Source organism: Diadema setosum, chromosome 1 (assembly GCF_964275005.1).
Source record: "Diadema setosum chromosome 1, eeDiaSeto1, whole genome shotgun sequence".
Lineage (NCBI taxonomy): Eukaryota > Metazoa > Echinodermata > Echinoidea > Diadematoida > Diadematidae > Diadema > Diadema setosum.
Genome location: NC_092685.1, coordinates 2413503 through 2475494, shown reverse-complemented (window position 1 = coordinate 2475494; position 61992 = coordinate 2413503). Strand labels below are relative to the sequence as shown.

Here is a 61992-nt window from a genome sequence, read left to right as displayed (position 1 = left end):
TTAATTACGAGGTAAATATTTTTTTTCAAGCAAAAGTAAGGCAGTTATGGTACCTTCATGTAAATCACTCACCTTATTCACTGTGACATAGTGGTGAACACAGACTCACACATTGAATAGAGATCAGGACACATTATTTTTAGCCTGAGCAGATAGAAATTAAACTTTGTGATTAGATAGGTTGTGTGAGTTCTGATCCTTTAATACCCACTAAGACAAAATGCTAGAAACAGAAACCAAATGTGCCTAATTAAGGAAAATACATGAATTTACGGACATTGGGATATTGGTCACTCTTATGATTACAGAGACGCCAACTCTCCCGCTTTCTACGGGAGATCTCCCACCGAAAACCTATTTTTGCAAAATCTCCCGTTCTCCCGCCTGAGTTTTAATTTCTCCCGCCCTGGCTCTGTGTCTCCCGCTTGAAATTATTTCTTACTTAGTGTCATCGTATGTTAAAAAAATAAGCCTTAGATAGCATGAGAGAGCATCTAGAACCCTAAAGCTTCCACTTTATAACCCTGGCCGCAAGGAAATTCACGCTTTGCGCTCGTGATGTGCGCGAGCCAAGTTGGAGTCTCCCGTTTGCTAGGGGTTTCAGGCGGGAGAATCTCCCGATCAGAAGGTGCCTGGGGATGGAGTCTCTGTGATTATGATCATTTGGTTTTGAGTTTTGACTGACTTACATTTTATGCCTGATGTAACTATCTCCATTCCTATGTATTTGGTGGTAAAATGATGAAGAAAATTTGAAATAACTAACAATAGCAGTATATAATTGAGAAGTGCAATGTTCTTTGTATTGTGGGAGTGCCTTGTGTTACTAAATCAGCTCAAATGAAGGGAAAAGGGTCTCTACACTAATTTATCTGCTGCAGCAACAAATATTGTCAGTGCTTTGCTGAGAGTGACCTGAAGTATTAGTCATCAATTTAGCCAGGTCCATTGGTCTCAAACGGCACCATTTGAGGAGTGACAGTCCACTACTTGTCTTTCTGATGCTGATGAAGTAACGGGTACAACCAGTGTTCATTATGATGTAACACTTGCTCATTTTCAGGTCTTGCAATGTCGATGATTAAGTGTTGTTAGCTTGTGCTGGTAGGCTTATGTATGGTCATTTGATACAGATGAGGGTAACAATTTGTATTGTCAGACACAGGGTATATAAGATATAATTTGTATTGTACAGTAGTTGTGAAGGCTGTAGTACAATTCACAAACATATTTGTCATGATTGGTAGGCAAAACCTGGAAAATGCAAGGTTAAAGTTTTAATGCTGGAAGGTAACTAGGACATTGTATTTTCTTTTTCTGTATATGATATTTCCTAAGTCATGCACTCATTTGTGAAAATACCACGTTGTGTTTGAGATAATAAATTCAGTATAGCAAATGCCAACCACTTTAAAAACAGGTTTTAGGAAATGTTTCACCTCTTAGATTTGGTTGAATCGATGGACAAGTATTTGATTAAAAATCAATCATCATGTTCAGGATGGTGTCACGTCACCATGTTCAGTCACTAATGCACAAGCTCCTTCAGAAGAATGTCTCAAAGTTATGTGTGTAAGTGCTGCACTAATGGGATATTGATTTATTAATGGCTTCTACATTCAGGGTTGTATGTTATATTAACAGTTGGAAATATTTTCCTCTGGTACGTCTCCTTTCGCTGCATGGATAATTATGATGACAGGAAATGTGTCTTCTTTAAAGGTTTTGGGGTAAAAAAGAAAAAAAAGAAAAAATGTGCAAGGCTTTTATTACCATGACAACAGACACATGAAGTGAGCTGAGCTAACCATTGCCTTATGTTGTAATGAGTTTCTGCTATACCCAGCTGGCAATATTTCTTCATGGCAAAGTATTTTTACTGATACCATACCCACATTTAGAGTACCTTCAACTGCCCTGAACAAATCTCTGCTGCTATTTAAACAAAAAAGACCTCTGTGTGTATCTAAAGGAGGTGCAGTTGTATGCTTTATTTTGTAAAACTTAACACACCTTTTTATATCACTATAGATGCATTATTCATTTCACCACTTATGCGATTCTAATCAGCCAACAAGATAATTGATTGTATTTCACTTTTTTGTTGCCTCTTTGTGCAGAAATCCGATGAGTCACAGCAAAGTGGGGTGGACATGATCTTGATCATCCGTCAGCCTCCCTGGCTAGATTGGGAAGATTGCTGAGGTTTAGATACGGCAGGACATTAAGTCATCAAGCTACCGGTATGCCTGCCTGCAGAGCACGCGAAACCTTTTCAGACTGCTAATGAAGCATGGCTACCCCATGCGTGTTTGCAAATTATGACCTGGATCAGGGAAGGATGTAATTAATGTATGATCGAGACAGCTTTATTACCCATCGCTGACAGTTTGGTTGCATTTCTCATCCCAGTCTCCTGAAGATCTGGTGCTGTTCAACACTGTGTGCTTGTGGTAGAGTTTTATCTGCAACAGCAAGCCATCCCATAGTCAACCAGTTTGTGGTGAATTTTGCAGAAAAATGTAAAATTTGAAAGTTGAGGAGTGACAAGAAGTGAAGAATGGGTAGTAACCCATCTAGTCAGAGGGACTCCCCAGAGTCCCCTGGTGATGAACCAAGGACATCATCGAGAGAGCATGCAGGTACGATGCTCCCCTCCAGCCATCATGGTCCTCTAGGGGATGAGGTCCTTGAGACTCCTCGCCAGACCCTGCCATCTCCCTCCAAGATTGACAAAGTCAAGAAGAAGAAGCCACCGAGTTTCTCCTCTCTAAAGCGAAAGATTGTGCGCAGGAAAACTGCAGGGAAATTTCAGGACCATGCGCGATCAATGCGAGACTTGATAGCGACATGGAATCCTCTAGATGTGTGCTCGCTCATCGAGGAATATGATGCCCTTGCAGCTTTGAAAGAAGTCACCATCCAAACGGACTTGGCCAGACCATCAGCACTGCCTCTCAAAAATGACCTGCTGCAGTTGTTCAACAGTAGACTCTGTGCAGATGTCAACCTTATCTTCAAAGGGACTGTGTTCCCTGCTCATCGTGCCATCCTTTCTGCAAGGTGCAGTTTCTTCAGAGAACTCTTGCGAAGGAACCCGACTGTTGGAGCTGAGGTGCAGGTGGATCTCGGTTGGTCTGGAGTGACAGTAAATATGTTTTCTGCATTGCTGAGATACCTGTACACAGGCGAGTTCAACACTCAAGATTCAGAACTGGAGAACCTTGATGTGTTGATAAGACTTGGAGAGCGATTTGGAACCCCAAATGCTCTTGAACAGGACCTAAGAATGTTGCTAGAAACGGGTCATTATGGAGATGCAGCCCTTGTGTTTTCTTGTGATGCAGAATCATCAGGTGCGCATGCTTCGGAAACTGCAAGAACAGTAGTAGGGAGTTCTGTCAAGTGCCATAAAGCAATTCTTGCTGCCAGATCACCATTCTTTCATAGTGTGTTGCAACGACGGCAGCAATCGAGCAGTGACTCAAGCGTAAGAACGTTACCAAGTATTACCAGAATTGTGCTAGACGAATCTGTCATACCCAAGAAGTATGTCCATGTGTTGCTGTTTGCTCTATACCAGGATACAGTGGATCTTAGCCTAGTCTTGCCAGATAGCCCAAGTGTTGGGAGCCTTGGTGAAGCTCAAGCCATGGCTTCAGGGAGAACACCCCTAACTAAAGTGGAGCAGGCCATGGAGTTATACCAGATTGCCAGATTCTTGGACTTCACAACGATGGCTCAAGGTAAGGAAATGTCCATGTGTGATATGGTTTTTATACCCTTCATTTGTTTAAAACGAGAGTGTATAAAACTGAAATCTAACTGATGATTCATAGGGTTGTGTATAAGGCCAAAAAAAAAAATTGTTGCATTGGCGTAACATGAGATTTTCAAATAGGGTCGGTTGGGCGGATTTTTTTTTTTTTTGCTACCTGCATTTTACGTGTAAAACTCGTGCTCAGCTCAGTAAACAGTTACAACTGCTGCACCGAATGTGCTGTGTTCATCTATTCTACAAATCATTTATGAGGCCGATATTACTGGAATTATACCCCTTCACAGAATTTAAAGATGTTGAAATCCCTATCCTGAATGTTTTCACTTCATATTTTACTATTTTGACTTAGATAAGATAGATGCAAATTGACCCATATGTACGATCTTTTCATCGCACACGGCGATCTCTATTACAGTCCCACATATACAGATTCGTGTAAATTCTCCACACAAGAAACCTATGGCAAAACTGTGCACAATACATCGCAGTCTGAATGCTACATATACACTGAATAAATCTTGTTAGAGTACGTGTCTGTGTTGGAAACAGATGACGTACTGATCAAGGAAGGCTTATGCGATCGCGAGGCGCTAGATCTCTCCCTCGTACATCCGATATCCCCAGAGCCGTTTCCACTTCCGGGTTTGTGCGATCGCGATCGCAATCAACAAGATATTTGATATCGATAGCAAAAAATAATAATAAAAAAACATGGGGTCGGCGGAATTTTTAGGGTCGGGCGGGTTACGCCAATGCAACAATTTTTTTTTTTTGGCCTAATATACACGATATATTACTCAAGTATATGTTTATAGCAAAGTACAATGCATATCCATTAAAGGTCCAGTTTACCTTTGGGAGCAGTGATTTAAAAAATGTTCAAGATGTCACATTTGATGCTTATGTGTCTAACAGGTCTGTTGTATCACAAAACATCCTACAATCTAAAATTTTCATAGTAAAGCCTAAAATATAAGAAGATATTGGTGTTTTTTACAATAAACCGTAACTGTAGACGGTTTAGCCTGGGAACATTTTATTATAACTATTGTTCACATTTTGTGTATTTAACAATACTTAACATCGATTATACGGATTCAAATTTTTACAGTGGTTGTTTCTAGCCCTAACTCACATTTTAGAATTATTATGAAGTACTAATGCTGGGTGTTTGTTTCATCTGCAAATGGTAAATTATGCCTTTAATATTTGTTATGACTTGAAGTTATGCATCTGAATCATTCATATTTGTTTTCACAAGACGTTTCGCGCTATAATTCTGTAACGCGAGAAGGCCTCATCGCGAGGCTTCTTGACTTTCTTCGTTCAAGTTTTGCGCAACGTTTGAGACCAAATTTGCAACGTCCGCGCATACTTTTGCGAAGCCACGCCCATTTTTGTCACGAAATGTCGCCCCAAAACGGGCACAATTTTGTGATTTTGTGTACATTTCCTATGGAAAACAGTGCTCTGTCATGAAAGTCATAAAAGCCTGATTATTTTTACAATTAATCACTTTCATTGATTAATTTTGTGCTAATTATGGTAGAAAAGTGGTTAGTGACAATTACTAATGAAAAACAAAGAAAAAACAAAAGTTGAAAAACAAAGAAATACATAAGAAATTGAAATGAGTTTTGGAAGTTTTTGTGATGTACAATTGTTGAATATGCTAAAACAGATTTACAGATCAAAAATTAGACTCTCAATGCTTTTAATTAGACTAAAATATCACCTTGAGCTTAATTTGCATAATTAATTAATTAAAATTAGAAATTGATTGTTTCAAAAAATCTTATGACACAGTCTTGTAGATTATGACGCGGGTCTCACGCATGCAAAATTTCATCGCGATCGCACCACCGATGGCCGAGATCTTTAGGGTTAAAAATGTTTACAAGCAATACCCTCGACATGATATTTGTACTGTGATTATCCAGGAAGTTTAGTAACATTTCATTGTTAATTTACTTGCTCCATAAGAGTTAGTCGTGCCAAGGCAGTATGTTGACATATCAATTCAAGCTCTTTTTTCTTTTCTTCTTACTACCAGCATGTGAAGACATCATTGCCCGAAGCATCACCACAGAGAACCTAGTGTCCATCCTGACGTGGAGCCTAGAGCCTCATGGTTCCCACTGGGTCCATCGTCAGGCCCAGCAGTACCTCCAGGAGGAGTTCTGTGCTGTGGCAGCTTCACCGGTCCTCTTTGAGCTCCGGGAGTCACAACTCATCATGGCTCTCAAGTCAGATTTCCTCCAGGTAGGTCTTACTTTCCTCCTCATCAGTGTCCTCTTCCTCCATCATCTATACCCCTCTCCTCCCCCTCTCTTCCCTTCCAATTTCCTCTCGTCTTCCTTCTCTCCCCCCCCCCCCCCCTTCCTCCATAGTGGTGATAGCCATGTTCGGACAATCTTTCAGGGCTGCTCAGGACAGCAAAAAGGACATGCACTCAATAAATATGCTATCATTCTAAGACTGCCACTATTAATTCTCATGCTCAGGACTGGTGTTCCCAACTTGTTTGCATGATAAATGATAATAGCACACTCTGAAGATGTATCAAGGCATGCATATAAAGGCAGAATAGTGGTATTGTTGTTGTTGTTTTATTGATTAATGTAATCCATTTCAGTGAAGTCCGTATGCGTGATTGTGCTGGAGAAAAAGAAAAGGCCAAAGTTGGGTTTGATCCAGGGTACTAGTAGTCATGATGTACATCACATGTTTGTACTATACTGTATTATTGTGCAATAACTAACAGTGGCCCCTTCAAAAACATGTTTACACATATATTTGCATTTTATATTAACAAGTAGTGTGCTTGTAAATATATAGTAGCTGCAATGATGGTGCCCATTGCTGAAAGGTATCTTGCTGGGATCAAATGGCTTTCCAGGCACTATTCTTGGCTGATATTGTCCACTATATTCTTCTGTGGTTGACCACATAGGAGTATGGCTAATAGTATGAGACCACTGATGGGCCATCATAACTCGTCTCGAGGCTACTCTGGGATGCTATTTAAAGTACCCAAAACAAAACAAAACAAATATAGGTACTCCATGTGCAGTATTTATAGCAGAAATGAATGAGTCATATTTTGTTGTTTATTCTATTATTCAGTTTATTATTAGGTATCCTGTTAAACAGAGTAGATGATATTTTTAAAGCTTGTATGTGGCATAAATATGTCTGAATCAACAGTTCATGTGATGGTAAGTGTAGAGATATTCTATCAATCTTTGAAGTGAAAATGAACATAAATTTGACATTTCCAGTGCAGCATGTTTTATAGTAGAATCTCCCATACTGAATTATCACTAGTTCATATGTATTGCTTGTAGTGATACATAAAGGAAATTCATTCTCTAGATATGGTAAGTTACATGACAGCAAGAAATGTTCCAGATTAGACTATTGGGTGGTTCTGTCTTATCAATCATAAATCATAGGAGTGTTGTACAGGAATCAATGCCGCAACTGACTCACACACATATTTTGAAAATTGCTCAGAATATTCTTACACCATGCTTTTTTTTTTTTTTTTGATTTGTTTGTTTGTTTGTTTTTTCACAGAAATATGCTGTGATGTGATGGTAGATGTTAGATTGCTGTTGCTCAGAAAGGGCACTATTTGCTTTCAGGTGTCTACTGTACATATTTAGATGAATGGTGTAATGGTTTGACCTGCTTCTGTCTTTGCCAGTACTTCCTGCCACACATGGTCTTCTACAGTTAAATTTGATCTGTGCTAGTTTGTTAGTCTGTGTGATTACACAAAGGTATGTGATTTACAAATATTTTGGAATTGGATTTGTATCATATAGAAGCAAGAGATTATTAAGCAGAGATATGAGGATATGAGGAATGAGTTTTCTTCTATTTGTCTGTCCTATCTACAAATGAAAGTTGTAAGATTGCAGCTGCTAATCTACATTTTTATCAAACATGTTGGGAAAAGGAACCAGTGGTACCAGGAACCAGCAGTAGATGACAGGTTTGATTCCCACTGGTTCTTTTTTTTTTCCACATGTCTGTTAAAAATGCAGATCAGCAGTTGCGATCTTACAAATTTCATTTGTTCAGAGGGCAGACAAATTGAAGAAAATTCATACCTCATTGATTTGTATTGTTTAAGGTGGATTTTAGTAATCTTCACAGTATTATGAGTAGTGTTTAAGATGTGATCGCAGAATGATTTTCATGAAAATGAGGGGAAAAAGTGAAAGAAAAAAATTTAGTAGAGGAGTCTTGATACTAATTTCCTTGCTTGGTCAGAGAACATAAGTAGATATCTCAAATGTTACTTGAAAATGAAAGCTGGAATATTAAACTTGGCTCTTATCAATTGTTTAAACTTTCAGATAAAATGGAATAATGATTAAATCATAGGGGAGTAAGTTCTAGGAGTTTGAAATTCTAGTATTTTGTATTGTCATTCTGAAGCCAGTGGTATTTTGGTAAGCACAATGTTAATCCTCATTGATCAGTCCACTGGTTGTGCTCTTAATACTAGTACCCAAAAGTTCTGTCAAGAGAACAGTTTGTGCCCTATGCTGCTAAATATCATGAATAATCATGAGAAGTCTTTGACTAACAACTTGAAGTATTGTTATGGAAGTATCCTGCATTATCTGCTGAATGACTATGTCTTGATTTAAAGTAAAAGGTAATGTTTTAGAGAGATGGGGAGAAAGTGACAGAGAGAGAGAAAGGAGAGAGTTTGTGGTAGTATCTGATTTGTCTCCATACAGAAGTATCAAAAAGTTCCTCTTGGGCCTCACTGCATTTGCAAATTTACAGTAAATATATAGTATCCAGCAGCTAAAAAGGCAAAAAAAAAAAGTGATCTTCTGAGTTCTGAAATCTAATAATCTGTTGATGTGGTAGTTCATATTGTTGCAAGTTACCCATTTAGTAAGTTTTTCATGGTCTCATGGCACTAGAGTTGGTTGAACTCATCAGCTTTGTTCGATTTTGTAAAGTGTTGGCATGTGTCTTCAGTTATAGGGAAGTCCGTGGCAGATCATTAGCTGAGATAGACTTCACTGTATTGGCAGCTCCCCCATTTCAATGTCCCTCATGGCATTTAAGACAAATTCAAGATGACAGAAAGTTGCCCTCCAAAGATTTTTCTCAAGATGGTGAGATCTAGAGGTCAGCAGGAGACTTCACCTTCCTTGAAGCAGGATGTGTCAGTCTCTCCTATGGCCTTGGCACGGGATGTGTGGTGGAAGGAAAGGCCCAGGAAGGTTTCAAGTGGTATCCCAGGGTTCAACGGAGCACTTTGTTTAGATGGAAATCCAGTGAGTTCAGTCTCCACTGACTCCACCTCAAAACTCCTTCTCCAAAATTTGATGCAGCTTGTACAGTAGTTGCTCTTTCAAAAAACTTCTGGTATTTTTGATGCATGACATACATTCATTTCATATATGCTCAAGTAGATCATACAATCTAAGAGGTAATATGCATCTGAAAATTAGTCTCTTAGTCTCAGAAAGACATGACACATTCTGCTTTTTCCTCTTTACAGATTTATTACTCAGTTTGAGATGACATAAAAAATAATGATTAGTTCAATTCAAATATCATGTGAATTGTACTGATTACATCTTTCAAAATAGTTTATAGCAGTGTATGGACAAGTAATTGACTATTTGTCAATTTTGTACATTTTTTATGCCTCCGCCTGAAGGGTGCCGGAGGCATTATGTTTTCGGGTTGTCCGTCCGTCCGTACGTTCCGTCCACATTTGTTTACACGATAACTTGAGTGGAATTTTACCAAACTTGGTCCAGTTGTAAATTATGATGGGGCAATTACTTGATTAGATATTGGGTGAAATCGGCTGCGGTCAAAGGTCAAAGGTCAAGGTCAAATCATGAAATTGTATCCGTTTACGCTATAACTCAAGACTGGATGAAGCAAATGTCACCAAACTTTGTCTAAGGATGACATATGATGGGGCAATTAATTGTGTAGTTTTTGAATGAAATCGGCAAGAGGTCAAGGTCAAGGTCAAATGCTCAACATTTCACTATTTTCCCCATATATATGCAATTCCTGAAGGTATTTTCTTGAAACTTAGTGTATACATGTACTACCAAATGAAGATTCTCCAGAGAGATTTTCAGGTCACGAGGTCAAAGGTCAAAAGGTCAAAGGTCAGGTGAAAACGTTCAAATTTCACTTTTTTCTCCATATCTCGTTCAAGGTTCAAGGTACATTTGTATCTTTATGGAACTTGGTACATACACTTGTACTGACTGGCAGGGATTATCAAGGGACTTTAGGGGTCATGGGTCAAAGGTCAAGGTCAACTCCTCAAAATTTCACTATTTCCCTAGGAGAACCATGCATTATGGCGGAGGCATACCAGTCGCCATAGCGACATTTCTAGTTTTTTTTTTTTTTTGCCTCAATAGAAAGAAGATAATAAAATTTTCCTCTATTTAAGAAAATTCACATGTTCTCTGTGAAGCTTTAGCATAGCCTGTGTGATGAACTTTTTATCCCCTGAATATGTTCTGATGATCTCTGCTGAGAGTGATAAGTCATTACTGAGACCTGAAATAATTTAAGACAGGAGAGAGAGGAATAATTTTTTCTCTTTTTTCTCTCATAGCATTCACATTGAAATGTTTGTCAAATTAGGAACAATTAGACAAGAATTCAAGTTAATTCAATCCAAGTCAAGGACCATTAGCTTGAACATTATCTAATTAGGCATGCCAACAACAGCAACACAACATGTAAATTGAAACATTCTCATTGGCTGATTGCCACATTGCTTTGATTAGCTACCCTAACAACTACAAGGGTTGTTTAGATGTAAATCATTTGATTCAGAGCAGCATCTTTGTCCAAACTAGTTTCAATTTACACATTGACCAGTCACTTTTAATATTAAAAAGAGAATCTCTTTTCGGATGTTGGCCATATTCAACATTAAAAGCCATCCATATTTGAAAATATGGCAAGTAATAGCAAAATAGTTTTTGAGGCATTCATGTATGAACAGTAGCAGAAAATTTAGTATATCAGTCAAGCATGTACACAGTGTAGAAGTGAAATCTGATGAAATGTATTGAGGATTATCATACAGTGTGTACGTATGTGTTGTCATTTAGTTCATGACGTAAAGTCTCTGTTGTTGTTGTTACTCTGAAAAATTTTACCAAATAATGAGGATACTCTTAGAGAGGAAGAAGTAATATATCTCAGGGCTATATGTTGATCATAATAACTGACGTCTTTCATGTAATAGATACTAATACTCCAAATTTCATTCAGATTTATAAGCAGTGATGACATTTAAACTAAAAAGTTAGGCATGAATGTTAACCAAATACACCAGGTAAGTTAATCAAGTGAAGATGTTTGTTCATGACATTCATCTTCAAAATCAGTTAAACAAAATTTCAGGAGAGAGAGAGGTGGAGAGAGAGAGAGAAAGAGAGGGAGAGAAAGAGAGTTGAGCAAGCGTTCTTCTGTCGATTGCTGATTCTGCGGCAGTCACTTCCAATTCTACATTTGATTAAGAAGTATTGAGGTAGAATTGATTTGATTCGGTTCTTCTTTGAAGATCAGCCCATTTGCTTTCTCATGAAAACTTGGAGGCAAGTGACTCCTTGTATATATCATGCATTTGAATGTCCTTGAAATGATGAATGTGCAATAACCTTTGAAAGAACCTGTGCCACACTTGAAATTAGACAATTAGGATGTATTTGAAAAAAAAAATGCAAGGCAGTCACTGTCCTAAGTCTGTCTTGTCAGTGCACTGTAAACTTTTATCTGTGAGGCAGAGAGTGAATATTGAGTGAGCAGCTCATGTTTTGATGGAATGAAGAGCTTGTAGAAGGGACAGGTGATATTAAACTTGTTTTTCATTTGGAATTCCAGTAGTTTTGAAGGGAGTCAACAATATGTTACTGTCAATTCCTCTGAAATCAATAACGGCCCATATTTCAAAAGATTGATTTTGTGTATGACTGTTGTTTTTTATTTATGGCCAAAAAAAAAGTATTTGGAGATTAGTTTTGGTGTATCCCCCTTTTTTATGGAATCATAGTTCAGTGTATTTAATTTTTTATTGAACCAAGATATTCTTTGAATACAAAACCTAGAAGAACCAAGATATTCTTTGAATACAAAACCTAGAAGTTTTGAATACAAAACGTAGAAGATCCATCTTCCCTATTTCTTTTTGGTAAAGTGGTACATGACTGATTTTGCAATCAATATTTGATGCATCATTCTGTATTGGTAACCCTCGTGTGTTGTATCTATCTTGCTATCCAAGTATGATAGTGCTGTCACCACTGCTCAATCTGAGGATTGCTTTAGTCCCGCGTGGGTTGTGGGTTGACTAAATGTTTGCATTTCACCGGCCACATCTTGTATTCATGACAACTTCTTGCAGTGCTTGTCAAAGAGCCCCTGGTATAGTCACAGACATGTCTTACATTCCCATTCCTCATTTGTTTCGATTTTTTCTCTCTTCTTTATTAATGTATAATGTAGAGTCTGTGTTCGTTTATTGATACTTTTTACCAGAGCTTGCTGTCATTCAGTGTGTGCCACACTGTGTATTTTTTTTTTACAGTGTCCCAATTTATCAATTCTTTTGATGATTCATAAAGGTAGATTAAGTGTGTGCTGCTTTCAGAGAAATTTAATGTATAATCTGTTTTACGGTCACTTCTATTTTTGTCTTTGACAGTGATGTCAGTGACTTATTCCCTGTTTGCCATTTAAGGGAAGTATCCAACACTGCCAGACTTTCATCTAACAAAAAAAAAAAAAAAAACAAAAAAAAATTGCTTTTTTTACAGCTTTGTGGCAATTAAAAGATAACTCTAATTTCCGTTAACTATGCATGTAAGGATTACATGCCCATAGTACAAATTAACTGCTTCAAGCCATTTTGCCTTCAAAGTTGTTGTATTCCTACCCCCAACCATGTACCTGTTACATTAAGGAATGATGCTTGGTTTAGACAGGCCATCCAGTACTCTTTATGTAGTACATTACACTTTATGTAGCTTAGAGGGGAATGTTGTCAAAATTTTTCATTAACTACAGTGAATAAGGAAAAGATCACAATAAATGAAGGAATTGGTATAGAAATCATTTGCCCAAATTGTACTTTTCTTGTACATGTATTTTTGTGGATAGATTCATGATTTATCTTGCCGGTGTAAAAATGTAACTTTACATTTCTTGAGTAGAATTTTATGTAGAAAGTTTGAAGGAGAAAGATTGAAAACTTGCAATTTTAAAATAGTTTTGATACAGAAGTCTTGATTACGCAGCAATCACAGATTCCATGCAAGGATTAACTGAACAGATAAAAGTTACACTCATAACTTCCATGTAATTGTCAAGTTTACATTTTGTTGTGGCTCTGTTTTATTCATGTATTATTATGTATCATTATGTTCACAATGATCATAATTCTTAAAAACAAAATGCCTGCATACTGCATGATTCATTGTAACAAGTTGTTTACCTCTGTGAATCTTTGTCTTGATTAGGTGGCAGAGGCAGACATCTTGAAGGCAGTGGTGAGGTGGGGAGAGTACCAGTTGATCAAGAGGATGGAAGAAAGAGGTAAGTCTCAACCGGTTTGCCCCAAACAGTGTCTTATATCTTAAGGCCCATTCTCACTGCAAAACATTGCAACTTTCAGATTTGCCATGTTTGACCTCTCCAATGTACACTACATTGAAATGTAGGGATCTTACTGCACTTGAGAAAACTTGGATATTCTTTGCTGTTCTTACTGTACCTGCATGCATAGTCTACCTGGTTGCCTAGCTGTTTCCATATGACCTTGAAAAAAGTATTGAATGGAAGTCACAAACAATTTTCTGTGATAGGGGATCTCACTGCAAATCACAAAAGCACACTTGGAACTGTGGCAAATGTGACATTTCTAGCAATGATTCAGTTAGTCTTTCGCTCAGTAGATGAACAGCTTTAATGGGAATAGTTTGCTAATATATTTTTTTTTTTCACCACCAGTATGAATGGTCTTTGTAAAAGAGATGTATATTTCCCTCTTATGATGTAGCTATTGAGTTTAAAACCTAATGAAGTCTGGATTCTCAGACTTTTCATGATGTATTGCTATTCATCGTTACAAAGGATTAAGTGGAAAAGACACAACACTTGAGAAGTAGCCTTGAAGGCACTTTGCTGTGTTGGCAATGAAAAATGCTGTTGGCATTGTAAAAAGTTGATTATTTCCGGAATCACATGTGTTATTAATTACAGAGCTGTGGAAATACTCTTGTGTTTGACATTGAATTGAATTCTATTTTCATGAGTTTGTCTCATGAGAGGGGCCTGAAAGGAAAAAGTTTGGTAAAAAAAAGAAAAAAGAAAGAGTGGTTTTAGCTTTTGTTAGTCAGAAGCATTGAATTCATCGAATTGAGGTTTCAGAATTGTTAGATTATAGGGAAATTAGTTCATCATGTACTACTATATTAACAGAGGGTGATTGGGGTTGCTCTATAATTCACCAGCATCATAGATCAACAAATCAAAAATGGATGCGTGCCAGCTTGACCAGCTTAATTGGCAGCTGTTCTGTTGTATGTTCTAAATAAAATTGTGTGATAGTGCGTATCACAGCTGAATGTCTTCGTATACAAGCAAAATATGTTACGATCACACCTATCATATTAGTTAAAGTTCATACACATGGAGTTAATTAAAGAAAGACAGGTTATATTTCCAGTATACCATATGATATGAAATATGAAAACATTTGGACATGGAGTTCCATGCATATCTTCCTAGTAATATTGATATGACTAGGTTGATGAGAGGTCCACAGTTGGTCACAGCACCAGTTTGTGGCAAGCCAGTGTCAATGAGTGAGCTATGATTTAGTCATTTGACGAAGTGTGCCCCCACGCACCATTGGCTTTGACTGGATCAGGGCTTGGGAGTGAAATTATCGCCTAACTAACACTTCCTGTCCTTCCCTGATTGGATTGGCTGTGATAATGGAGTGGGATGAAATGTCATCCTGCGATTATACACGAGATTGTACATTGTGGAATTGCACACAAATTTCTGCAGGAAATCAATTGTGCAGGACTGTGGTGGGGAAATTCTTTCACAGCTTACAACATTGAAAAGGAAAGACAGCTAATCCTTTTCCTGTTCATATTTTATACATTGCCGTATTTTGCCATGACTTTGGCAAGGGATTGTCCTCTGTTACCAGTGCAAAAAGTGAAATCACAAAACACAACATTAGACTTAATGGTGTGTGAATTCCCGCATTCATTGCTGAACTTGCCCTTCTTACTCACAAGTGACTTTAAAATTGCATGCGAGATATTTCTGTAAATGGAAAAAAAAAAATGTTTGGAGTCATAGATCCTGCAATATTCCATCCAAACGAAATTGCAGACATGTAATATCACCCCAGGATATATGAAGGGGAAAATAACAAGTAGAGTAGGATTGCTTCATTCTGATTGGATTGACTGGTGACTTTGCAACTGTTTTTATTACAAAAGCAAGATTCCTACCAGTAGTTTTTGCACTGATTTTTTGCTTCACTTCATAAGGGTATGGGAATATTAGATTTGCTTGAATTAAACCACTGCTATATTTTCAGTGTAAACAGAAATTGATATTTGTGCTGGTCCCATATTGTAATATATATTTCATATCAGTATACTTGAAGAACACTTCAGCTCAGTGATGCTTTTCATATTTGCATTCTACTAAACAATAATAATAATGATAAGTAATGTCCTATAAAGCGCTACGTCCAGTTACAAACTACTCAAAGCGCTTTCTGCTCTCTCTTAAGAAACTAAACTCATTTATTCTCAGAGTTTTGGAAGTCAGTGTTTCATGCCACTATTTCGTGTGTGTCGGTCCATTCGGCGGATACATCAGTAATATTCTGTTTTCAACGGCATGAAATAAGAATTGAACAATGATCGTTATCATTACTATTGATAATGATAATGGTAGTAATGCTTTTAATTCTTTAATGTAAAGATTCAGTAATGTTGAAAATCACAATCAGCAATGATTATATGCTCCTAATGATACTGCTACTAATGATAGTGCTGATGATAACAGTAATAATCATCATATCAAATGATGATGCAAGTTTACTCATTGTTGAGTAACTCCACACATGTCCATCATTATGAAGTAAAACCTCTACCCCCTTTAAATCAATACTTTCAAGATGTATGGTAATTTTCTATCTGCTCTGCATGGTGCACCAAGTTTCCTATGACAAAAAGTTAGGAATTCCTATTTTCAAACTACCATGATGCTTTTTTCCTGTGTATGAGCAAGAGAACCAGGGGTCATCTCTTAACTAGGACAAAAACATTTGATCAGAAAATTTGGTTTTACAAACTGATTGTTTAAAAGATACAGTGTATTGTGAAGTATTGAATCTATTTTGTCCCAGTCTATGACATGCATCATTCACATTTCATGGGTCTTTTTTCCTTTTTTTTTTTTTTTTTTTTTTGCCGTTCTGTCGTACAATGGCAGACATCTCTAATAAAACCAACCAAAAATGGGGTATAAAAATGAAAATTATGGATTAACCACACAGGATGTCCCAAAGACGGTCTGTGTCACCCTTTGGTCAATTCTGTGTCAAACTCCATTTCATAACCAACCAAAACTCCAATGTTGTTGTTTTCACTTGTATTTCATGCCAAATTTTGCCTTTATTAGGTGTTTTCTGCTCATAGGAAGTTTGATGAAATGCGTGGCTGCTCCATAATTTTGTTCATGTTATATTCTGTCAACTAGATATATGAGAAAATGTGGTCTCAAAACCTGTGGGAGGCGGCGGCCTTTGCTGTAGGGAATTTCAAGTAATAATTTGGCTGAGGCAGTAATGGATATATCATGTTACTTTAATAAGCACCCAGCTCTCGCTGACTCTAGCAAATGATGGAGCATAAATGCTAACATATGTGTTAGGGTTCATTGTACTATCAGAGACCCCTGAAGATTAACATGGTAGAAGAGATGAAGTGATGTAATATTTAGTTTGCCTTGGGTTACGTGCTGCATTAGAGGCTATACTGATGCCAGGAGTGAGTAAATGAGCAGTAGCAAGGGAATAGTTAGTGCAGTAATATGAGACTGCAGCGCAATTCTGGCCTATGTTGTGCATATACACTGTGTATTGTATTTTTTCCCTATCAAAAATGATATCCAATTTTCCCTGCTGGAGATATTCATATTATTTATATCAGCATTTGAGAAACCAGACTTTCACTCTTTTGTCCCCTAGGCTGTAGGCTAAAATTGCTACCTCATCTACAGCATACAGTGTATTTGCCAGACTCTTTCATTTCAGTTCGCTCAAGTTTTATGCAGTAATATAACATGCATCTGATGCGTGTGCCTGTTCCTCTGTAAAGATTCTATCTTGCATTTCACTATTCAGTGTTTCTTAACTAGTTTCTCTGCACTATACCCTCTTAATGTGATTAACAGCACAAACCAGAGTTTCCTTTAAGCATTTTGTTTTTTTTTTTTTAATCAGCTGCTTACAAGAGCAGTGACTTGATCACAAAAATACTCACATTTTTTTTTGTTTTGGTTTATAGTATGTGAATAAAAAAAGATGATTGGTTTAAATAATGTTATTATCCCACCTCATAATACAAATTTAATGCACATACATTATTAAATCATTAAATAGATTTTTTTTTTTTTGTGTATGTCATGAACTTCATAAGCAGCCTTCTAGCTTTCTGCAAAAGAAATTAAATATACATTAAGAACTTGCAGTGATTGCTGTATTTAATGATTTGATTATATAGAGAAATAATCTACTTCGTAGACATTGCCCACAGTTTGTCAACTTGAATCTGTAGATGGCTTAATGTTAAGTCTGAAAGGTTGTTTCACAGCGAAATATGCTAGGACACTAACTTTTATGCTAATGTTACACAAAATTATCTTTTACATTTAGTGATTCTGTAGGAATTACTTCCATAAAGAAGTGAAAGAAAAATATATAAATGCATAAAAGCACACACACAAAAATGCTCAAACACAAGTCATGGTGAGGATATTACCATGATTGTGCAGTGATCAAATGTTTTCCTCCTAAATGAAAGTAGGTTGATGTGTTCATCAGTGATCTTTATAACTAGTCAAATTGATTTGTAACTTGTCCAGTGATAATATGCTCTGTTTCAGTTGAAGTGATCAGGCTGAAATTGATAGCACGACTAATGGTGTTTGCAACTACTTTGCTGCATTTTGAATGAAGTGATTAGTTTTGTGTAGCATGACATAATTGATGTTCACCATTGATGTGTGTTTCAGAACCCAACCTGGTCAGCCACACCCAGCATAGCGTGAGCAGGAAGGGGATAAAGAGAAGAGACCTGGATACCGGGGAGCTGAGGGAGATCATCAGCAGTCTCCTACCTCTGGTCAGACTGGAGCACATCATACCCAGAGACCATGAGGTAAGCCACTGCACCCATTGTCTTGGGGCTGGCTCCAGGAGATACCACCTGTTGGCCCGTGTCTGAGACATGGTGTATCATCATCTCCTCTCTCCTGGAATACATGCACTCCTTCCTTCTGTCTGGCGACACCCGGAAGAGTCAAAAGTTTTGGTCTCTTTTACTTTAAGGGGGTTGAAGCTTAGTGAATAGATCCAAATAGATAAACAGCATGAATTTTATTCATTTGTCAAATGTGTATACATACGTATGTATGTGTGTGTATAGTTTATTCTTGTTTCTTATAAACGAATGTGGTGTCTGTTCTGACACAAGGGTGACCTGCCTATATAAGAAATTACCTGTTATTGTCTTTGAAATTTTTGAGTTGAATGTCAGCACATTTTATTGAATGGAAGGGGCAATGTATGAGCAGAATTCAAGTCTTAACATTTTTTATAGAGCCACATTATGCTGTTGAGTGGAGAACCCTTACCACTTGACTCCTTTTTTTTTTTCATTTTAATTTATAATTTAGAGAAAGTATTATAAATCTGAAGGAATTTAGAATATACCGGGAAAAAAAAGAAAAAAGAAAAGAAAAGATGCATGCTGATATGGAGGCACACAAGATACAGCCCGAAGAAGTTGGACTTTTTTTATTATAAACTGTAGTGTGTTATTTTCTGAGCACTGAATGCTGTAATCCTCAGATGCAAGAGAAATGCTGTTTGTCCTCTATGAGAATTTTACGCACTATACTATTGCAACATCTTGGAGCAAGAAGTTAGGCATCTGCAGCTGTGAACTAGCGTGGTAAAGTCTTTCAACAGGCTTTATATACATGTTGTATGTCTCTGCCATTGTATGTGTGCATTAATTCAGTAAAACGATCAATCAATCTGTGAAAAGTAGGATGAGCAAGGTCACTCTTGTGCATGCAATATCATGAGTAAAGTTGTCCTTTAAAGTTTTGCCGTTGTATCTTTGATGAGCAATTTATGATTCATATTCTTCCTGAAGGGTGATGAAAATCATCTCAAACCATATGATAACCAGGCCAACCCTGTCTGTCTCTCCCATCCACACAGGCCCTGACGGGTGCAGTGAAGAGGGGTCTGATCCCTACCCCGCCCTCCCACATGCTGTCAGGAGATGAGCTCGCCAGAGTCAACCCATGGGTGAGAGGGAAGGGGAGGCGGCACTACCCGAGACCAAGACTCTTTACACCCTACGTTGAGGAAGCTAAGGTACAAACCTCACGCTGATTAATATTGTATCTTTCCCATCATATCAAGTTATCTTTTTATGCCCAAAAAGGGCTAGTGGAGCTGTGATGTATATTGTAAGGTTAGTGACTAGCGACAATCTTACTCCAGATAGTGATTCAGGAGGGGATGATTCATTTCAGCCAGGTTCCCACGTACTCCAGAGTAAGAAAACTCCTCTTACAACCCAATTCCTAATGCCATTACCTGTCAGTAGCTTCAGGTAATTGACCTCTTCATTTCTCCTTAATATCCTGTGATCCCTATGCGGGACCATGGATATGCGAGTTGGAAGCATTGTTTTCTCCAATCATCACATTTACCATTTGCACACCTTGGAGATCGGAATGAATTAGTTGTCAGCCTTGAAATGAGACTAGTCCGAGGTAGATGTCAGTATGATGGCCACATGCTGACACACATGTGATGGATGTGATGGCATGGCTGTAAGTCATCCCAGTGGATGCAAGTGGTGGCTCAGCTGGGAACAGGTGTTCGTGTGTTCATCCTTCCCTCACACTTGACATCTTATGTCATTCAATTATTAATGTTCACAGCCTACCTGGTAACTGTTGCACATTTGCTCAAGTGTAGCATTCTTCATTTTTCAAATGAAAAATTAGAATAAATAAATTGATTATGACAAGGAGAAATGAGAGAAAAAGCACAAGATTAAATCAGGATTTAACGCAGTACCTATTCTCAATGAACTGCCTCTGAAGGAGTGAAAGTATCAAGGCTTCAGGGACCCTCCTCAGTTGTTTTTGCTTGTGCCTTTGTTGCTGCTGCTACTACATCATTTTAAATGATTTTCTCCAAATAATATGTGAAACTGTAATGAACATTGGATATCCGAAAATGAGATTAATGAATAAAATGAGGCTGAAGTTACAACAAATGCTATTCATACACCGATGAGTGTGCCATACTTTATCTCAGATCTGGTGTGAAACCTGGTCATTCAAAGGTAGCAGCTCATGCACACCTTCCCACAGTCTCCATAAGGTGTCATCCATATTTGGTTACTGGCATCAGATTGGGACTTCTTTAACCCTTTGAGGCCCACCACCTCATACTCTGGCTAACAGCGTACACAAACTGAGGAGCTCGATCTTGTGGCTGAGTGGATAAGACCACAGACTATCAATCCCAATGTTCTTTGTTCAAGTCCCCTGCAGCAGTTGTGCCCCTAATATAAAGAAAGCCATCGGATCTGTGGTTGTTTGCGTACAAGGTTTATTAGCCCTGGTAGCCATGTAAAACAAATCAGTTCAATTCAATCAAATTCAATTTAATTCAATTTATTTCACACAAGTTGCCAGTAGTCAGGGGTATTTAAGTCCAACCACTTCCTTGCGAGTTAGTGACAGATGGATGACTTTCATATAATTTTATTCAGTTTGTTATCATCTAGGGAACTTTGTGTTGCAAACATTTCTCAGTGACAGTCACTCAAACCTGATGAAAAGGTCACTCCAATGGTTGTGACTTCAACATGTTGTTAGCCTAGTGTGTTTAAATCATAGCAAAGTAATGACCCTTTTTTCTGTACTTTCCATTCAATTATCCTTTTTCCTCCTGACAGTCCTTCTAAGGACTATACCACATAGTGTTGCCATATGGAGAGTTTTACAAGTCACATCTCAACACTAGAATGCTAAATAGCTGTCTTGGTCACACAAATTTGATGTCTCTCATAGCACTTCTCATGTGCTTGGTGGGCAACATTTTGAGAAGCAAGATTTTTCTTTCATTCGCATAATGATATTTACTTCCTCTCTCAGTGAAAACCTAGTGAGGATAGGATGCTCTGGGCACAAAGTATATTTTATTTTGAGAAAAGAATGTTCAAGTATAAAACAATTTGAGACTACTGTATAAGTGATAGTGATGTGACTGTATTTGAACTTGTAAGTTTCTGCTGTTGAGTTCATGCTTTTATTCAGAATGATGTGTTTATAGTGGGGGTGGTAGTAGGTTTCTGCAAGACACTGTGAGATCATATCCTGTTCCTGTAAACAATGAATTCTACTCTAGAGAGCTATTAAACCATGTGTCAATCTTTACCTTCCAGAGTTTCCTAGAGGAGCCAGTGGTGTCTGACATGGACTCCAGCCAGCGAGGTATCAGGATGTCCTACGTGCCCGACGCCCTCTACATGCTGGATGAGAGAGGAGCCTGCTCAGAGCGCTGGACCAGTCGGGTGCGGTCCTACCCTCCCTCTGTCATTGCGGGCTCATTCCCTGGTGAGTAGATGAACCTGGATATATCAAGCAACAAATCATCAAGGTTCCCCCTCCCCCCCCCCCCCCTAGTATGGCACTTTCCCTCAGGGTAGATGTAATCACATCACATATTTTAAGAAAGATACATGGAAACTTGTCATCAGTTGGGAATAATGTGAAATCAGTTTATCATAGTTCAGTACCCCATGCACATGCGTAACATCCAGCATAGGGTCTAAGTGTTAAATATTGAACACTATAACGGTTATGCGTCAGGACTCATAAGGCCTTTATGATTAGGCACCAGAATGATGGAGTGAAAAAATAGGAATTACCCTTGTTCAAGGAGCGAAATCAAAAGTTCCCACTTCGGGAACAATACAGTAAAAGTGGAATTTTTTTGGGGGGTAGAACTTGTCATGCATTCTGTAAAACATGAAACTAGCATGATAATAAAAGCATGTAAATAATTTGCTTGCTATATGTAATGCTATCTTATATATATTTTGATCGGAATTTGAAAACGTGAAATTCATCTTACCTGGCTGAACAAGAAAAATTCTTCTCAGGCCAAAATATCTATGTTCACAGTACACTGCATTCGGTATTATGATTGGGGGGGGGGGGGCAATGCTTGGGCATGTTGTAAAATTTGCCAGATATCAATCAACTGACGGAATGTTTTCTCTTTGAATTATCCATGATACCCAAATAGTCATCTTAACAGATTACATATCTGATAGATAGGGAAATAGATGAACAAAGGTCGTATCATTCCAATTCATTTCTGAATTTATTGCCCCTCCCCATGAAATTTGTCACCTCTTGTAACAACACCCTTTGAAGAATAAACTTGTATACATATTGACACTCATGAGAAAAAAAAATGTTGCATACCTTGTCTTTGCCTTCATAATATTATGGTGCATTTAGTGTTTCATCAGTGAGCATAACCTATCCCAAGTTCATGATATGATTGCAAAGTAAATTAGACAGTACTATCTAAAGTCTGATATGAGTGGACTTTGGAAGAAGAAGTTCTCCATGTACACTCTATTCACCCTGTAACCTTGTCATTTTACTTTGTAGAACTATCAATCACTTGTGAGGAGCAGTATTTTATTGTGTTGTTTTGAAAAATACAGAATAGCATTTAATGTAAAATTATAGACCTACAGTATGTCTTCCCATGAATATTACCATGGCTGTACATTTGAAATGTGTGCATGGATTCATGCATTTATTATATTATCTTCTTGAGGGTTCCGTTGTCATGGCAATAAAAAAATTTAGACACACAAACACAAATCACTTTGGTAACTGAGGAGGCTGATTCCACATCTTTGATCTAAGCACCATTAGTCCAGTAACACTGGGTATGATTATCAAAGGTGCTACTCCTAAAAAAAAACAAACAAACAAGCAAACAGACACAAAACAATAACAAGAACAAACAAAGATCAATATGCCATAATGTACTGTTTCCTGCAAAAGTCACATGAACATTTTTTTCTTTCAAGCAAAAATACCATCTGCACCAATATACACAGTTGCCAGAGACATGAATTTTTTGTTTGTTTGTTTGTTTGTTTGTTTTTAGGCAGCCAGAGTGTACCCCATTCCCATCACAGCCTCCCCTGCATAATAGCCAATGTTGCAGTATCCCACCCCACCCCATCCCCAATATGGCCTGTCCAAGCATATATGTGACCCGCTACAACAAAATGGTCCTAAAGTCGCGCACGGTCGAAGCCGTGAAAATCGAGTTTGAAGTCAGAGCATCAAAATTGGTCAAAACTTACGATTTTCTGAATTTGACATATTATTAGAGTATGATATGTCTTCTATCATCTGTCGAAATTTTGAAGCAAAATGATGAAAGGAAAGACCAAAAAATAGTGTTTTTCTGGGCCATGTTTTTTTGGCGTTTCAAGGAAGCAGAAACTGGTTCGAACATTTGGATTGAGCGCCACAGATAGGCTCCGCCCCTAACAACGACCAGAGTGATCTCATTGGTCAGTTTGCTGCTTGCCGCTAACCGAAGCGTGAAGCTCGCACACTGCCAAGTCGACTGGTGCGTGCTGGCGGGGTGCGCTATGCCCAGCCGCTTCTCCTGGCATCCTGGTCACTGATTGGTCGGTGAGGAGATCGCCGACGATGTGTTTGAATGAGCATTTCGGGAGTTGCTAGGGCTTACCTTCTATTGTTCGGAGGTGAATACTGACCTGCGTGTCCCTTGACCGTGATTGCGTCGCAAGGAAAACTTTTAGGGCGCTTTTCTCGAAACAGTGATTTCCCAGACGTCTCAACATGCTCTCTTTTAAACATCGATATCTCCGCAGCCGATTATTTTTATAAGATGTGTTATATATCAATTTAAAGCAGAAAGATTAGGGAATTGTGTCATGCAATTTTCAAATAATCGACCTCACCCGACTTTAGGATCATTTTGTTGTAGCGGGTCACATATATTCCAAACTTTACTTTTGATATTGTATGTGCAAGTTGAGCCTAAAGACCATGATTACTAGGGAAGCTGTGACCATATCCCAAGCTACAATTATTAGACTAGTGCATTCTTTTTTTTTTTCAAATAAATGCAAGTTTCTTTACACAAGATGTTTTATAATCCCATCAGGTATCACCATGGTAACTTTAGTGCTTGTGATACTAACGAATCGCAAGCAAGGGAAACAGCTTCATATCAATGGACATACTCTTTTGTGACAGTCAGCAAGCTTATGCCTGGAGAATTGATGATATATGGCTTGTGTTGTCTTATTGCGTATATAAAACATTGACCTTCAGATTACAGGGCAGACACCAATAAGTTCAGGTTTATAGCCATGTTTCTAATCCATTGTCAAATTCTAATGCTCTGAAGCTCACGTTTTGGTGCATATGTGAATGCACCTGATGTTTTTTGTTGGAATTGAGTTCAGGGTTTATGATGAAAACATCGCGCAAGCTTATTATGTCTGATAAGAATGGTTAAACTTAATGATCTGTAAACCAACTTGGCAATTTTATATACTGATCCAAGGACTATTGTGATACTTGATATGTGTTGGCAAACAAGTACATATTGAGGAAACAAAAAATTTAGGATGTCATTCTTTTCCTACTGATAATGTGCTGGTAGCTCAGGTGACAGTGATGTCATTGATATTCAGTGCAGTAACTTGTGGTATCATTGGTATTCAAAGACTTAATCACACCCCCGAATTAGAGCATAAACAAAGGAGTATTTTAAAGGGGTTCAGCTCCAAAACCACCAAAACAGAAGCTGCTCCTTCTATTGATACTCCTACTATTGTTTTGCCCTTATTACCACAACTACTATTTCTGGTGCTTCTTCTGCTATCACTGTTGCTACTACTGTTACCACTACCATTATGATTACTACTGCTACAGCCACCACTACTAACACCACAACAACTACTACTACTGCTGCTGCTACTACTACTAACTACTACTGCCACTGCTGCTACTGCTACTGCTGCTGCTGCTGCTACTGTCACTACTACTACTGCTACTGCTACTACTGCTACTGCTACTGCTACTACTACTACTACTGCTACTGCTACTACTTCTGCTGCTGCTGCTACTACTACTTCTTCTTCTACTACTACTACTACTGCTACTACTACTACTACTACTACTACTACTACTACTACTACTACTACTACTACTACTACTACTACTAGTACTACTACTACTACTAAAGATAGCAGTGATAATATCAACACCACCACTACTATTACTGCCATCACCACTACTGCTATAATAAACTATGTTACATACTACTATTTCTTCTACTACCATGACTTTATTAACTATACCACTGTATCTAATGTACTACTTGCACCATTCTCTTTCCAGTGTAGTTACAACACGTATGCCCACTTTTTGTGTTTGCTAGTGCTGCCAGAAATGGTATTCCATAATGTATATTGCTAATCTTGGTGACAATTTTTTACACACTTGATAAAATCACTGGGTTTAACATATTTCTAGGGAAAAGCCAAGAGTGCTGATTTAAATGTTCAATGATGAGTGATAGCCTGGGTATTCTGTTCTAAAAACTACTATGTAACAGCTTTATCAGGTCTGTTCATGAAATTGTTCAAAGTACCTGGGATATGATTTGTCAATGCTGCCATCTGTTGTTGATTGTGGTACAAACTGTGCTTGCAGTTAGCAATAGAGGGAGCCCATCCAGTATATTCAGAGTTGGAGACTGTGCGTGTGCATGTCCTATTTACTGTCGTCAATTGCCACTCCCCCTCTAACTCCCACCCCTCCCCCCCCCCCCCCCCAACTTTTGGCTGTGGCCCAAGAATATGGTGCGCTGGCATCCTGGGCTTGTGAAGTGAGCTGCAATGTTGTGACCCTATGTGGGGTTCCACTGACCCCGGGATAAAGAATCCATCTGCCGACTTGTTTACCACATCTAGAGGGATCCAGGGACTGCTAGAAACCTTACAAATCATGGGACAAACTAGAACAGATTTTCAGCTTCAATGCCAACCGAGCAACTGGGCAAATATTATGGCTGCTTTGAGCAAGACTGCGTAAACCCCCAAAGAAAGAATTAACAGAGTAGCGGTTGCCACTGAGGATCGCATGTAGGACAAGGCAAAGGGACAGTTAACACAGCTATTTCAACGTCAAAAACAGATATCTGCCAAAGCTAAATTTTACCTTTGTCAGAACCACATATCATCATGACAAGGGACAATTTGTGGGCTTGTGTTTAGTGGTCATTTTACTGTGGATGTGTGTCCAATATTACTCTACATGAAAAATCCAAACTGCTGTAATAGAGAGAAGAAGAAAAGCTTCATCTCCCTTCCGATACAGCAGAAAAGCATGATTTCTTCGTTATATGTTCCACATTCAAACGTAACACAATGTGATGACATGCATTTCCTTACTTTAGTAGAATGAAAGTTACAACTGAAGTAGTGATGGGCACAGTGTTAGTGCAAGCAGTCATGTCTTCATTGAAATATACATATTATTATTTTTTTTTTTTTTGGATGTCATGCATTGTTTACCTCAGTTGTCCAGCGCATTCCAGTTATAGTAAAAGTAATCTCATTCATCAACCCTTTGCAAGAACTCAAACTGCCCAAAATTCATTTGTATATGTTTGTATTAGAGAATGGAATAATTTGCCATTGAGAATTAGGTCAGCCTCAACACTATCCAACTTTAAACGTACATGTCGCATCTATCTTGAGGGAAATTTGTAAAACAAGAATTGATCAGGGAAGCTGAATTTAAAAGTATAGTAAAATAGAAAGTATCTTTCTGCAATTTCATGTGAACTATATGTATGTGCATGAGCGTTTTTGTGACACGTGTTTGTGTGATTGAATGTGTGTGTGCGCGTGTGTGTGTGTGTGTGCTTGTGTTGCATCTGTCCTATGTAAATATGTTACTATTATACTTCTTGTTAGTATGTTTAAAACTTTAGTATGTTTTGCTTTGTTTTATATGTTTATCTGGGACCCCCTTTTCACAAGCTCTGTTTCTTTCGGGGTCCCAAACCATTCATTATTCTTAATGCTGTATCCTTTTGTAAAATATCAAATGTTTAATGAATTGGTTAAATAAACTTGAAACTTGAAACGTGATAGGCTGTTAAGCCACCTACAGTAAAACCCAAGGTTGTAGAAACCCAAAAGATACTGGTATGGCATATCCCATAGAGCCTTATTCTTCTTGGGTGCTGCAGAACTGAGCCCATACATTTTTAGACCTAAGAAATAAAACTTTAACCAAACAAGTCTCAGAAACTTTTTTTTTCTTTTTGGTTCTACATCTTTTTAGTATATTATTTACTATGGCTTGTTATTTCCAGAAGGTGGAACAAAATCGTTTTAATTTGATCTTTGTTTTGTTCATATATATTTGTTTTGATGTTGTTTACTTTGGCTGAAGAAATATCAACAGCCTCTAAATTTCTGAATGTATGCAATTGACCCTTAGATTGATAACTCATTTTAGAGTATACAATTAATATTCCTTCCCAAATTGATTTTTTTTTAATGTCTGATTTTGTGCAGATTTGATGTATTCACCATTTAATTTTTCTTCAATATGATATGTGCAGTAAAATTTATGATTGCTAAGTTAACAAGGACATGATAATAATCTTTGTGGCAAAAACCTTTCCGAGATCTCATGGATTATAATCTCCTCTTGCCTCATTAGGCTAGTTAATCAAATATTTGCTGGGCAAGGTGTGAAATGAAGGTATCTTTTTTTTGTGTGTCTTATTTCCCACACCTGCATATCATTATCATCAGGGAGATACATATCTGTGTAATACCAAAAGAAATCCCTTTTAGCTCTAAAATGGCCAGTTCAGTGGAAGGTCAATGGTCTGCCATTGTGCTCAACTTGCTCTTCCACAGTAAACTAATGAGCTTGAACCAATTGTCTTTTTCTTTTCTTTTAAAGAAATCTTCATCATTAATTGGGGGAAAGAATCATTCAAAGCATTAAGTTTTTAAAGTAAAAAGCACAGGGATAGTGTAACTAATCTATATATTACCATCATGGAACAAAAAAGCCATGAAAATGAAGGAGAGGTGAATCTTAAGTTGTGTTACGTGTGAGTAACAATCAGACATGTTTCCTTTAACAGTTTTGTGCATGGGCTGGGTTTTCTTTAAAAGACTGGGAATGCTCTTGTCTTATGTGTCACCCACTATGAAATTCATGCATTGCCTTCATACTTAGATTTTTTTTTTAAAACACCCTGTGCTGTCTCTTTCATCATAGAAAAAAAGAAACAATACCAAAATGTAAACAAAAGGCAACAATTACCCAGTTAGTCTTTGTTTGATTATGTAATAATGAATTTTTGTCCTTAAAAATAAGTTTCCTCCTTCTCTTCATGACATTTTTAAAAGTGTTTAGTGGCTATTCTTTTTTTATGTGCTTTTTGTTTATTTTTGTGTTTGTGTCATTGTCTCAAGATGCAAAATTTCTAAATTTTTCTCTGTAGTCTGCAGGACATTTTGTATACTTAGCTCAATTGTCTTTCAGATTTTCCACACAAATACCTTGATTTTAGGGGAAAGGGGACACATATAAATTATAAGATTATTGTAACAAAGATTCATGGAATCCCATTTTCTTTGCTCAATTTTCCACTAATAAAAGATTCATAAGAATGACATATCTCATGAGATGGCACATGTTGGAGACATAACATATTTATGATACACACGACTATGCTCTTTGAACATTTTAAGAATGATGGATAGTAGTGCTCTGTTAGAGTAATCATGTGCTGTTAGAGTGTTGTCTCCATCCAGAGTAATTGTTTGAATGCTTGAAATTACTATGTCCTGTGTAGCCTTACAGACTACTGTCTGCCTTAATCCATTTGGCATCAGTATGTTGCTTTACTATAAATAGCATTAAAGCTAAAACGTTGTTCTCAGAAGGGCTCGAGGTTCATCTTCCACCATTTAGAATGTGCTTACAGTATATCAAAGGGTCTCCTAAGAAACCTGTCTGGCTGACATGATTTGTTAGGATACTGAGTTTAATCTGAGTTAATCAAAAGTGGAAAATAAGTCTGGCGTTGGTACTCAGATCGTTTTATAAAATAACAACTTCTTGGTCAGATGCAGTCTTGGCTGGTTTAACTGGGGTCAGAGGTCACAATGCTTATTTCTGTATTGGAGAAAAATTAGCATGCAACTGTGGAAATACATGCTCTGTGCCCGCCATATTTTGGACACATGTAGACCATGTTACCAAGATCATTTCATAAAATAGCGACGTCTTGATCAGACGCCATCTTGAATATGCAAATGAGGGTCAAAATAAAAAATACTTATTACTGTATACACATAACCTGTTGTCCAAATATTTGCACACATTTAGACCAGATAAATTGATTATTTTACAAGATGATGACTTTAATAACAATTCTGTAAGTATCGTTAGTCTGAGTCCCTTTGATTTGTGCTTTTTGTGGCATATCACCTGACTCGTCCCAGTGACGAGTTCAAGTCTAATATTGTAGTTGAATGTAAAACATGTAGCAACCACGACCAGGTATGCCATGAGACTGCAATACTTCCAGCAAACCTTTTTTGGTAATATTTCACATTTTCGTAAATACCCAACTGAAGTCTTGTTATCACAGCGTTATTTTACACATTTCTTATCACATGTCTCCATTCTAAAATAAAATGCAACAGCTTCTTCAAGGATATGAGAGCCACGTTTTACCTTTAAGAAATATAAACACCTCTCAAGTATTCTCAAAGCTCACACTTAGAAGAGAAAAGCAGGTAGGCACAGGCAAAGCAGATGCAGAAAGCCTTACCTGTTTGTGAGTCTGGTTTCATCATGTGACCTTTTTGTGCAAAGGAGCCAACTGAAGGGGAAGGGGGAGGGGGATGCAGTGTAGCGCTCCCTCAAGACCGTGTCATAAATTTGTGCTGCGTCATTGGCATTTGAGAGATGGGCAAGCGAAGATGAGCACACCAGAGTTAGATGAGTGGAAGAGACTTGTTTGCCTGATAGCCACGTCTTAAGAGGTTGGTTCAATAGCCAGTTAATGAGCTTCCACCGAGTGCAAATTCCCCCTTCTCCAAAAAGATATAAAGAAAGAAAGCATGCACACCACTACACACCTAAATGAATCCATCACAAATGATCTAGAACTATAAAAAGTAATAATTGTGTGTTTGATAAACATATTCATTCCTTTATTCTTATCTATATTTATATTATTCTATTTCTTCATTTGGCATATGGTGATCTGTTCATCCGTTTATCCATATGGCAGTTTTCACTGATCTAATAAGTGCTGTAATTATCATTGCAAGATTTACTGTCAGTACTACTAGTATCACATTTGTCATGGTAAATAGAAATTGATGAAGGGAGTTGAAATCTCAGTGCCTTTTATAAGTTTCACATGACATTTCCATTGAAGAATTGTGAATTCAATATTTGGACAACAAATGAAATAGATAAGTGTTTAGAACTGCCTGTTAAATTTCCTCTCCTCTTCCTCCCTCTCCCTCTCTCAAAGTAGGGTCAGTTGGCCGCAAGCAAAGTATCCTAATTGATGGATGTAACTAGGTATGACATACATGTTCACAATATTTTTTTCCAGTAATTGTAACCTCAAGGAAGTATAGATTTTGATCTTAGTCATTGATGTTAAGTATTTGTAATTATCTCTGAGCATGTAAGTTGTACTGGTGTATTACTCTCACAGGTGACCTAATGCCTCTTTAACTGCTGTCTGACAAAGTATTCTTTGCCGTTTGTGGTTAATGATAAGCCTTCTGTGGTTTGTGACTCAATGAAGGAAGCAGAGGTGAGAGAATTCTGTGATTAATGCTTGCAATCAAGTGTCTTGAATTTCCGGTGAATGTTGAGAGTAAAGGCAGTATGGGATGACTACAAATTATCATATGACGGTGAACAATCAAAAGAAGTAAACACCACACATTTTGAGTATTCTCTTGGTTGCAGTAGTAACCCACTATCAAATGGAACCTGATGACCTCTTGTGCAAAGTCTATGAAGATTTTAGGATCTCATGGGGAATGGGTTAAAGGAACTAAAACCCAAAGAGAAATGTGAATTGAGTGAAAGCAGCAACATTATTAGAACACATCAGTGAAAGTTTGAGGGAATCGATAATCAATGCAAAAGTTCTGAATTTTTGAAGTTTTGGTGTTGGAACTGCTGGATGAGGAGACTGCTAGAGGTTATGATCTCGTGTGGACAACAATAAAAATAACAATGAAAATATAATGGGAATTCCACAAAAATTTACTTTTCTAGCAGTATAGTAAAAGAGCACTTGACTAACTGCTTTCAGAAAGCAGGGGGAATAATTGCTACCCTTAACATATGTCAGTATCAAGTGGATGGAATATGTAATTTTCATGAAAAATGAGTTTTTGTGGAATTCCCTTTATATTTTCTTTATATTGTTGTCCACACATGATGCCATAACCTCTAGTACTCTCCTCATCCAGCAGTTCCAACACCAAAACTTTAACAATTCCTAATTTTCGCATCGATTGTCTGATTTTCCTCAAACTTTCACTGATGTGTTCTACTAATGTTGCTGCTCTCACTCAATCCACATTTCTCTTTGGGTTTTGGTTTCCTTTAAGATAAGTGTATTCCGTCAGTTTAGGTGGTACAATGTACAATATACTGAATAGTTTTACGTGTCCTGTTTCCTGCTCAGTATTTCATGTCTTTATACAAGGTGCAGGAGAATTAACGATAAGAGAGATATTTTGTGGGTCAAGTGTATCAGCGTAATACGTCGGTCACTTCTGCAGAGAAGTGTTCAGGGCCAGAAAACAGCCTTGGGGTGCCTGGGAATCTCACTCCAGTGGTTGGGTGAGATAGGGTTGCATGTCCTATGCACTGGACAAAAACAAGATGACTTTCTCTCTCTCTTGCCCTCTCTCTCTACCTCTGAAGACAGACTAAGCTAATGGCATATAAATGCGGCCTGAATAAATTTCGTGGACAATAATTCTGAATCAGTCAACTAGTGTTGGAGGGATTTATGATGTCCTTTTGTTCAGTGCTACTGAACCTAATTTCTGCCTGATTCTTTTGAAGACTGAAATGTGGCTCAATTGAAAGAGTTGTCAAATGTAGCTGACTGAGCTGTATAATGATGCTCAAATATATTAAAACACACTCAGATATCTACAAACTTTTGAAAGTTATATAATCACCCTCAAGATATCTAAGAACGAACATCACCTGGCTGTCACCTGGCTGATAGACTGTTTATATTATTTATCTTACCACCCACTCCTGTCTACTGGAAAATTACAGTAAATTTGATCACTCGCAGATTTTTACTCTAGCAGTTATTTCAAACTGCAATTTTTTGTAGCTTCATTTTTACACAACAGTAAAGACACTGGTTGCTTGTGGGAACACATGACTCAAAATTTTCAAACTTGAAACATTGTCCAACACTACATTTGATTAAGCCACATGCACAATTCCCACCATCTGTTATCTTCAAATGAGCCTCTTAGATCAACTAGTACAATTACTATGGTAAAGTTTACTAACTATTCATCTCTGACAGTGCATCTCTATGTGAAGTCTACCTCTAAAATTCATCTTGTGATGCCCGCTCAGTTTGTGCCACTTTTCCACTTTTTCATACATGTATTTTGTAATTGATATTCAGTAGGATAACAAAAGAGATTGTAACTTTCGACTGGCTGTATCGTCTGCTGTAAATGTAGGATGATTGTAGTCTAAACCTAATGTGCATACATGTTTTGATATGTGTATAGTGTCTGTTTTTGATGATATATTGATTATTACCACTTAAAGCTGTGAGTAAAGCCGAATGCCCACTGTGAGACCTGAGCCTGTGAGCTGGTGCTTGTTGGTGCAAGTTGAAAGTGACCTTGAGCTCGCACCAGCTCGCACCAGCACACACCAGATCGCCGGCGAGCTAGTGCGATTTCATTGCGGACGCAACCTCTTCAATGCTTGCTCCAGCTCGCTAGAGCTGGCAAGCTCAGGTCGCACAGTGTGCATTCAGCTTTTATACACACGTATATTCCTTCCCATCATCAATCCACGTAAACAATGACTCTTTTTCAGGATCACATGTTATCAGCTGCGTAGGTTGACAGTTGTTGGAGAACTGTTCAATAGTAGCAGTGTCTGGAACAAATGCTAAAATTTTATTTGCAGAATGCATAAGAAGAATGCACCCCTTGAATTTTTGGTAAAGATAAAAAAGCACTGACCGTATAATGGTATTCAGCATTGATGCTGTTTTTCATCATTTAATTCAATTTTTTATATTTATACCCCCGCCAAACGAAGTTTGAAGGGGGTATATAGGAATCAGCGGACGGTCGGGCGGTCGGTCGGGCGGTCGGTCCGTTGCAAATCTTGCGTCGCGAACTACTTCCTCAGTTTTCAACCGATTCCCATAAAACTTGGCACAGATGTGTGCCTTGGGTTGCAGATGTGCAAGACATATTTTTTGACAGTACCCAAAAGTACGTTGCCATGGTAACGGCATATTATGGGCAAAAATGGGTACAAATCTTGCGTCGCGAACTCCTCCCACAGTTTTTGATCAATTTTTATGAAATTAGGTACAGATGTTCATCTGAATATGTTAATGTGCAAGACACATATTTCCGCAGTGGCAAAAAGTGCGTTGCCATGGGAACGGCATGTTATTGTTAAAATATAAGGCAAAATGCTTCATGGCAAAACTGCTTCATCAGTGTTCTTCCAATTCTCATGGAATTCATATTGAATGTTTGTCTTAGGATATAGGTCAGCATGACACATTTCTTGACAGTGACAAAAAGTATGTTGCCATGGTAACAGCTCACATATTATGAGCCAAAATGATGGAAAATTTTGTGTTGCAAACTACTTCCTCAGTTTTTGCCCAATTTCCATGAAACTTGGTACAGATGTGTGCCTTTGGTTGTAGATGTGCAAGACGCATTTTTCGACAGTACCCGAAAGTACGTTGCCATGGTAACGGCATATTAATGGCAGAAGATCAAGGAAAGATCTTGCGGATTTAACTACTTCCTCAGTTTTTTGACCAAAGCTTATGAAATGTTGTTTTGACCAAAGCTTATGAAATGTTGTTTGGCGGGGGTATAACCAGTCGCTGTAGCGACATTTCTCGTCATTTTCCAGAATATAGTTAAGTAATGTGAGCGGCAATCATTTCTCTGTTTAAATTCCTTGATATGGTAGAAATGTCCTGGTGGGAAAGCAAGAGTACTGCCTTCCAGACAGATCTGTTTTGACAATGTACTTCACACGCCCCCATCTGGAGAAACTATGTAACTTCTCCTGGCACTGTAAACAAGATTCCTAGTTCCTGTTATTAGCGCTAGAAGGAGTTTAAGTTCAAAATGTGATGCTATGCTTTACATTAGAAGGGCCTCAAGTTAACCTCTCCACGATTTGGGATTGTCATTTAAAGATGATAGAATGGCACAATAAAACTGCAGTAAAGGCTTCTTTACAAATCTGCTTGACAGATTGGATGTTAATGCTCATGGCAAAATTGTCTCCTCTGTGATTTCGCATTGCCTAGTTGATAATGATCATGTGTAGAATTAAACTGGAGCATCTTGTGTCGCTAAATCCATATGAGCCATGGAGTCCATGGTACAACAAAGTGTGTCTGTGGTGGGCCCTTACCCTGTCAAGTTCGAGAAAATGTATAATTTCTGTAGTTTGGTGCCTTTTCTTTAATTATAAGTTTAATTATGGATTCATTGTCAATGTTTCAAAGATAGTAACAAATTCTCTCATTCAAATGCTTTTGTGTTCATCTGAAAATGTTTTAGATGCAGGAAAGCCTCTTTATTGGGGAATATAGAATTACCTTTGGAGTGGGAAACAAGAGGTCTTGTTTCTATCTCATGTTACATTTGTTTCTGATTTTGTGCTAATTTAATGAGCTTAAACAGTATATATTACTATCATCTAGCTATTCCTCTGATGTAGGATCTGCAGTGAAATTCAGAGTTGCCAATTTAAAGGTGTCAAGATGATCATATTTGTAGAAAAATTCTCCCAGGATGGGATGGGTTAGTCTTTAGCCTCACCTTCACCATCAGGAGAGACAAAGGTGTGGTGTGCACTCAGCTGGTCCTGGGGAAGAGGTTGTGTTAGTCGCCAGAAGAGCTCTGCATCCTGTCATGGGTGCGCATGTCTTCCGAACACCAAACATGAGCATGTTTTTGAAATCCTGAAAGATGAAACGCTCTCCTTCCTGTTTGCTTTCCGAAATTTGTGGAAAAAGCTTGTCTTTCGGATCTCGTGGTTACATGATGGCATTGAAAATCATAACCATTGAGTTCACAGTTCCTGGTTCATGAAACTGTCTGTTAAACTTAAACCTTCAAAGAATCTAATCCAGGGATCTTATGAGAAATTTCTAGATGGATTTTTATTTTTTTATTTTTTCATTTTTTTGGTAGTACCTAGTTCTTGGATAACAGGAAAATATGTAGAGTGAGAGATTAAATTTTGTTGGCAATGAACCCTGGAATATCTTAGCTTTCTTTAGCTATATTTCCGCTTCCAAGTCACAGTTTAGTTTGGGCAAAATTTGAATATGATACTGGAGAAGCTGGATAAATTTTGTTCTTTATGTCAGACTTTACAAATTCCATACATTCTTGATCACATGAATGTAAAAATCAATCAGTCAATCCATCACTCTATCAATCAATCAATCAATCAATCAATCAATCAATCAATCAATCAATCAATCAATCAAAATGAATGGGAGGTGAAGACAATATACACTAAAATGCACCTGCACACATATTGGTCGATGGAATCAGTAATTTTATGTGGCACATTAGAAAGATAGCAAGTCAGTGCCCTATTTGTTATTCAAGGGTAAGTAATATCTTCTTCTTTTATTTATTTATCTTTTTTTGAGGGGGGGGGGGGGAGGGACAGTCAGAAAAAGAAAACCTAAATATAATAATTCTGTATTAGTTGTGTTGCAGTTTCTCCAAATCATACCCATAATTCATGTAGGACACAATCCTCCAGAAATCTGATTACACACAAAGGGTGTAGGTTAGAGTGCATTGCTATTCTACTTTTGGCTGAAATGTTCAGACTGTGGTGATATATTGTCCTTTAAACATCAGTAAGATATTGTCTATCAGTCTGTGTGTATGGGTCATTCAACACCAATGTACTGATATTTACCTCATGGGTGATCTACATTTTAAGATTTATTTCCTCTTCTGCCCTGAAAAGACATGAGCATTGGTTCATTCTTAATACATCAGCTTGATACCAATTGAACATGAAATGATGGGGGAGGGGGGGGGGGGGATAGGTGCAGGGGTAAATGTGATACCACTTTATCCTCTGGAATGTATTTGTGTCTTGTGTGCTATTTTCCCCTGTTTTGTTTTTTTATGGGCTTAGTTATACAAGCGGGTTCATGCGATATGTGACATTAAAAGGTATAGGAACAGTTAGCAAATATAGAGGGAAGTGGTACATCAAGTAATATTCAGAACATGTTATAGCAGATATTTGTTCAATCATCCGACCCATGCTAGTAAAATGTAATATAAAATTGATCTTGAATTGTGGTTAATAGACAATTTTGCATTCTTTTTTTTTTCTCTGTCATGTAAAGACCATTTTATAATACAAAGGAGTCAGAATAAAGCTACCAGATAATTGTTAAAAACGCAAGTTGTCAGCACTCTGAAGATAAAGATGAGACTAGAAACAGCTACTGGAAGATCATTTCAGGACAGAGTGCAGGGAAGATGTAGAATTGATTTATTTATATTGGGGAAGCTATTGTGGCTGACAGAGAGCCTTATGCCTTTGTCTCAGTCACTGTACATCCTGGATGATGTCTGATGCTTGGATGTTGTACGTGCCTTGATGCACGACTCACTTGATTGATTTGCCGAAAAGTCAAACAGCGAAGAGGCTGGAGGATAATGTTCACCCCTGCTATGTCAGGTCAGGTTCATAATGTTGCTTAACCCCAACCCCACCCCCAACCCTGATTCCTAGAAGTAGGTCATAACATAAACCTTACTGTCATGGCAGTCATGATAATCAGAGACCAGCGCTTCTGTTTTTGTTTTGTTTTTTCCAACATCCTGTCAAATAACATTCATTGTGATATACTCAACTTCAATTCTGGTGTCATGCCAGTCTGTGTTTGTTAAGTCTGTTTGTTTGTCTGTATGTCAGACTCATTGTCAGTCCTGTTATGACTTGGATGAAAACCAGGACTTCAGCTATCTTTTCTCAGCATCTGTTGTTGAAAACCTAGACCCTGTGTTCACAAGGCATCGCATGAAAATTGTAGTTACCATGGCATCAGTTTTGCAACAACTAATGAACTGAGATATTATAGGTATAAGATTTTGCCTGTGAAGACTCCATGAATATTATAACTTGGATCATCGCAAATGTCATATCAAAGGGAACACAAGAGTCATTTCCCTGTCAGGGCCTTCTGTCTTTGATGATAATGACAGCAGAAAAACTTAGGGTAACAATAAACAATGTTTAATGCTGATAAACTACTAGTAAGATTCCAAAAAATGTAACTAAATGTTTAAAACACAGTTTTACAGAGATCTGTGCTTTCTGTGATAATACAATATACAAACACTTTTCCAGATTTCACCAGTGCGAGACTGACATAATGTAGAATATCCGTGATTAAATTTCACAGCTTGGGTAAGAGGCAAGACAGTATTCTGATGTTACTAATCAAGATTAGCTACTGATTAAAGTGGTAGGAGTCCCAAAGCTAAGTGCTAGAGACTTCCCCATAATGTTCGTGCAAATTTGAATTACTTTGTCTCTTGACAAGCAAAGAGAGAGAGGTTCCAATAGTATTTGCGACTAGTGTACATGCCATTTATTTCATGAAGTTTTTATTTGATGAGTTGGGAGCTACTCGCGAATTTAACAACATGCGTATCGTAATCGTATTGTAATCAGAGGGAGAAAAATATCAAGTTATTAAATTGTGGCACTTATTTAATGTATTGGCAGTCATTCACTGACACTAACACAACAGCATTTTCTTGCTTTTAAAAGCATCAAAAATGACCTTCTCCCACTTCATGGTAACCCAGGGTACAATACTGAAGAAAAAAAATCAACAAAATAACACATTCTTTGATGGTACCCCAGGGTACCAAATACCATATTGTACGCAGCATCCAGATAAAACTTTGTGTGTTCATGTGCAATCATACCAAGACTATCTGAGTAGATATTGGGTCAATAGTTCACAGGTCAAGACGAAACTCTGAAATTGAATCTATTAAAGAACATTTTATATTACAGGAACACATGATTCGCCAACATGATTTACAGCTGACATTGTCTTTACAAAAGACTGTAGAGAGAGGTTGTTTTCTAACAGCTTAGAAAACTGATGACTGAATTTCAAGATTGCTGCAATGTTTTTACAGAAGACACATGGAAAATTCGGTACCCATTTCTAGTACCAGAAAAAAAAAAAGAGAGCATACTTTCTTCATTTCAGTGATATCAAGTGCTTCGTCATAGTAATTAATTGTAAAATATTAATGAGGCCATATATTTCTACACAAGAACAGACATAAGTGTTACAGACAATGAAGCATTCCTGGGCCCTGTGGTGTAGAAAAGAGTTGTATATTGTGAGATCAGTATCAAACAAAGCTCAGGGAATACTTTCAAGTACTTGAGAGATTACATGATACCTTTCCCCCTTGGTTATCTTTGACACTTAGCACCAGATGAAGACACGGTGAAAGCTATGAGGGCCAGGGAGAAGGAGCTTCAGCGGTCTGCCGCAGCAAAGAGGGCGTATTCCTTGCGCTGCACCGACAGTATGGCTGTCTCGCGGGAGCTCCAGACCCGTGTGGTGCGAGAATTTGGCTTGCCTGACGAGGCGGTGGAGGTATTTGACACTCCTCCTGAAGAGGACTGTGAGGGGCACGGCTCCACAATGCTTGATGACAGTGACCTGGAAGTGTTTGGCAGGATGTGGAATGAACCGCCCGACCTTCATCACCGTCATACACCAGCCCATCACACAGAGGTGAGATGTTCTTTCAAAATTTAACTTGTAGCACACTAGATTCTTTATGCCATTCCTTTATTTTTTCTCTTCTTCTTCTTCCTCTTCTTCTTTCTGGGGTCTGGCATATCAAGACTGCTGTGATGTAAAAGAGAACATTGAAGAAAGAATGAATTACTTACATAAGGGGTGTGAATGCAGATCCCTTGTAGAGGTGTTATTATACAAATGATGCACAGGATAGGGTGTGTTAGTGAAGGTGCGGCGCGCTCGAGAGTATTGACAATGGTGCAACATGCACGAGGCGCAGCCGAGTGCATGTTTGCAACTGTTGTCAATACTCGAGAGTGCGCCGCACCTTCACTAACGCCACGAAATAATCCTGTGCATCATTTGTTTTATAAAATGGGTCGAAAACTAACAGCATTATTCACGTACCTTTGTGGGTCAATACCAGTCAGCTACATGTAGCACTCGCTCAAAAGTCAAGATGTCCGAAGATGTTCGTCCCAAACATTTACGCACGTCGCACTCGGAAATCCCGCACATAAGTACTGTACGTACGTATAAGAGTATACGTACACCACGTGTTATGCACAAGAAAGGCCGCCGGCTGTTGTGGCAGCCCGCGGCCCGAACTAGAAGTTGTTTACAGGATTGACAGCACGTATAGTAGCGCGTGACGCACTTGTAACAACTGATTGAGTGCGCACTGCTAGTGTAAACATTGTGACGTACGTCAGGCCAGGGAGGTGGAAGAGAGACTCTTCTTAGTGCATTTACTAAGAAATTAATGCACGCACACGTGACTCATTTCAGCGCTTCCAATTGGCTACATTCTTGAACCCATTTTATAATATGGGGAATTGGATTGATGAAATATAAAAGATGTGTGAGAATTTTGATAAAGCCTCTGTAATTCTCTTTTGACACTTTGCTTTCTTGTAGTCATATTGATGTATTCATGCCAAACTCTCTTTTCAAAACATGGGAGCTTTAGTTAACTTTTTTGTGTCAGCTGGGAATTAGCTCACATTAGCCCATATCTTCATACACAACTTGTTAAGATTGCCAGAATTCCCAACATTTCTGTGATTTTGTGCTTTATCTTTTCATTTTGATTGTCACTATTCATTGTTTTATATCGAAGAATTCAAAATTATCCTTCATACAATTGTTTATGTCACAAAAAAGCATAAAGAGGAAGAAAGCTGTATCTCCTGGGCTTCAATGTGTCATGTTCTAGAAGAGTAGATTCAAGCAAGCACAAAGAGGAAGAAAGCTGTATCTCCAGGGCTTCAGTGTTTCATGTTATAGCAGAATAGACTGGAGCTGTATTTTCCTGTCAGCACAGTTATAAGAGGATCATTAAACATTTTCCTTTGGGCAGCAGTTCATTCTTCTTTCTTTTTTTTTTTTAAGGGATTACAAGCTACCATAGCTACCCCATGACGTAGAGGCTGTGATGTAAGGCTATTGTCATAAATTGTAGTACCTCAATATGCAGGAAATCTCCCTCTTCACTTATACCCAAGTGGTATTAATACTTGTCCAACCATAAGTCCCAATTTTCCACCTGCACACCCAAGTTCCATTCAACAGTAGTGTGGCTAGCATCCAAAGGGTTAATGTGTGATAGGAGGCCGTCAGACATCACACACTGGTACTAAATCTAAAACCCTGTCTCGTTCTCTAAGTCGATGTGGTTGCCAATGGTAACAAGAGACTTTCATGATGACAGTGATGATGATGAATATGAGTAATGGAAATAAAAGATGTCATCATAGGCAGGCTCTTCATCCCTAGAGGCCAGGTGAATAGAGTCCATGAGGGGGTGTATCCTGAATGTACCTCATGTTTTTTTTTATCACATTACTTTGTGACAAAAGGGTGTTAGTGACGCATAGAGGCTGAGTGCATGTAGGCCTTTAAACAGCAGGGTATGGAAATAGGGAATCATGTTTCAACGCTTTATGATTCCTCTTAAACATCTAGGAAAGTCAGTTTTGTTGTTTCTCTGTAGGATTTTTTTTTCTTCTGTCACAAATACAGTAGTTCACATGTGAATACATTCTTAATTATTTTCAATGATATCCAGTTTAGTACAATAATGTGGTAAAGCAATATTCAGTTTACTGTAGTACTAAAATTGGGAACATGGGAAGTAGTAATAATCTTTAAAATGTTGTTGATATATGCAGTGTTCATTCTTATTCTTTTTGAGAGTAGAAATAGTGATTCCACAAAAGGACTTAAAAGGCTAGGGTCATTGCAGGTAATCACCCATGAACTCCATTTTTCTCTCCTTTTTTTTTTTTTTCTTTTTGAAACAGAAAAGAATTTAAATGTGCATCTTTTTAATGTGAAGATGTATGTGATACATGCACTGGCTCTACGACAGAGATCAGCTTACAGATGTCATATCAATGACCTCCATTATGGAAGGTTAAGTTCAGAAAACTGATGATGTAAATGACAAATGGAGACACTATGGTTCCCTATACACAAATAAAACAAATCACTGAAGAATGAAAAGAAAGAAGAAAAAAAAGAAGAAAAAAAATAGCAATGATTAGGCAAAAAAAAAAGCAAAAAGACAAGTTTCATTTCTTTGTCAGAGTTGTGGAATAGCTAGCTGTCTTCAAGAACTATAAATGAGATTTTGTGCAACCATCCAACGTAGTCAGTAGGGACCAGACTGCTAGAAACTAATTTTATGCAGCTGATTTTTGTCAATGTAAGGCTGCAAGGAAGCTAACAAGGAAGCTAGTACAGACTGCCCTACAGCAATGAGATGAAATCTCAGTCATGTTGATAGAAAGACTGTAGATTGGCCAGAACAAGGAGAAGAGTATGAAACTGACTTGCATTGAGTGTGGAGGAGAAAGAGTCATAGTGTACAAAGACTTCTCAGCTGGAGGCGAGAATGAATCAGTTGACATCAACAGCAGTGTGACAGCTGACAAATACAGTGGTGAGATTCTGTGGCCTCTAGCATTGCGATCATCTCGAGAATCTGGCCAAGACTTGACTCTGTAAGATGTACATGCCCTCCCTGTGGAGTCAAGATGATCTGACATATATTATGTAGGCCTATAACATAAGTTACGTTCAAACGCAGTTGCCAAACTTGAAGTTCAGGTCAAAAACTTAACTGTCGATGATTAGCTCTACTCGTGAATTCACGACTCGGGTTCAAACGCGCACCTAAACTTTAAGTTACAACTTACAAGCAAGCCCCACTCGATGATTACAACGGAAGTGCAGAGTCTTTGCTCAATGACCTTATGCCCATACAAAACAGCACAGTGAACAAGATGCGAGGTTCACGCTAACTCACAAGCTTGTTGATTATTGTGTCCACGTGGAGCAAAACTACGAGTGGGGACCCCCACCGTGGCGCGTGGAAAGAGCGTAAACCCTAAGATGTCTCATGGTACTAACCATCGATTAAACTTTAAGATTGCTAAATGTGCGTTCTCATGGTGTTAAACTACAAGCTAATCATCGAGAGTTAAGTTTTCGACCTAAACTTAAAGTTTAGGAACAATGTGTGAACCTAACTATTGTGACAATGAATTTGTGGGTTTTCTGGGTGGATTGCCCAGATTGTGCAGCCCATACCATAACCCCACTTGGGACAATAATTATGTGGGATGAGCCTGGCTGTGTCACACACTGAGTAACCACTTCCACTGCATTACCATGCCTGCATAAGATCTCGTAGAAGAGCTAAGCATGGTGTCCCATCATAGCACACAATAAAAATTGTGAACATTCAAATGTGGGGGTGCAGAGTGGTAGGTCATACATGCAGATCATCCAACTGCAACTGAACATTGAATTTGGAAACCCCCTTTCTATTTCTAATGAATTGAATTATATTTTAAAAAAAAATACACTGAATAGAGATTTTACATAGTGTCTTTGTTTCCATCATATGAAAGAGGAATTTGTGAGAAATAAAGTGTATGGTATGTTTGTCTGGATGACTGCCAGTAATCACAATCACTCTACAGTCGTCTTTTGAAATCACATTCTCTCCTTCAAGGGAAGAAGGGTGCACTGTTGGACAATAAAGCAGCATTTTGCAATGCTTTGCTCTGTGTTTCGACATACTGCACAATCCATGATTTCGAATCACAGCAATTCAGATATCAAGGTAAAAAAAAATGGTCAGCTTTCTAATGATACCAAATGTCCTGGCACTCGGTAATAGAGATACATAGTTGCCTATGAATGATCAGACTTGAGGATTCAGACTTTGTTTTTGTTTTTATTTTTAAGTTTCAATCGCATTTCTTTCTTGATAGTGGATTGAGATTTGAGATTGGATTTGAAGACCTGATGATATGGATTGTACGTATGTATCATTGAAGGTAAAACAAAGTACTAAAAATTCCATTTCCACTGTTTGGAATTTGCGTGCAATACATCAAATAGATATACCAAGAAACTTGTCTGGCTGATGTGGTTTACCAGGATAATGAGTTGTTTTAGAGTATTTTGAGGTCAAAAGTGTAAAATAATTTAGATTGAAGTACCAGACTTTATTCCTGAAGCACTCTCCCTGTTCAGTAGTGGGTAGGTGGAATGTTAAGTGATGATCAATCGTGCCTTATAGCAGGAGTATAAAATTTCCCAACAAGCTGCCTGCTATTCACTCTCGTATTTAAGATGGATGGATACTGTTATTGCATGATTTGACATGAATTATAAAATATTATGTAGCAAATACAATCAGGTATGTTTCTGATTCCAGTACTGTCAGCATATCTTTTTTCTGATATTCCATGTTTTTTATCGTATGTCCATTTTAGAGCAAAATTGGACTTTCTGCAGTCGTATGGAAAGTAAGTTTCACCTTTCACAACCTCAGAAACATTCTGAAAATGGTACATTCTAAACTCTTTGCTCAGCTGTGGAGGCTGTCAGTATTCTGTGCTACTGATGTAAAACCATTTCTAGTCACACATTTGTGTGGACAGTGAAAAAAAAAATCATTTTTGCCTGGGAATCCCAACAGATTTTACTTCCAAGATGTCTTCTGTATGTACCATCAGTCCAAGGGTTATGTACACTGCTCAAAGTCCACATTACATGCTATCTGTGCAATGCTACTGTCCATGTTAATACAGTGATACTTGCAGAAAAAGCTGAAATGTTTTCCAGGTATTGGTGCTGATTGCAGGAAGGTTGTTTGTTTATTTGTTTTTTTCCATATCTCTTAACATTATCAATTTTGGCTATCCAGTAATGCAAAGGGAATCAAGTTACTCCAGTGGTCCTTAAAGATAATGTCTAACTGAGATAGAAAATCAAAATTTTATGGCAAATGTGCCATAGTTGCATTTTCCGGCAACTGATGAATGTGGCGTGATGGTGTCAAATTCCATTTGGTAAGGACACTTAGCTTGTCTCTGAAGCAGCTTACAGCTGTACTTCCGTCATCACAAAAAATCCCTCGTAGATTACATCATTGCATTTCGTGTAAATGTTGGGAGTACGAGGAAGGATATTCTGCAGAGACTCACATCTACGATGGCAAGGAAAAGAGAAAGAGAGGAAGAGGTGATTCATTTTAGGTACTACCTGTCATCACTAAAATTCAAGACCACACCACTGTATGGCACGTGAGGTGATTCCATTGATACAATGCATGTTTTTAGATCACTTTCACACATTTCATGTCATTCACTTACCAAGCATTATTTGAACAGAAATTCACAGTGGTTTGATCTTTAGAACCCCACCAACAGGCAAATCTGTGGTCTTAGCTGGAAAACTCTGCCTTCACTCCTGGTGAAAGAACTCTTTGGAGTATACCCAAAATGTAGCGTCTAGTTTCTCTCAATGTATGATACTGAATATCTGGAGCAAAAAAAAAAAGAAGAAAAAAAAAAGATTATGGCAAAATTTTCCATTAACATAAAATGTTGAATGACTGAATGACTGTGCCTGTGGATAATGATGTGTATCTCATAATGGCACCTATGTTCTTGGGAAAGCACCGATCAGTGTCACGTCACAGTGGCTTGGCAACAGCTGTTCAGTGGCGTGGGACACCCAGGAAAATAGTCTGTGACGTGGTTTCATGATAAAAGAATATATGTAGGAAGAATTCAAAGGGAAGAGGACTTTATAAAGGAGTGACATCTAAACTGCACAGGGGAATCATTTTTTCTCTCTCTTCTACCTAGATAGATTAGGCCTAGAATCCAGGCCAGGGGGAAAAGAGAATTCTAATTTCTTCCTTTTGATATCAGTAATAGCAATTCCAATTTAGGGTAAAAGGAAACAAGGTGCACACACAAATTTGTATGTGGTAGATGTAGAACTGACATTTATGGGATGTGGGGGGGGGGGGGCAGTGAATGCTCTGTCATTTATCTGACCTTTCCTATGACACAGTCAACATGATGTAGGATTCACACCTGTTTTGTAAAATAATCCAAAGATACATTTTCAACATTTAGAAAAAGAGGAGGAAAAAAAGACCACATGAATTACACTGAAAATACAGCATGCTTTGTGGCTGATACTGTAAAACGATATATTCGCGGCATTAGATTTTCACAAATTGCCACTGGCGTTCAGTGCTTATAGTGTATAGAAGAAGTTTGGCCTGCATTTTAATTTTGTTAATCTTGGCTCTCACAAAATTCACACAATGAAAATGCACGAGAAGATTCCTCCTTTTACAGTAACCATGTAAACCAATTTGTTTTACTTCATTTGAGTTTTGTGTTTTCAAAGATCCGCCAGTGAAAACTAGACGTCCACCTCTTCCAAATTGTATGTATTTGTGAATATGGCAATCATAACACTGATAAAAGTGAAAAGACGACTTCATGTTTTTTGTTCCTGTCAGATGCATGCTCCCATGTACCAAATGTTAAATGTAGGATGTGAACAAGGAGGTACTTTACCTCCTTGGTATGAGCTACAGCAGCATGAACCATATAGATTTTTTTTTGTCCGATCACTGCTTCAGTAGTGAGTGAAACTGACTATTTTTTCAACAAGCCCAATCCAGTTTAACTTTCTTTAAATGTGTTAAGCTGGCTTAAGGTGTTCTGGCAATAGAATTTTGTGTTTGTGTGTATGCGTTTGCATGTGTTTTTGTTGTTGTTGTTGTTGTTGTAACCGTCATATGCAGTATATGATATTACAGCCTAAGTTGAATCCCATTTTGACACAGTTATGGAAGAGTATCTCTGTAATTTGAGACCTAGATCCGCAGTCAACAGGTAAACTGTGCATTGTCTTTGCTGTTACCGGAGTCATTACAAGGAGCTGGAGTTGGCAAGTCGTGCAAATATACTGGTGGTATGAAATACAGACGCATGTTTCTCTTGGTTTCAAAGTAGAAGGCATTAAGTGCCACATGAGAAATGGATTCTGATATTTTACCTCAAGAAGATGTGGTAGGAACTATTATACTAAGCCTGCCTTGCTGTCTAGAGTGATGTACAATTGTATTGACAGTGCTCATCAATGTTAAAACACACAATGAAGTAACTTCTGCCAAGTTTTACATCAATTTCATGAATGCTCATTGTAAATCTTTCAGAATCTTTCACAAATATATCAGGCAGGGACATTGTTTGATTTCATATTTCTTTTCTCTGAAATCCGTATGCTTTTAAGTTATTCCAAGGATCCCCCCCCCCCCCCGGAAAAAAAAAATGGACAAAAAAAGTAATTAACTTTACAATGTAACTAGACTTCCGAGCATTTCACAATATTAAATCTTCACTCTAAAATGTGGTCAAAGAAAGGTGGAAGGCTTTCTATCATGATACTAACCCTCTCTTTTTTTTTTTTTTCTTTTTAATCTCCACTTCTGTAGACCTTACATTCTGAACATTTTTAATGACTTGGAAAATGAGAAAAAACAACATAGTTAATGCATCAGGATTTTTTGATGGAAGAGATATATGTGTTTAATGGTACTACTTTTTAAATTCAGTGTGGATGGACAATGCAGTGACAGTGCACTGTACCATGATATCATAGCTGTGGAACTTTGCATTGTTTTCCTAAAACCTGAAGAAAAAAAATTGTGATATATGAATATCTTACAAGTCCCTATTTGCAAAATATTACAGTAAACCTGCAAACATTTCAATTATTAGTAATTTGTGCATTTTTTGCTACTAGTATCATTGTCTGATAAAAAAAAAAAATCAAAATTTGAAATATAGGTCCATAACTTTCATATTTTAGGTCTGGTTTTTATGAACCCTCAACTGTTTTGTGTCTTTAATTTGACTCTTAGCTGTTGAAGCCTTCTTGCAGTGGGCATGTGGTCCAATGATTCTTTCAGCATAAAATGCCATGTCTACCTTCCAGAGATGTAACAATAGTAGCAATGCATCCATCTCTTCCGACACCATAACTTAATTCCAGTCTCATATTCCTCAGGCAAACTGTATCAGCACGATGTCACCGAGTACCAAAATGAGCAAAATCTGCTGCAGATTTATGAACCAGTATTTTTAGGGTTGTCCCTTGATATTCAGTCTGCTTGATATGCAGAGTAAATATCACAGTGTATATATTTCATCCCACTTATAAATATATTCTACCCCACATGTGACAATCAACTCATTTCATTCTCTTATTTCCTTGAGATTGATAGCATTAAATCTTTTGCTGTTATAGCAAACACCATGGATAAGAGGAGTCTGTAATCCAAACAGAGCTTGTTTGAAAACTCTCTCTCCAAGAACCACTTCCAGATTCCTCCTTCCCTGCTGTCATGGTGATGTGACAAGTGAGGTTTTTCTCTCCTTCAGGTAGAAATAATGCCTGATTTATTTACTGGCCAAAGCGAAGGGTTACACCAAGTTCACCCTCCCAGCTCAGGTGGAATTTGCAAATCGTCTCTGCTTACAAGGACATCATGAAAAACAGAGGGAATGGAATGTTCTTCATTTTAGTTGCTGGCTGCAGTACAAAAAGGATGTATAATGATATTGTTTATCGCATGTAAGTGACGACTCAGTCATTTTTTTTTTTTCCAGCAGTATTTGGAAAAATAAGAGAAGGCAAATAACTAGGCTGTGAAATTTTATGAGTCCTGAAGGTCTAACATCAGATTGTTAATATGTTTGATTTGAGGGTTTATTGTTAAACAAAGACCACAAGAGATGATGAACTCCTGATGTGGGTGTCTTGCACCCTTGATAGGGTTCACTGAAAATGGAACAAAATGCCCCAAGTATGGATGAAAGTGTTTTAAAAAAGCTAACGGAGGAAAGACTATGGAGCAATTGAGGACAATCATGTTTGGTTGTTCCAGTACTTGTCTTTGCCTAGAAGGGGTTTTGCTGTTGGCACAACATTGTATCGTATACTCTTACAACTGAGCTGTTGAGGTGCAACTTGTGCGTCAAGTTTAAGTAGAAATTCATGAGTAATGAGTGATGGACAAAGTTGGACAAAAAATGAGAAAGTTATGGAATTCTGAAGTTTTACATGTTTCTACCATATGAACATGTATGTGCAAATTGGAAGAGGTTTATGAACAACATCAACAACCAAAAATAAGTGGAATCGTGTTTTTGGTTGATGAGGCAGCTACTCGGTGTAACTGCCTTCCTATAAGTCATCTTTTATGAGTCATTACAGGACTACAATTAAATTCTATGCGAATGATATGTCTTATTCTTATTGATTTTATGTTTTGAAAAAAGAAATTTAGTGAAGATTGACACAGAATATGTCAATTATAAATTGATCAATTTGTTTAGTCATGCATTAATTCATGCGTCTAGAAAGTTTTCTCACTGTCCAAGAAAAAAAAAATTATCATGATTTCCAGTGTTGTAAATGATGTCATCATGGTATGACTAAAGATGCCAGATTTCATCATTGATACTCACAGAATTCAGTCCATGGCTTGAAAAAAAAAAAAAAGAATAATAAATCTGTCTGATTAATTGAGGACAGTTTACCATTTACCGCGTCTGTTGAGAATAATAAAACATTGGAATGTTTGCTTGTCTTTGGCAAGGAAATTGAAGGTTCCCCTCGCATTGTATTCAAATGACATTGAAGCAGGATACCCTTATAAATGTTTACGATATGCTACATGGAATGATTGGAGTGCAATGTGGTTGATGAAAATGGTATGGACATTAGAAGCCTGAGCCAACAGCTCATGGCCCATTCGAGGTAACTGTCCTCAGACATGAATATTTGATCCACTTTTTCTGACATCCTGTTCCTGTCCTGGTGGTAGGCAATGATAGCATCCCCTGATTCCTTTCTTTCTCATGCTCTGACTTTGATGTACAAATACAAATGATCCAACCCTAGAAAGAGCGCTTACTTTATACGAGGCGCAGCTGTGGAAAACATTTCCGTGAAAACACACTCAAAAGTGTATACGGTCGGTCTTCAGCTGTATTGCCTGTGGCAAGGATACATCATTCTACCTGTACTTGTCTGTGCCATGCACTGTGATTATGATCATGACCTAAACATGGCAGCTAGCTGTCTCTCACCCCTCTCCCAGGGTCTCTCTGTGGTACACATGAGCAGCTTTCACGGTTGGTTTTCCAATTACTCAAGTTCGGCAATTTCTGGCAGACCAATTTTCTTGGAAGATTTTCTCGGACAAAAAAAAATCAAGATGTAGTGCAAATGGCTCTTGGCCCTGCTGTTGTTTTCTCAAGAAAAATACATTTAAAGAAACATTGACCAAAAATTTAATCTTAAAGGAATTGATTAGCTGTGCTGTGAATGCATTTTTTTTTCATGTCCTAATCTGAGTGTGCAGACCAGCTCACATATTCACACAGCTTTGCTGAATCTCTGTGATATTTATACCTCCCCCCCCCAAAAAAAAAAAAAACAAACAAACAAAGCAAAACAAGCCAAACAAAACCCCAAAACACCCAAATCAAAGATTGGGTTGCAGGATATATATACATTTGTATATATCTTAATTGAGGTTTACAGATTTTTAACCTTTTTTGATAAATTACTTGCATTGATTATCAGTTGCTGACCCTTAGTGCTTCAAGTATCTCTGTCTGAATTCAAACTTGGCATAATCTTGCCTCCATACATGTACATGTAGACTACATGTGGTATAGAGTCTACGTATTAAATATTTCTGCACGTTCCCTTTGAATTGTTACAAAATTTTGAGGCTTGTATCTAAGAGATATAAAGTGATTGTTGGCCTGGTAGAGAGGATGGTATACCCAAAATTTTCTACAATTAGATTTTGCTGTTTTCATGTATTAAAAAAAAAATGTACAGCCTTGGTAAACCAAGAATCCAGTATGGATCGTAATACTGGCTCAGTTTAAGGAAGTGTCCCAGTATAAACTGAATTTCAAACAATTTTTAGCATTAATTGCTAAATTAATGATGCACTTCACACTAACCAGTGTTTTGAAGTGCTGCCATAGTGTTTTTACATCTATCCTGTGGATGTAGAAGAAGTGCCTGATCTTGTTCACTGCTAATGGGAACAGGAAGGTGAGTAAATAGTGAAGGAAAAAGTTTCAGGAATGAACATGAAAAAAAAAAAAAACCACACAACCAAATCATATGTATGCCATTCGCTGTTGGAAAAAAAAAATGATGTAATAATGATAATAGTGGATAGTATGGATGTCTCCTATCCCTGAAGGGCAAGGTCCCTTTTGGCTAGAATCTTTTGATGTATGCAGGAAATAACAGTTTGTTTTTATTCTTCTCAAATTTGTTCCTCTACGTGAAGGCCTTCGTCCTTCTCCATTCCCTGACTTCTTTACTTTTATCTGAACTCATCGTACGAAACGAAATGAAAATCAGCAGCGATCAGACAGTCACCTCTCTGTGCAATGGATTCGCCAATGTGTGTACGTGCAAAATTGTCGTCATACAATGGCCGTTTCTATTCACAATGCAGTCGCTAGCAGCGGGTGGGTTTTTTGGCCTTCGTTCACATTTTTTTGTTTTTGTTTTCACAGGGTGATGCGACAATACTGGCAATGACATTGCTTTGATGCCGTGTCTGAGGATACCAATGACCGAACAAGGAGCGAAGAATTCTGATTCTAGCCCCGAGTTCTTCATAAGAACCAAAATGAATGCACTTTAACATCCTAAGCGAAAAAATGAGTAGACCCCATCATGAAACGGGCTCGTCAATCACTACTGGTAGTTTCCACAGAAAGCAGGAACTACCCCTCTTGTTTGTTTGTAAAAGTCTGGAGTGCGTAGAGAAACCTGTATTGTTGGTAGTTCATTTCCATTGTAACCCGACCAGCAACCACAACCTCCTAGCCATTGTCTGTCGAGCTGAGGATTTATTGAACGTTGGCCATGGGAGGCTTGCAGAGAAACATGACAAAGTAAAACAACAAATAATATCAACATGAAGCAGTGTCTATCCTGTTTGTTGAAAGGATAGCAGGCTCTCCATATCAGTGACGGAAGCCCTTTTTCCTTACTGTAGTGATTCTACTAGGAAACCGGGCAGAGTTTGGTCTGGCTGATACAGAATTTTGTCTGGGACATAATGAACATTTAATGTGTTCGCTCATTCACTGATTGAGGGTGTTAATCCTCATACTTTTTGTCTTAATAGTATTGTGCCATTTTTGTCAAGAGGCTGCCAAGGCACTGTAATTACAACCCTCAAACAATAATTGACTCTGCATAGAGTTGGTAGAATGTATTCCCTTCTGTGTCCTAGCTGATGTGGTATACAGCTGGATATTATTACTTTAGTTTGGTGTTGTGATTAATATGACTAAAGCATTTCTTGATAATGGTTTGCTGTTCATTTACCTCAGCAAACTCATGTACTCATTAGCATTTAACAACCCTTTAAGGCTCTTATCCCTTGCTGTTTGAACACTGAGGTGAATGTCTTTCCACTATTTACATTTCTAGGTAGGACTAGACCAGTAATTACCAAGGTTTAGTTTCTTTTTACAATACATGTCACACCACATAATTACAGTCTCCCTTACTCATTATCTTTGTGCTGAAATTCAGTAAAGTAAGATTTTGTTCAAATTCTACTTGACACATATAGCGACCCATTAATTCCTGTCTTCGTGAGATGCAAATAAATGTAGTCATTGTTTGCAGATGTTGGAAGAACTAATAAAAGCCATGGGTCCCGACTGTGCAAAAGTAATTAAGAACCAACATCAATGAAACTTGTATGTGAAGTTCCCCAAGCTATACGCAGCAGCAGTATCATAGGGCAATTCAACTTAAAAATGTTGGGGCAATCTCATCAGGATTAGGGACAAAAGGATACAGTCATTTTTTATCCTATTATTTTTTTTATTTCACATTGTTTTTGCTGTAATTCAAGAATTTTAGTAGAATACTATCAACTGGTTTTGTGAATGTGGTATCACAGGTATTTCCTGTGCCTGATGTCAAGTGATAGAGCTAGGATCTAAAGCAGAAAGGACTGATTCAGCAAGATTTAGTGGAGTCAAGGATCAAATAAACTGTGATGTCAAGTGACTGATGAGAGACGAGAGATTCTATACATTCACTTCTAAATGTGGTTTCCATGTTTTTTTGTCTTTGACACTGGTTAGAAATTAAGGTGGAGGATGTGATTGATTTATTGCTGATTTTTTCCTACATTCTCTGTCAGATCAATACATTTTTTTAGCAAAGATCAAACACACACAAAGTATATTGTGCCTCAAAGATTTAATTGCCTATGTCACGACCATTCACACTCTACCTTTACACTTATCACATGCTATAGATTGTATCACTGTGAAACTCTTGATATGGATTAGTTAGTTAGTAAATGTATAGGCCTAGTGTTCACTTATAGCAAGCTATGCAAGTAGTTGAAAGATTGAAGATTTGATATGATGTGGGGAAAACACAGTCATAAATCATGCTATGTTCTGTGTAGTCTGCCACATGCAATATAACCATCCCAGATTAAATGTCAGTTTATTACTTTATGAGACTGGCATGATCCTTATACCAAGGGGAGGAAGTCTGTGAGAAAGACACCATGTGGCTGGCTATTCTGAGGTTTTTAGTCTGATATGGGCCAGAGTCATCTTCTTTCAGGTCTCAGGTTTTGTCTAATACTGGAATAGCTGAGTGCAGTGTAGGATAGTTGCCCTTGTAGTACCAAACCCATATCTAATGTGGATGATGTTACTCATCAAAAATGTACAATGCCTAAAAAGATTCTTGCTGTCTGATTTGTTGATTGCTCATCACGTGACATAGAGCAAAAAGTACCATTGCATGCTGTCACTATCCAGCAAAAAATGGATAGCGACTCAACTCAAAGTTTTTGCACCATTGCATGCCTTTGACATGACAGTAAACAGTAAACATACCTTTGTCATATACACTAAATCAGTGACAAGCACACATTCAGTCACTCCTTTTACCGTCAACAAGTTCAACTGAATGCTTTTTTGCCATTATTAAGACTGACCATACAATGCCACCCATTTGCCTTTCACATAAAAAAAATGGTTGCCATTGCCAAATTACATTCAAGAATCTGTGTTGACCTCATCCATTGGCGTCCGAGATGTTGTATAAAACAAGTAGTGTATAGTCTTTGCTCATGTGATGGAACAAGGTTTCGTGCGTGGTGAAAGATGGGTCGCACTACTCAGATTTGCCTCATTGAATAGATATTCTTTATCTTTCACTTTATGTGAAATCTTGCACCATTGCACTTGTGACGATTCGCTAAACAGTTGCTTTTCATGAAAAGTTGGTGATTGATATATTTTTGTTTTTCTCATCTGATGTGACAAGGAAAAAAAAAATGTGATCACTTTGATATGTCATTCTGATGGTAGCAGACTTTCTGTGAGCATTCAAGTGAATTTTATTATCATTCTACTCCATCTGGACCTATAAATTATAATCTTGCGTAGTTTGTGTTAAGATTACCTGACATAGTAGCAAACAATGTGTCAATAATATTGCAGCTTTAGGAATTAAATATCAGACAAACAAACAAACCAAAAACGAGTGGCTCATTATCATGTAGATGGGCCAGATACTTTTTCGGATTTTGGACTCTGTGTGTTCAGTCTAAAATGTGTAGATGCTTGGGAGCTCTGTGCAGAAGCAGTTACAAATTTTCTGCAGTTAATTCTATAAATGATATATTCTGATAATTTTTCAGTCATTTCACTCATGAAGTGTGGTTGTGCTAAGTTTTTTTGAATAATATTGAGGGTTTTGTGTCACCCTTGTACTTGACCAATGACCCAGTGCCATGGCGACGTTCATGGTGATGAAAGTTTGACCGCCTTGTGAACTTGATTGCTGTCTGTCCTCTCTTAGTCCTTAGGGAGACAGCGGGGATTTTTGTGGGAGCCAGGCATCACGAGGCATTTTGAGTATGTCGAGGTGTCTGAAGGTTACATAGACCAATATATCATACCTTGTTGATGTCTAACCAGTATCTCAGAGTGCTTATAAGATGTTATATGACTATTGACCCTGTCCATATACAAGTACAATAACAGGCAAAAAAAGAAGGGCAAAAATAAAAATCAGATAAGTAAGCATTTATTTCACGCGTACAACACGTGTAACACTCCTAGTGTGTAGTGATATCTTGCTTATTGAATGTTTTGATATTATTTAGTTTTTTACCCTATGACTTTTTGATGTGCCTGCTTATGTTGTGAAGAAGTCAAACATCTAAGTTATTCACGCACTGCAGTAGTCTTCTCATCCAGCGGTTACTGCACAAAAACTTCAAAAATTCATAACTTTTGAACGGATTGTCCGATTTTCCTCAAACTTTCAGTGATGTGTTCTACTAATATTGCTACATTCTCTCAATCCTTATGTTTATGAAGGTGAACTTGTCCTTTAAGCATGCTATCAAAACGTGCATTGGTTATCATTGTAATGTTCAGTATATTATTTTGATTTATAACTGCTATTGAAAATGATAATCTGCTTGATTTGACTGCAGACCACTGCCACTGCCGAGGTGGTACCCATGCTGAGCGAGATCATGCCGGATATTGCCATCCCGTCCGGGCCAGACCTGACCATCGCCACAGCCCCGCCCATCAACCAGATGCTGATGAGGGAGCCTGAGCTGTGGGAGGAAAGACGCAGGCCCCAGGGCCGTGACAAGGGCAAGGGTAGCAAGGCGGAGGGCAGCCAGACCAAAGTCTAGCGGGGTGGAGTCGGACAGACACCTGTCTACTCTCATCCACTGATGTAGCAGAGTGATCAGTAGGTCAAAGGTCACTGGCAAAACTCTTGTCTGGGTGTCAAAGTGAGATTGTGGTAGTTGGTGCCAATCCGTGTAGTGCGTGACGTCATGGAGAAGTTTGAAAGGAACGTTTCTTCCTGCGTCAGCAGCCAGTCATACATAGGTTAACTGCGGGGGTGTTACAAATGGGATGCATACCATGTTATGGTACAAGAAGTTTGTATGGGAGACCCCAGGCATCATTAGTTTGATATTGCTGGCTTACTTATACATCAAATTGCTGAGAAATGAAGGGCAGCCTCCCAGAAATATCAAATACAAAAAATGTGAAGAAAACATATTTCCCAGGCTTAATAACAATATGTGAAAAAATGAAGATAAGTAACAGGTAAAAGGTGTTGTACAACATTTTTTTTTTTTTTTTGATTTAGCAAAGACAGGAAAGGCAATAATGTAGTACAGATATCTTTAACACATCATAGCATGGTATATCCCAAGGATATACCCCAAAGAGCCGTGAAGTATTAGTGAGGGAGGCAAGTGCTTTCTTGCAAAATCCAATCTAAGACACTGCCTAGTGGGCAGATGGTTTGAATTTTATGTGCCATACAATGAGAAGCCTGAATGCGTTTCATTGCTGTTTTCATTTTTTTTTTTTTTTTTTTTTTTGCATTTCCTCATTTTTGGAATGTGTTTATTTTGTCTTAGATTTATATATTTTTTTTAATTACTGCTATTGTCATTATTATTTGATATTCTGTTTTATAGAATGCACGTGTATTTGATGATTCTGTTTTAATGAGAACAGATGATTTGGTTGTTTACACAGGGCCATGACAATATTCTTATGATTTTATGTTAATGATGTTAATAGAGAATGATGCCAAATACATTGTTGATGGCTCCATCATAATCTGATACTGGTATTATAAACCTGAATTTGACTTATGATACTTTTTTTTGTGCAGCTGCGTTCACAATGAAGCTGAAATCCATGAAACTTTTTGGTTTTGTCCCTATGTCTGCCTCATTTATTATTGCTTAAAAGGAGTGAAGGTTGTGTAACTAACCTATATACTAATGCAAAAATCAAATGAAAACGACTCTGCTTTTTTGTTCTATTTCCAGTCAGTACAGCAGCTAAAATTTTGGTGGTGAAACACTTAGTTAAGAATTTGAGATTTGAACTTTCATTGTGACAATGATGTCAGGTCATGTAACAATCAAGAGCAATGACAATGTCTTTTCTCTGGATGTGATATAGGAAAAAAAGAAAAAAAGAAAAAAAAATGGTATTACTCTTGGTGTGTGGATGGCTGTTCCAAGTGCAGTAAATGTTAGTGAATGGGTGATTGTACAGAGTGACAAAGGATTCATCTAGGGGGTCCTCTGCAGGGGAGGCAATGCTCTGCCTCACCCACTCAATACCTGTATAGTCAGTCCCTCATGGATCAGTGTACCTTCTTTTCTCTGAGTTTGTTGGTGTTACAGTTGCCTGGGAATAGAGGGGGAACAAAATATAGATGAAAATATGTTTACTGCAAAGAATAGATCAGAACTCTTTTGTGGCATTTTTGAATTTGTGCTACAGCTCCATATCATCTAGTGCCAAACTAACATACTTTATTTTATGTATGCGCATTTTGTGTTCCCCGTGTTTGGAATTTGTATCTATTTGTGATGCAAACAGGCATTAACTTTTTTTTTTTGGTGTTGCAAACCAAAGAAATGCCCCTTTTGCTCTCCAATACTTATTTGTTATCAGGGAATTTTTGTTTTTGTTTTTTTTTCTGTTTATTGAAGTCTGTCACTTTGTAATGGAACAGTTGGGTAGACCGGCTGTTACGATATGAACTGTGCAATTGCTTTTAGCAGTCGTCATTCCATTTATGTGGATCTTTGCTTTGTTGGCATTGATGTATATATCCCTGATGCTCTGACTCTAATCCCAAGCAGCTATCCCCAGATGATAAACAGCGAATGTTAAGCTGCTTGCAGATGGATATGTGTCCAGTGCAAACTGCCTATATCTGGGAATGATTGCTCTGGTGTCTAGCAGTGAACTGTGAGATTTGTATTGTCAGTATGGCATTGTTGTTTAACTGCATTCTTCATGATATTATACATTGCTGTATGCCTGCTTATTGAGGTGGGTCTTGAGTCACCCTCTCAGCCAATACACTATGTACAATAAGTGCCTCCTATTAACTCCGTGTTGATTTTAGATTTTCTGGTAAATCTTTTCATGCAGAATACAGTCTTTTGATAGTTGGAAGTAGTATTTCACACGTTGCAAACAGGCCAGGAGCGATGTTCAAACAAAACAAACTTCACTAACAGCATTACGATAATGGCCTTGACACTGTCTGTGTTGAAGTTGTTTGAAAAAAAAAAATAGAAGTACGTCAGCCTGGATGTAGTTTGCATAACCCTTCAAGGTTTACCAGGAAAAGCTGGCAACTCTGTAAACAGCTTAAACGAGTCTCACCTGAGATATCTACGAAAATGTCTGAAGTATCTAAGTACTGCCAAAAAGGTGAAGTTTAAGTTAATCATACTTGCATTATTAAAATTCTGATATTGACATTAATACATGTCACATACTCACCATTACCAGTAATAGAGAAAAGTGCCAAATACCAGCTGTCATGCTCCCAGTTAGAGTTCAGTGTCACTGGGTCATTTACACAGTAGAAGCCCTGAGTTTTACATTTTTTTTTTGTACCATGATGATGCTTTGAATCACATCATAATCCTTTATTCAGCAAGATCAACCATATCTGAAAGGTCAGTAAATGTTATCTTTGTAGGGAGGAAAATAAAACCAAGAATATTCACCTGAAACGAGCCATCATGTCAGATGAACAGGTATGTTTTCTTTTCACTTCACTCTCTCACAGAAAAAAAAAAAAAAGGATGGGTTTTGATATAGTCTTAGCTTGCGCAGTCTTTTTGATGGTGTTCTTACCTAGCACTTGTAGTTTGTGCTATGTCTGAAAAGAAAATAATTTTGCCAGGGCAATGAAAAGAATGAAACCTCTGCAGATCTTTCCCACACCCGCAGAACCTAGACATAGTGTGGATCCAGCTTCCCAGGTTTTATGTTCTATAGGTCTCGAGGGAATAAAAAGATGGCACACTCTCATAAGTGTCAGGTTTCTTTCCTGGTTTGCAAAAATATTGTGACGCTTTTGGTTTCCGACCACTTTCCATGGAAAAGTTTACCTTAAATGACTTAAACATGCAAGGTAAGAAACAGGTTGCAGGGTTATAAATTAGTAATTTGTATTTGCAGAGCCAGACCATCTGGCTTTTTGGATGTAATAGTTCAGTGATGACTGCAACATTTCCGTGTCAAATGGAAGTTGATGTTTTTTCCCCTTCTTCTTTTCAACATTGCTTCAGAAGCAACTGTTCAAAGGCGACAATGTTCCTAGTTCTGATGTATATCAGACATGCCTTTTAAAAAAAACCACATATGAACTCATTTTTCCTGGAACCGGATGAGTCTTCTGCAGTGAAGGTATCTTGAAGCGGATGAACCAACCTGCTGACTATCTCTTCCGAAATTAGGTCAGGAAGGTTTAATAAGCGTCATATGATGAATATTGTATCATTATGTATTGCACACACACACACACACAAAAGAAAACTTACTGATAATTATCTGCAATACTCTTCAGGATTGAAGGGAGCAGATTACCCAGAAGACGAAGAAGCAGAAGAAGTATCTTTGAATAATTGCACACTGGGATGCAAGTGACAGACTTCAATTTTGCCAAAATATATTTAACCAGCTTGACATCTTCAGGATATTTGTTACCCCTCTGTGTTTTTCATTTATCATTGTCATGGGCCCAAAAATTTTTATGCTGATAATCAGAGGCCGGTATAGTCGTTAGGGGTGATTTATCTGTTTCCATCAACATAGAATCCATCTATCCTGGTGCCCTGACTTTCCCTATTTTCACTATCATCATGCCTGCTTCAATTCTGCCCAGCTCTTTGCCCCCAGGATTCACCCATTAAGCCATTAAGGTAATGGTGTATGGTTCCCATCACCTGTTGGTGTTATGACCACTGATGAAGGGATGTTCCAGGCGGTGAAATGTGCATGGACTCATCTTTATGGATACTCAGAGGGAGATGGATACTTAGTATGTTACACTCACACATTGATGACATGCAAGACCATGCTTACGTGCAAACAGTGCTTAGGTTTAGGAACCAAACATACATGTATTTGTGTATATATGTCTTTGACTTTTTTTTTTTTTTTGTAGAAAGAAAGGAAAATTTGATATTCTTTTCTGTAGAATAACTGACCTGTGGCAATTTTCAAATGTATGATTTAAAGTTACCTGTCAAATGTTGAAAGATATGTGTCCCTCACACATACTTCATGATGTATACAGAAGATAACTCTCTCAGCGATGACAAAGTATTTTTAAGGTATACCGTATCTATCACTATCGAGTGATCTTTGTTTTTCCCTTCAATATAAATGCTTATATACTCATGTTACATAATGATTATAAACATTGATGGCAAAGTAAACCTATCAATATCAATGTCTTCATGCATCCTTAGATCATGAAAATAATTTCCATTTGACAGTGAAAAGAATACCTCTATCACAAGACTTAAATACACAGTCTGGGAGTGCTTTCAAACAGTTTGCCTACACAGCATAACTTCTGAAACAGTTATGAAGCAAGGAATATGTTTGATACTGGCAGTTATTCCTAGACCTTTGGGTTATGTCCATTATTAAACTTAGCATAGATGGACATATTGCTCTTGAAGAATTCAACATTGTATTTTAATAATGTCAATATGTGGGTTTATGGTGTAGTTTGTAAATAAGTCAGTATTACAAGCCAGTGCAAGTACATAGGTACAGTGTATGTGTTATTGCAGCCCAAGCAAAAGAAGGTGAGACTTTGCAAACAGGGAAACATCATAGGGATATCCAGAGTACACATTTTCCTGACTTTGTCAATAATCCTTTCATAGCTAGTATATGAGTGCATACATTGACTACCAGCATCAAACAGAATGTGAAGGAGTTTTCATGAAAAATATGTTATTTGGCAGATTGAGTAAAGATCACATAGAGTGGAGGCACTTGAAAAGATTCACTTCTTTTCTCTTTTTTTTTTTTCTCTTTTTGTCTTTGTGATATTTGTCACTCATAAGAATCAATTATTTGACATTGATGTTAACTTAATATTTTGTTAAAGATATTTCCTTGTGCCAAATGAGTCAAACTCAAGGTTGTTTCATTGATGAATATATTTGCAAGTTGTTTTGTTGTGTTGTCTAGTTTGTTTCATTGATGAACATATTTGCAAGTTATTTAGTTGTGTTGTCTAGTTTCTGGTATTCAGTGCCCTGTAATTTTAGGGGGGATTGACAATAACTTGTATAGCGTAGCAAGAGTATGAATAGATAAATTTGCCTTCAGTTAATGTAACCATGAAAAACAAATTTATACATTGTCTGACTCTAACAACACAAAAAGCAAAAGATAAGGGAGTAGTGTATTTAGCTATAATGCATGTCTATCGTGGTCTCAACTGTTAAACTTCATGCAGTTTACTTGTGATGCTTGCTGAAACGCTGTTAGAATGGATGGACGTGCATGACATTGCTTGGGGGGCGTTAGACACAACAAACAATCTCTGGAAAATGTGTGATTTTGATGTTCCCTATTGGCTGAATTATGCTGAATGAATGTAATGAGCCTGACCGCAGTGATATGACCATAAGCTAAACCCCTGAAAGGAGAATAGGAGTGGGCAATTCTGAGTCATATTTCAGTCTCTTTGGTAGATATTACTGTTATAGAAGTCAAGTGGTACAAATAGATGTTTTGTCATTGAAATGGAAAAAAGCCAACAAAACTTAGTTTCGTGAGTGCAGATTGCAATGTCAGGTCACATTTTGATCAGTGAAAAATTCTGACGATTAGCATGGATGATTGTTTCGAGAAAAAAAGTGGGAAAATGTCATTTCTCCAAGGGAAATTAATGAATGAGGTAAACCAATTCAGAATTTTATGATGCACAAACACAATGAGAAATGATTTTGAGTTGACAAGTTGCTAAATCAATGTATTCATGAGAAATGTCTATGCATTTATGCAATCAGTAATTATTTTCATTTTTTAAAGCATGCCAAATGTGTGTTTGATTTGTGAAGGACTGGTTGTAATGCAAGTGCTTTTGTCTGTAAAGTTTATAATACAACATATGTTTATTTTAAATATTATAACTTATGTGGAATAGTATTCAACTCAGTTGTGAAATTTGTGTCTAGTGCAGAAAACCTAAGCATGACACATTGATGAGTAATGTCTTTTTGTTGTTGTAAATGTCACATTTTTGGCATTGAAATGTGTATTTACTTGTG

General features: G+C 37.7%; 1 protein-coding gene across 1 annotated transcript; it reads left to right on the top strand.

The window, feature by feature from the left end:
• The first annotated feature begins 2560 nt into the window (after positions 1-2560).
• On the top strand, positions 2561-56091 carry LOC140246323 (BTB/POZ domain-containing protein 7-like). The gene is made up of 8 exons (XM_072325800.1): positions 2561-3746; positions 5835-6043; positions 13324-13399; positions 18134-18279; positions 19350-19508; positions 21601-21772; positions 39082-39392; positions 55330-56091. The coding sequence occupies exons 1-8, from the start codon at positions 2561-2563 to the stop codon at positions 55537-55539; spliced, it is 2469 nt and encodes an 822-aa protein (XP_072181901.1). The 3' UTR covers positions 55540-56091.
• The last annotated feature ends 5901 nt before the right edge of the window (positions 56092-61992 follow it).

What these genes read in the sequence shown, in the direction of transcription:
- LOC140246323 (XM_072325800.1), top strand. Translation starts at nt 2,561, where the DNA reads ATGGGTAGTAACCCATCTAGTCAGAGGGACTCCCCAGAGTCCCCTGGT. An exon ending in CAAGAGGATGGAAGAAAGAG is followed by an intron (nt 13,400 to 18,133) that starts GTAAGTCTCAAC and finishes TGTGTGTTTCAG; the next exon opens with AACCCAACCTGGTCAGCCAC. An exon ending in CACCAGCCCATCACACAGAG is followed by an intron (nt 39,393 to 55,329) that starts GTGAGATGTTCT and finishes ATTTGACTGCAG; the next exon opens with ACCACTGCCACTGCCGAGGT.